Source organism: Simochromis diagramma, unplaced genomic scaffold, assembly GCF_900408965.1.
Source record: "Simochromis diagramma unplaced genomic scaffold, fSimDia1.1 OVJJ01000131.1, whole genome shotgun sequence".
In the NCBI taxonomy this organism is placed as follows: Eukaryota; Metazoa; Chordata; class Actinopteri; order Cichliformes; family Cichlidae; genus Simochromis; species Simochromis diagramma.
Genome location: NW_024387200.1, coordinates 4,061,607 through 4,133,023, shown reverse-complemented (window position 1 = coordinate 4,133,023; position 71,417 = coordinate 4,061,607). Strand labels below are relative to the sequence as shown.

Below are 71,417 nucleotides of genomic sequence, written 5' to 3'. Positions count from 1 at the left end.
TTCTAATCGTTTGTTGACAGTAGAAGCATGAGGATAATTCTGCTTTGGCCAAGACATTGTGTTCCTTAATTTTTTTACTAATTTTCAGTAATTGTTGGCCGACAGTGAACAAAAAACACACAAGACTGGCAAATTTTCGTTTTCTTCGCTTACATTTTTTGTATTGATCACAGGATTAATGTGATTATGGATTAATAAAGTTTTTGGCAGTTTGGGGGGGATTTTTTTTTAGCTGCATCTCAAACTTGTTTCTGGCAATATGGAGATTTTCTCAGCACTCCCGACCAGTCTTTGGCATTGCTGTGGCTGTGCTCCATGCTAATAGGAAGTGGCTTCATGCCCGTTTTGGCACCATGTCGCATATAGACAGAGCAGTGGACACTTTCTCAACTCCAAATTCTTGCTGCAGGACATTTTCTGGCAGAGAGAATTAACCGTCCAAGCCAGACATACACACGCATGGGCACACAGACCGACAACCACATACGCACAGAGTTACATGGGTACATAAAATGTGTGAGCAGAAAGGACAAATGAGACACAGACTTAGTGGTGGGTGGGTGGTTTAGGTGTGAACATGGAAATGACTGGCGTATGGGCAAGAATAACCAGCCAGCATGTCCCTCTGTTTTCTTTCTCTCATCTCTATGAATAAAAGATGGACAAGACGACTTTATGCCCATGCAGATTGATTCAGTGAAATTACATATGAGAGATGATGTTCCTAATTTAGACCTTTTAGTTCCTTCAGTGAGTCTGAGTCATATAGTGATAAACTTTAACCATCCCCTTCCATCACAGCCTCTCGTCCATTTTCTGCATACGCTCTCAGTCTCACTGATGCCTTCATTTTATTCTTCTTCTTGCTAAGGCTGTTAATTCATTTTGTTACTGTATAGATGTGACCCTTTCACTGTTACACTTACAGTAATATATTTGCTGTGTTTCAGTTCACCATTGATCTGTATTTTCTGCTCTAAATGTCAAAGCTATTTTTAGCTCAAACACTCTCTCGTGGCCAGTGGTTCAAATAAAGGGATATTTTAACTAAACCAAGTGTGAGGAAAAGGCACTCCAGGCTGGAGCTCACCTTTTAAAGTTTACGTAAGCTCCCATCATTATCGTAACAGATAAATGGACATGTTGTAGCAGGTTAAATCTAAATAACAGGAGAATTATACTGTAGGGAAGCTTCTATAGTTTCCTGTCTTTATACATTAAAGTGAGCCAGAATCTGTAAGACTTGCTCATGTCATTTTGAACACTGTGCCAAGGCAATTTATTACAGGGGCAACAATCAGTCACTGGGTTTACAACACTTTCATTTGGGCTTTGTTGATGTTCATCAACTCAAATCAAAATGACATAGCCTTTTAATTGAAACATCCCTTATCTTCAGCAGTTTACCACTTTGTGACTCAGACTGCAACTTGACATTATTTCTGGTTGTTCATTAATGTTCATTTTAATTAAGTGCAGAGAGCCATACAAGCCTCATTCACATGTTGTTTTAGTTGGCCAGTCAAGTACTGGCATAACACTTTACCCCAGACATACCCACAGAGATACATCGAAGCTTGTTCTTTTTCACTAATGTGGCAAATGTATACAATTAAGTACATTGTTTTTTGTTTTTAACTCCCTCTGATAGCGTGTGTACTGCATTGGTTCCTGCAGAATTGATGTTCTTTACATACAACTACAATACACAAGACAATAAATATAAAATGAAAGTAGTATCCGGATATATATTGCAGTCATGCACTGGCAAATTTCTAATTATTTGTTCATCCTGAGTAGTGAAACAAACCCCAGCAAAAGTTTACCCTAAAATTAATAATGGTTTAAGTTGCAGAGGTGTAACTTTGTTGCCCAAATGGGATGTGAATGCACATCAAGTGAGCGTGGTGTGTTTGTTCTACGAGTAGTAACCCTTAAACCAGCCATGAGATTTGTGTCCCAAAATGGAAGTATAAGTTCATAAAATGTGACTGGAAACAGAGTTTTGTCCCAACACACAAGCAAACACACACACACACACACACAAAAGTCCTCCTCCTGCCAGAAATCACATCTTTTGTACAGACTAGTCCGTTGTGTGCTGGCTCTTCCAAACCATTTTTGCATTTTTGCTTCATTGAAAGCTAATGAAGTGGTTTAAACATGATCTTTCACGCTTAGATGCCTCCTCTTAGATGCACAGGCCAGACAAAATATGAAGCTCATTACGCACGACAAATACCTTTTACCATATTCATATGTCGTCAAAGGATGCACTATTTTTGTGTGGGAGACTTCAGTCAGTTCTGTTGTGAGAAAATTATGCACGTGAGGAGTTTCTGCATGCAGTGAACACAACATGCTTTTTACATAGATTACACTCAGTGACTGCACTTTGATCTATATTTCATTTGGCAAGTGAATGTTAAAAATTTCATGTTAGTCTCAGTTACACTGAGCTCACAGAACAGTGTGAAATTGAAAGATTCTGCTCAACAGATATCAACCAAAGAGCCTCTGTGTGTAACACAAAGGCTCGCTTTAATCACAATCTGTGTATGTTCTTGTGTATGATGCTTGACCAAACAGTTAGCTCAACAGATGGTAGAAGCTACCGCTTGAACACTTTTGGACAGATCGTCATCATTTTCAGAATTTTATGGGATTTCATCTGAAATTAAGCATCTGGTCTAACTGGATTTCTGAGTTCAGGGCTATAGTATGAGCTGTTAAAAAATAAGGCCTCTGCACTTATAAACGATCCTGACCAGCTGTGGAAAAACAACATAAATAAAACCATGTTTTAATCACAGGTTGTTTATAGTGTTAAAAAAAAAAACTGTTTTTACTCTTCTAATAATTAAGGAGATACTGTAGAATTTTAAGGTGTGATCAAATTTAAAAGATACTTTAACTTAAACAAAAAATGCTGGGGATAAACACAGACAGCTTTAAAATACTTATTGCCATCTCCCAAAACAATGCACAAAAAATGCACCCTTTAAAACTTTACATTTTTTACATGTTCACCTTGTTACTTATATTTTTTCTGTGAAGAAATTTACTGTCACAACAACTGAAACACTTGTTTTTATCCCTCTCTAAACTATTCAGCTTTTATATTTGTTCTATATAAAGTTAATAATAATTTGTTACAGTTAATTGTTTCTGGTCTCTTCTTCACAATAAAATTCAAACCAGTTCAGCCATTTTATTAAGCACGATCTGATATCGTCGTGTTGGTGTTGTTCCCAGATCATCATACTAAATATTGTTCCAGGATCAACATTGCAAGTGACCAATCAGAATGTTGTGATGTCATACTTTTGTGACTTCGGGAAAAACCGCCGTAACACCAAAAACTGTACTTAAGCTGCGAGAAACCGCCTCTGTCCGCCGATCAACGGACCCTGACCCTAAACCTAACCCTAACCGTAACCCTTTAATAAACGGTAAGCAGAATTGATATTGTCCTTGCAACATTGGAATTTCATAAATGCACGAATGGCTTGGCACGCAAAAGAATAACGTCACAACAATGTGATTGGTCACTTGCGATGTTGAACGTGGAACAACATTTTCATGATGATCTGGGAACAACACAACGATATCAGATCATTCTTTTATTAAACAGATATTAAAGCAGGAACTATTCAATTTTCATTAGCAGTGACTTAATAGAGCTCTCACATAGAAGGAGATTGATAGACATTATTAGGCTAATGAGGCTAGATTGCACTGAACTACATTAATACACAAATCCCTGCTTGGGCAGACAATATGCACTCCAATCAGCATTGGAGTCATGGACTCTACCACTACGAATCTACTAATATATAATGACTGAATGTAATTATATTTAATGGCAATCCATTTATCCATCCATTGGATGGAGCCAATGCCACGTGTCACGGAGCAAAAGGCAGGGTACAGGGAAAAGGCAAGGCACTCGGACAGGTCGCCATTCTAGCACAGGCCCAACACAGAGAGACAACCATTCCTGCCTTTAATGCATTCAAACCCAAGACCCTCTGCAGCTCCAGCCTCCCCGCAACCCTTAAGTAGAACAAGATGGATGGATGGATGGACATTAAATATAATTACATTCAGTCATAATATATAGAACTGTGAGGCAACAGTGCAAACCTCGGCTACCATGCTGCCTATTCATTTAATTGCAGTTTTAGGAAAAAAATGTATTTGAGTTCAAGAAAAAAATCTAGAGGGTTTAAACTTTAAACATATTTTGTGCATAAAATGTAAATGAATTCAAAGTTGAGAGCACACCTGAAGGCTAAGGCTCCTATGTTCTCAATTTGTTACTACAACAGTGAAACACTGAAGGTATACATAATACATATTTCAGCATTACTCAGTTATGTATCACATAACTTTTCTGCACACCATTAAAAAATGCGCCTCTTGCAGTGCAGGACTGTGATGGATAAGATCAGTTATGATATGACATTTTTAACGCAGACGTTTGGGAGCCCTTTTCCAAAGTGGAAGGAAAGAGCAAGTGAGAAGGTAGAAGAGATATAACAGGAGATGAGGGAATATTTGTGTGTGTGTGTGTGTGTGTGTGTGTGTGTGTGTGTGTGTGTGTGTGTGTGTGTGTGTGTGTGTGTGTGTGTGTGTGTGTGTGTGTGTGTGTGTGAGAGAGAGATTCAGGTAAAGCGCTGAAAGAAAGATACTGGAGAAGGGAAATGAAAAAGACAAACAGTCAGAGGGAAAAAGAAAAAGTTATATAAAAGTGCTTTAAAGAGCTTATCGCTCATATGATAATCATCATTCAATTTGATTGGTTGGCAGATAGAAGGTCAAGAAGGCAGCTCCTCATAATTGTGCCTCCCAGCTCGGCTTGGCTGAGTCGTTTCAGGTAGTGGGTATCGTGCGCATCTATGTGTGTTTGTGTCGTCCCATACTTCTGTCTTTGTGAGGACTGATTTAAATTTTAGACCTTGAGAATAAGAACGTTGTTAGAAACTAAGAACATTTGGGCTTTCTTCAAATTTCAGCATTACGCTTTAATTTTGAGGTTAAGGTAAGAATTCGGTTGAGGCTAAGGTAAGGTCAACGTTAGACAAAGGCTTCATGGAGAAAGAGACGGTTCTGTGTGTACGGTAGACAGAAAGATGGACATTGCAAGGCAATTAGAGAGATCAGATTATGGCCAGGTCCATATTAAGTTGTAGTTGACCTTACCCTGGATCAAATAAACTGTGTTTGTATATAAGGGAAAATACATTCTCTTATTGTTTAAACATGTACAGAACAAAATGATATTTTGTATATGATTGTTGAGATTATGAAGAAAACATTGAGGGATACCCTGCCCGGGATAGGGTTACCGGTTACCTGGGCCCCGCCCCGGAGCCAGGCCCCTAGGCGCAGCCAAGTGGCGGAGGGCTTTCACTTCGGTGGCCTCAGAATCTCATCTCTGCTTTTCGCGGATGATGTGGTTCTGTTGGCTTCATCGGGTGAAGGCCTCCAGCTCGCACTGGAACAGTTCGCAGCTGAGTGTGAAGCAGCGGGAATGAGGATCAGCACCTCCAAATCTGGGGCCATGGTTCTCAGCCTGCCCCAAGTGGAGGACTTCAAGTATCTCGGGGTCTTGTTCGCGAGTGATGGGAGAAGGGATCCAGAGATCGACAGACGGATTGGTGCGGCGGCCGCAGTGATGCAGACGCTGCAGCGATGCGGACGCTGCACCGGTCCGTTGTGGTGAAGAGGGAGCTGAGAGTAAAAGCGAAGCTCTCAATTTACCGGTCGATCTACGTCCCTACCCTCACCTATGGCCACGAGCTGTGGGTAGTGACCGAAAGAACGAGATCGCGGATACAAGCGGCGGAAATGAGCTTCCTCCAAAGGGTGGCTGGCCTCACCCTAGAGATAGGGTGAGGAGTTCAGCCATCCGGGAGGGGCTCAGAGTAGAGCCGCTGCTCCTCCACATCGAAAGGAGCCAGCTGAGGTGGTTCGGGCATCTGACAAGGATGCCTCCTGGGCGCCTCCTGGGGTTGGTGTTCCAGGCATGTCCCACCGGGAGGAGGCCCCGGGGTAGATTATATCTCTCGGCTGGCCTGGGAACGCCTTGGTGTTCCCCCGGATAAGCTGGAGGAGGTGGCTGGGGAGAGGGAGGTCTGGGCTTCTCTGCTTAGGCTGCTGCCCCCGCGACCCGGCCCCGGATAAAGCGGATGAAGATTGATGGATGGATGGATGGTTGAGATCTATTTTTAGGTAAATCTCTTCATCAGTTTGGACTAAAAAGGTAAAAGTGCATGTTTCTTTTTTGGAAAAAAGACAGAAAAGGTAGAAGAAAGACGAGCAGAAAATGACCGCAGGCCTCTGCATTACCCTTATGCAGAGGCTCACTCAACCCAGTGAGTTAAACCAGCACCCTAAGTACATGTATTTTAAGCTCCTCGCTATTAATAAAGTACAATAATTGAATGACATAGGCAAGGCACAGTTACTATAAGAAAACAAGTTAACTGCAAACGTTGTCCAGAAATACAGGGAGTGCAGAATTATTAGGCAAGTTGTATTTTTGAGGAATAATTTTATTATTGAACAACAACCATGTTCTCAATGAACCCAAAAAACTCATTAATATCAAAGCTGAATGTTTTTGGAAGTAGTTTTTAGTTTGTTTTTAGTTTTGGCTATTTTAGGGGGATATCTGTGTGTGCAGGTGACTATTACTGTGCATAATTATTAGGCAACTTAACAAAAAACAAATATATACCCATTTCAATTATTTATTTTTACCAGTGAAACCAATATAACATCTCCACATTCACAAATATACATTTCTGACATTCAAAAACAAAACAAAAACAAATCAGCGACCAATATAGCCACCTTTCTTTGCAAGGACACTCAAAAGCCTGCCATCCATGATTCTGTCAGTGTTTTGATCTGTTCACCATCAACATTGCGTGCAGCAGCAACCACAGCCTCCCAGACACTGTTCAGAGAGGTGTACTGTTTTCCCTCCTTGTAAATCTCACATTTGATGATGGACCACAGTTTCTCAACGGGGTTCAGATCAGGTGAACAAGGTGGCCATGTCATTAGTTTTTCTTCTTTTATACCCTTTCTTGCCAGCCACGCTGTGGAGTACTTGGACGCGTGTGATGGAGCATTGTCCTGCATGGAAATCATGTTTTTCTTGAAGGATGCAGACTTCTTCCTGTACCACTGCTTGAAGAAGGTGTCTTCCAGAAACTGGCAGTAGGACTGGGAGTTGAGCTTGACTCCATCCTCAACCCGAAAAGGCCCCACAAGCTCATCTTTGATGATACCAGCCCAAACCAGTACTCCACCTCCACCTTGCTGGCGTCTGAGTCGGACTGGAGCTCTCTGCCCTTTACCAATCCAGCCACGGGCCCATCCATCTGGCCCATCAAGACTCACTCTCATTTCATCAGTCCATAAAACCTTAGAAAAACCAGTCTTGAGAATATTTCTTGGCCCAGTCTTGACGTTTCAGCTTGTGTGTCTTGTTCAGTGGTGGTCGTCTTTCAGCCTTTCTTACCTTGGCCATGTCTCTGAGTATTGCACACCTTGTGCTTTTGGGCACTCCAGTGATGTTGCAGCTCTGAAATATGGCCAAACTGGTGGCAAGTGGCATCTTGGCAGCTGCACGCTTGACTTTTCTCAGTTCATGGGCAGTTATTTTGCGCCTTGGTTTTTCCACACGCTTCTTGCGACCCTGTTGACTATTTTGAATGAAACGCTTGATTGTTCGATGATCACGCTTCAGAAGCGTTGCAATTTTGAGACTGCTGCATCCCTCTGCAAGATATCTCACTATTTTTGACTTTTCTGAGCCTGTCAAGTCCTTCTTTTGACCCATTTTGCCAAAGGAAAGGAAGTTGCCTAATAATTATGCACACCTGATATAGGGTGTTGATGTCATTAGACCACACCCCTTCTCATTACAGAGATGCACATCACCTAATATGGCTAATTGGTAGTAGGCTTTCGAGCCTATACAGCTTGGAGTAAGACAACATGCATGAAGAGGATGATGTGGACAAAATACTCATTTGCCTAATAATTCTGCACTCCCTGTACATGGAGCTTTATGTCTGTACTGAATTGTCCTTCTGTGGGTCAGTTTCCTGAATAAGATGTCTGTTTTTTCATTCTTTAAAGGTCAAATTAGTATGCAGAGAAAAGGTACCATGTGTTACTGAGAACATTAAGGTCAGTTTCTCCAACTTTTTGTCGTCTGTGAAGTCCAGCTCCCTTTCTCTTACAGTGATTTCTAATTTTTCTCAAAAAAGCTGAAAAGATATTAGTTGGTACTGAAGGAACATGTAGTTCCCTTACCTTATTTGCTAAATTGAGTGATGAATTGCAGTTAATAAGCTTTCCAATTGTAGCTGTGACTGTATGACAGGACAGATTTCTAGCAAAAACAACTGTTGCTTATCTCTTGGCAGAATTAGACTTCTCAAAGTGTCAGTTTTCATCTTTAGTTTACCAGATGTTTGGGGGGAGCTTTTGCTCACTAGAGCTGAAAATGTTTGAAACTGCAAAGTTCAATCTGTTCAATAAAGCATCAACGTTAGTGAAAAATAAACAACAGACAAAATGGAAATGTAAGTACTACTTTGAGTAATTAGAAACTAAGAAGCTGACAGAATGTAGGAACAGGACCAGTTTATTTTTATGTGGGAAAGCGTCTGACTGTCTGGCTTGATGCTGTTCTCAAGTCTCCAACAACTCAATTTATTTTAGAGGACTTGGAAAAGAAAATGGCAGTGTGTGTGTGTGTGTGTGTGTGTGTGTGTGTGTGTGTGTGTGTGTGTGTGTGTGTGTGTGTGTGTGTGTGTGTTTGGCTGAGGGAAAAAGAGACGCAGGTGGTGGGTTACAGGCATGGGAGGCCTTTGGAGGCTCTGTGAAAACCACCGGGGACTGAGAGAAGAACATTTTTACCTCTGTTCTTTCAATTTTTCTATCTTGTCATTGGGCTTCTCTGCTTTTTTTTTCAGTTTCATATTCACTCTTTTGTATGTGCGTGTGAGTGTGTGTGTGTGTGTGTGTGTGTGTGTAGGTGTGTGCATTCCTCAGTCTCCCACTCCATACAAGTTGTGTGTATTTATCCCCATCTGGTGGTAAGGCCTATGAAAAGCACCTTTCAATCATCTTGATGTCTGCAAAACAAATGTCCTAAAATCATTTAATTAATGTGACACATAGTCAGTTTTGACCTTATGTGAAAAAAAACTGCAAGATGTTTTTTTAAACTGAAACAATCAAGAAGTACACATCTAAGCTACTTGATACACCATCCAATAACACAGGGGTGTCCAACTCCAGTCCTCTAGAGCAGCGGTCCCCAACCTTTTTTGCGCCACGGACCGGTTTATGCCCGACAATATTTTCACGGACCGGCCTTTAAGGTGTCGCGGATAAATACAACAAAATAAAACTAGTACCGGTACCGAAAAAAAGAAGATTTATTCATAACACACGTGAAAAGACTCAGGAAAACCGAGTTAACGATAAAAACGATAACATAATAACGCTGAAAACCGATAAAAACCCTGAAAACCATACATTTCACACCTGGGCCTCAACTCTCGCGGCCCGGAACCAAACGACTCACGGACCGGTACCGGTCTGAGGCCCGGGGGTTGGGGACCGCTGCTCTAGAGCTACTGTCCTGCAGCTTTTAGATGCATCCCTACTCCAACACAGCTGAATCGAATGATTAAATTACCTCTTCAGCATGCCATCAAGTTTGGCAAAGGCCTGGTAACAAGCCATTCATTTAATTAAGGTGTGTCTGAACAAGGGTGCATCTAAATGCTGTAGGACAGTAGCGCTCGAGGGCTGGAGTTGAACACCCCTGCATTAACAGATGTTGAGCAACCTGACAGTGAAGAAATGCTATTGTATCATGGCTCTGCTGTCATTGCAGACTGGCACACTACTGACATGTCAGAGAAATGCGTCAACACATACCACACCCTGTCAGTATAACATGGAAAACATTGGGTAATATCTTTGACATTAAGAAAGCTGTAAATCTGATGATTCAGATCTCTGGCTTGAATGAAATGAAAAGGTCAGAGATCCACTTCCAGCAAATTGCTAGTGAAACACGAAGGAAACGGTGCAAAAGTTGTCCTGTAGGTATATTTAGTACCTGAAGCTAACTTCGCATGTGATAATCATTACAATAACATTACAATGTGTGTTTTTACACTTAACACATAGTATAATAATATAGTGCTTATGTTATTAGGATGATAGGACATAACTGTGTCTCTAAACAACTTTATTCCACGTGTTTATTTCAGAGGAACACCAAAATTATGATATTTCCAACATGGTCAAGTAGTTATCTTTGGATCATGATTGCCCATTCATCATTCAACACAGCTACTGTGTTATATATTACGTTTTTAAGCAGAAATTGTGTTATAATCTATTGTAAGAACTAAAAATGTATGATTGAGAATAAATATCAGAATTTCTATGAAGAAATTTTATTATTGGAGTGTAAATTAAATTGGAAGTATTTTTTTTTACACTTGGCTGAGAATAGTGACTCTATAGTGTATTGGTTTACACAAGCAAAAAATCACTGGCTTATTTCTGGGAGGAGACACACTTCCCTCAGGTGTTGCGTCAGGAATGGCATGTGGTGTAAAACCTGCCAAACATGAGGAGCTACCAACATTGTGTAGATGTATCTATCAGGTGTGCTGTGCTGTTGTCCTGTATCATTTTACCTTTTATATCCCAACTCTTTTTCTGTGCATTAAGCTTTAACTAAAAACCAGGACTACAAAGCCGAAAGAGTAAAACTACAATGGGTAAAACTGTTTGGTATTTTGACCCCGCTTTCAGTATCTATTTCACTATTGCTTGCATGGTCACCTTCCCCCTGTCTCCCTGTCTCCCATTCACACATATGTATTCTGTCTTCCTTCTATTAACTTTAATTCCTCTTCTCTCCAGAGTATATCTCCACCTCTCCAGGCTCTCTTCCACCTGCTCCCCAATCTCACTACACATGACAATATAGTTACGATCGATCGGCTTTGGATGGTTGACCTCAGTATTGATGGTATAAGCGGGGCTGTTTAGTGACAGTAAGCTGATGATTTATCAGTCTTGTTATTGGAAAAATAATTTAATAGGTTATCTGGATATAATATAGACAGCTAATTAAAAAAAAAAAAAGATCCAATGCACTGCAAAAAAAAAAGAACAATGATACTGAAGCCTTTGCTGCTTTCATTAAATCTTCCTCCCTTTCCTCTCTTCCAAACTTCCCTTTCTTCCACTACTCCACCCTTGTTTTCTCTTGTCTTTCTCTCAGTTCCTCCACTTTGTCCTCCTTCCTCTTTATGCCTCTGGTGTTCTCATTTCCACATGTCTCCTGCTCTCCCATTCTCTCATTTGTTTCCTCCCTCCACCTCGTCTCTCTGCCGAGGGCAAACCGGCTGTGATGCTGTTTTAGATCCACTGGTGTGTTGGAGCAAAACACACTCCTTTGTTCCGTGTGTGTGTGTGTGTGTGTGTGTGTGTGTGTACGTGCGTGAATATGTGTTTACCCAAACACCTGATATTTTTTCTGTGTGTGTATGTGTGTCAACTGATTGCCCCGGGACTGTCTTAATGCTTTCAATTCATTCAAGTGTGTATGGGTGTGTGTGTGTCAGGTGCAAGCCTATGGGTTTTTATTAAGGGACATAAATGTCTGTCTCCCATAGATGTACGTATGTATATATGTCTGTCTGTCTCTCTGTCCTTATTTTAATTGTAAAACTACAAACCTCTTTCCGTACCTCTTTATCTATCTGTCCCATAGAATCACACAATAGGCCTATCCACTTTTTTACAAGCCTTCTCAACTCCATTAGTTTCACCATTCTAGCTGCATGGACAGCAATGCTGTTTGTCAGGAAGTCCAGACTGAAATATCTGCTTGCCCGTAATTTTGTGCAGACCTTTGTGGTGCCCAGAGGACAAAGGTTAGTGCCATGACTTGATAAAGTGAGATGTTATTTTTGTACAGACATTTTGCAGATGGTATGTTCTAATAAAGTTTATGATTCACTGGCATGTCTTCCATAAAAAATCTTAAATAGAATGTTGTCATGCCATTTTAAGATTAAGATTTGTCACTGTAGAAAGACACAACGAACTTTTGTGTGGTGACTCAAACAAACATCAGTCAACGGCAAGGGATACAATCAATGATAATGATTTCTGTAAACCTTTAGACCTTTAGTTTACAGTGAAATAGTTTGAAAGTTAATTACATTTTTCAGCCTCGATACTATGCTTGGTTCTCATTAGCACATGTTTGCACATTAATTATTACAGCATAGTAAATTTGTCAACAATTCTTAAGAAAAAAGCCTTTCTGCAGATTGCTTCTGCAACCCCCTTTTATGGTCTTGAACAGTAGATCGTTAACCACACTTTTAGACAATGGTCTGTTTACAACTTTGTGCCAGCAGTTTTTGGGAAGGGCCATTTTCCTGTCCCAGCAAAACAATGCACTTGTGCTGTAAATACGGAGTTTCCCTGCTGGGTGTGGATAATGTGGCTGGCTTGCAAGGAGCTCTGAGTTTAACTCCCTGCAACACCTTTGAGATCCAGTGAACTCACCAACCTTGCTAAAGTGACTGAACTACCAAGTGAGTACAGGTCCCATTTACATGTGGAACGTATCTTTTATGATTCTGCTTTTTCACTACACAGTAATAGCACTACTGCTATCATCATTATTAGTAGTAGTAGTAGTATCTTAACTAAGTTACAAAGTGTTTGACAGAAAGAAATGTATAATAAGGCTTGATACAAAACTTGTTACAGGTTAGTCTGCTACATTGTTGTTAATCACACATGTGTACATGGAACGGCACATCCTATAGGTAGCCTAGATATGCTTATTTCAGTTAATTGGCATTTAATAATAATAATGGATTGGATTTATATAGCGCTTTTCAAGGCACCCAAAGCGCTTTACAATGCCACTATTCATTTACACAGTGGTGGAGGCTATGGTTGTAGCCACAGCTGCCCTGGGGCAGACTGACAGAAGTGAGGCTGCCATATTGCACCATCGGCCCCTCTGGCCAACACCAGTAGGCGGTAGGGTAAAGTGTCTTGCCCAAGGACACAACAACCAGGACAGAGAGCCCGGGGATCGAACCGGCGACCTTCTGGTTACAGATACGCTTCCCAACCCCCTGAGCCTGGGTTATATAGTTTTTCACCATGAGGGCTCATTCAGTTTGAAGATGCTGCCTTTCTGGGCTTCTGGAAATCTTGATGTTCACATTTCATCCAATAGAAACTGTCGAAACTGTGTGATACCAATTAAATCAATCATAGATGTATATAAATACCTTTAGAACATCAACAATTAGGGCTTCATTTTTCTTTAAAAAATAATTTCACTGATATTCACTTCATGAAAGATTTTAAGCCCTATTTTTCTTACTGGTCTCAACTAAACAATATTACATGTGCATGAAATCTTTTTTTTCTTATTCCAATGAGTATTACAACCTGAAAAACAATAGTACATTCGTAATAACATTCAAGATGCAACTTCTTTCGGTGCTTTGCTACTGGAAACTGAATTTCCCGGAGGAACCCACCCGAGGGATGAATAAAGTTTCATCTAATCTAATAAAACAATGGTATTAATGATTGTATCAACATTCAGCATTTCAGAATAAACATAGTCAGTTAGCAATATGATTACTGGATTAACTCCAGCAATCTCTCCCAGATCAGTATACTGGGCAATTAGCAAAAGCGGATTTGGTTTTGTGGTTTATATTCAGCCTTAAATGGCATCAGCAATTTGTATGACACTCATGTGAGCAGCTTCTTCCGCAGATAGAAAGAACTAGGTCTAGACAGTTTCCCCCTGCTGTCTTAAAGGGTGTGCTGACCAGCTGGCTCCTATCTTCACTTAGATCTTCAATACATCCCTCGAGCTGTGCCAGCTACCATCCTACTTTAAATATTTCACCATCATTCCAGTCCCCTTAATAAGTCCCCATCACAGGACTGAATGGCTACAGGCGTGTTGCTCTAATGTATGTGGTCATGAAGACCTTTGAACATCTGATGTTGAGATTATTGAAGACCATTACAGGATAACTGCTGGTTACCCTGTTATTTACTTACTGGGCAAATAGGTCTGTGTTGGTGTGATGATGCAATCATTATGGGAAGATAATACATCCTAGAACAGCGGTCTCCAACCTTTTTTGCGCCACGGACCGGTTTATGCCCGACAATATTTTCATGGACTGGCCTTTAAGGTGTTGCAGATAAATACAACAAAATGTACCGGTACCGAAAAAAAGAAAATTTATTCATAACACACGTGAAAAGACCCAGGAAAACCGAGTTAACGATAAAAACGATAACATAATAATGCTGAAAACCGATAAAAACCCTGAAAACTATACATTTCACACCTGAGCCTCTACTCTCGCGGCCCGGTACCAAACGACTCACGGACCGGTATCGGTCCGAGGCCCGGGGGTTGGGGACCGCTGTCCTAGAACACCTTTAAGGACTTGTGCAAGGATCCTGTTTATAGATTTCAGCTTGGCATTCAAAATGATGATGAAAATCATCCACCAAATGATCCAAACTCTCCCAGTTCAGTGCATCCCCTCTCATCTGCCAGTGAGGCAACAGCTTCCTGTCCAACAGGAAAGAGCAGGTGAAGATGAAGAAAGTCACCTTTGCAGTTTGGACAGTTAGAGCACATGCTCTTTTTCCTCTACACTAATGACTGCCCTTTCAAGAACCAGCCACTAAGGTCCCAAATTCCAGTCACTGAACTCATCAAAGATGTTGACTAGTCTACCTCATCTACTTCGTCTGTGTCTCACTGTTCTCAGGACATCGAGAATGTTCTTCACCACCCTAACATACTTTTCTGGAACTCCTGACTTTCTCGTGCAGTACCACAATTCTTCTCTTGACACTCTATTATTTAGAGATATCTAAATCTACAAAGACAAAGTCAAACTCTTTCTGATCTTTTCTATATTACTCCAGCATCAACACTTTCTAAGCAGAGATTGCATCTGTAGTGCTCTTACTCAGAATAATCCTGCTGCTTGCTGATTGTCATCTGTCTTCTCAGTCTACCTTCAAATACTCTGTCCTATAGTTTCATAGTGTGGCTCATCAAATTCATTCCTTTGTAGTCACTGCAGTGCTGGAGATCACCCTTGTTCTTAAAAATCAATACCATACTCAGAATTCCTCTCACTCTTCAAGATTCTGTTATACAATATGGTTAAAAAGTCTGCTGCCCTCTCATAGAGGTCTGGATACTTCCACAGGTATGTCATCATCAGCATCAGCTGTCTTTCTACTCTTTTCTACTGAATTGTCGACCGCCCGTCCTGTTCATAGATGCCGTTACTTTCTCATTCCTAATCCTCTGCATTCCCGGATTAACAATCATTTCTCCATTCATCCTCCTCTCTTTTACATTTTCTTTATTCATTAGCTCCTCTAATTACTCCTTCCATCTTCCCAGCACACTCTCATCACTTGTGAGTATATTTCCATCTCTTTCCTTCAATCATCTTGAACTACTGAAAATCCTTTCCAGCTTGATCTTGATACAAGTCATTGTCTCATTCCTTAGTCTCCAGCCTCATATACAATTTACTACCAGCCTTTTCTTTGGCCACCTCTCTCTTTGCTGTACACCAATCCTCCCATTACTCCTGTCTACATTCCTCATCTTCTCCTTTCCTGTTGTGCACATTTGGGTGAGTGTTGAATATGCCACACTAGTAGCGTTCAGAAATTGCTGCAGTATTATGTAATACTTATGAAAATCTGGGGAATTTGGGAGTCTCGAGGAAACAATTACCCCAGAGCTGCACATCCTTTCCAACTCGATCTTTACCTAACATATAAATACAAGTCCTTTTCTACTTCCTTAAGTGTCCAGCCTCAGTTACAACTGACAACAAGCCTTTTCCATTGCCACCTCTCTCTCTTTGCTGTACACCAATCTTCCCAGTACTCCTGTTACATTACTCATCTCCTGTTTTCTTGTCGTGCAGATGTTTAGTAAGTATGGTAAATAAGTTAATGTTAAGCATAGCAAAGAGTTGTACATTTTAATTTTCAAGCCACTGCTTAATGAGTTTCGAATGTTACGCTGATGGTTCTCGTGTATGTTGTTACGTGTGACATTTTGAATTATGAATAACCACATACAAGTGGTAATTCGTTTCCGACAGTCCCTAAATGCAGCATTGGTATGATGGGAAAGGCTGGCTTGTTGACTCGCCTGAGCTTTGGTTTCGCTGTAGCTACGGCTGGGAAAGTGGCTAGCAACCTTGTAAGTCGTTCACTAGTTAATGTCAATAATGTAGCCCTCGTCAAATGTTCTCGTACAAAGAGATGACGGTCTTTAAATGAATTTCGTGCTGTCGGGCAAGTCGTACGCACGCGCGACGTTGTTTGAGTTAACACTGGCTGAAGTTAGAAGATTGTGAAGATAACAACTGAAGTTCCTCCGGAGTGATATGAGTAGCGCTGGGCTGACCAGAGGTAGCCTAGCTTGTGTGGCGAGTTAGCCAGCCGAGTGCGACATGGAAAAAACAATATTTCCAAGTGGCTTTAGGCCATAAATGAATTATTATTTATTTGGACAGCTATCAAGAACCGGTCTTACAAAAACCGAAGCAGAAGTGTCTGGCAGTAGCTTTCCCATCCTGGCTGCACTGCTGGCCTAGGTAACTAGGAGAAAGCTACCTAGCTCCACGTCTGGCCCCTCAGCCAAAGTAAGTGTTTACACTCGTAAATTGTTCATTGACATGGTTGTACGGTTCACTTTTAAATACTGGAGTTGCTAAATGCATTTATATACTTTATTTGCATGATATCTAAGCTAATATGGGTGCGTGTCTTGGCTGTTAGCGCCAGCTTAATTAAACTAATGAAGCTATAGCTAACGGTAGCACGCAAGATCATGGCCTTGGTGACTTTGTTCTGAAGCCAAGTTTATAAAATATCACTGGATATGCCCAGTCGCACTATCGATTTGTGACTTTGCTACCTGTCACATTTGGGTTAATGTACTACGCGTCCAGAAATTCTGTAGTATCGTGTAATCCTAATAAAAGTTAGAGAAATTTAGGAGTCTTGAGGAAACAATTATTGCAGAACCTTGTCTTAAATTATAGGAGATGGTATATGTAGCCAAACCCCCTTTTGCTCAGTGTATTTGCACATCAGAATTTATCAAAGCTAATGTCATGGGTTTCCTCTTTCTCTCTGGGAAGTATCAAACTGCATTCAAAGTATTTTTCTTTTGCTTACAAACCAGTGTAGTTTTAAATTAAACACGTAAGTGGGGAAAAAAAATAATTTATCCAGAAAAATGCTGCGCTTTCACTTTTTCTAGTTCCTTTTAATTTGAGCTTTTGTTTTCGGTTAGCTGTTGCAGTTTCTGTAAATGAAACTTTAACAAGCATGTATTGCTTTTTTTTTTTTTTTTTTTGATGTTTTCTGAAATAAATCGTTAGGAGGTAGGTCTAACTGTAGTCAGCCTTGTTTTCCAGTTGCTCTTAAGCAAATTTTTTTAGTGTCAACAATAATGAAAATTACAGAATCAATGTCAAAACAAATAAGAATCTATAAATTCTTCCACAAGAAAAAGTTAAACAGAATTTGTGTATAAAGTAGTGTCCACAATTTCAGCAATATGAACCTGAACTTAAAAGTTACTCCTGCTGTTTTTTTTCCCCTGTTGTTCAGTTTAATTGCATCCGCTTTGATTCAGTGATGTCAAAAAGTGACGACAAAGGAAAGGGAGTTATTTATACTCCAGCATAGTTCCACTTATTTTGTTATAGCACTAGTCACTTGAGCAGAGCTAATTTCTGTCATTTCTTTGCTGTTAGACGTTTAGTAACAAATTTTATTTTAAATTGAAGATGTTTAGTGTTTTCGTTGTCCAATAAAATAAGCACAGGACTGTGATAATGGCCTATTTATATATCCTATTTAACCCACAATCATAAGCTATTTATAGTAGGTTTTAATTTTGTAAGAAGTACCATAACACTCATAATTCAGCTCTCAATTTGATTAGGGCAAGAGCAGTAGGGGTTTGCGGATTAGCAGCTGTTTGAAAGACTATTTCCTTATGCTGCTTTGTTGTGGCAAAGTGCAAATTGTACTCATTTTAGAGCTTTAATATCTACAGTCTTTACTATTTAAGTGTAAGTAATTGACAAAAAAATGACTTCTACGTGTAAAGGCAGCCATTTGTTGAATTAGATATACAGCTTTTATAATCTTTCTGCCCTGACAATGGTTCCTCTGTACTTCAGCTTTATGCAACACGTTTGATAACAGTTTATGTAAAAGTTCATTCCATGTACCCTAATCAGAATATTGAATTTATCACAGAGTGCTTTAAAAAAAAAGGAGACGAAAAAGAAAAACTGTATCATTCTGTATGCTGACATGTCGCATTAAACTTATTCTGATTCTGTCTGATATCTTTTTTCCAAGCGAAGAGCCAAAAGAGGTCGTGTCAGTATGCTTATGCTCATTTAATGAGAAAACAGGACAAAAATTTTCATCAGTGCTTCCAGCCACCATTGGTATTCCTCCCGATTCCTGACTTTGACCTCCTTTGTGTGACTGTCTTTTTAAGCCTTTAAGTTTTAGTAAGATTACCATGTTTAGTGAAAAACGTTGTTTAGTGATAAAATTAATGACGTAAAATCCAAAAATAGTATCTCCTGATTCTTATAATGATGTCCCCTACATCAGCCATAACATTTTATCATAGTTTATGCCAGTCACCGTGAAACATTATTTCAGAATATCTTTGAAAATTTTCAGGTTTTAGTCAGCGTCACAGATGTCGCATTACTGTCTTTATTAGATTATCAAGTAATATTTTAATAACTGCTGATACTGGTCAGTGTTCTCCATTTGTGCTACTTGTGTTCATCATTTGTTACAGTAGACTATAAAATTTTCCTGTGCCACTGGGTTGGTATGTCTGGGAAAGCTCAGTTGTTGGTTTACGTCATATCTGACCAATTTAAAAACAACAACAACATTGGTTTCACTGGTAGTTCTCCTTTCTTAAATATGAAGTCCCTCAGAGGTCTGTACTGGGTTCGTTTTTTTGTTGTGCTACCTGTAGGTCACATTAGTCAAATAGCATTTAGTTTTGCTACCATGCTGATGACAGACAGCTCTTTCTCCCAGTAAAATCCACTGATCCAACTATCCTCTCTAACCTTATTTTCTGTCAAATGTTAACAGACTTTTTTTTTTTTCATTTTATTCTTTTAATGTCTAGATTTTTATGTCAATTTTAAGTTATTTATTACAATGGAATCACACTATCCTAGTCATTCTTTTACGTACACTTTTGTTTGCTTTGTCAGTTTTAATTTATGGTTAAATGGTTTTTATATGCATCTTTTATATATATCTTTTTTTATGTTTCTGGGAAACATTTTGTAATGCTGGTTTTGATGGGTTCTATACTAATCAACTTTACTACTATTATTATTTTTATTATTACTGAAGGTTGTATGCTGTTGATGGCCTCCCTGCCAGCCATGGACACTGTGACAGACACATGTCCAGTGGTGCACCAAAATGGGACTGCCCATCGGGAATCTGCAGACACAAGACCAGCTGCTGTTGTTCTAAGGCTTCATTTATATCACACCAACCAGGGAGTGGCCGACGGCAACTTTCTAAGCTACCCACCTGGGGACTATGTAGCTGAAGAGCTGTGCATAGATGCGGCAAAGGCATGCAGTGAGTACTCACGCTGTGCAAGTCTCCATAAAGAACCCCCATTCATGTTTTTTTTTCTGTAACTTGGAGCATAGATCCCAAGATAAGGTTATCAAGAGGCCACAGTAAAACCTAATAACAGAAAAATTGGTAGTTTGTTCGCTCATCTCCATGTTGTGTTTAAACTTTGCCTTTACTGTCTTTAATGATAAGAAAAAATAAAGTTGCTTAGCTTTGTACTGTGTTCTTTTTCTTTTTAAGAGGTAAAATTCATCAACAGTATGGCTTTGCAGAGTGGGACTACACTCACCTGCGCATTGTGCATCTGATGATAAAACAAACACAAATGACATTTTAGACAATCTTATTGACCTTTTTCACTTTCTACTCTATGTATCCTGAGGCATAGTCCTCAGAGCTCCCTCTAAATAAAGCATTCATTTGTTGTTAGTTACCTAATTGAATATAATCCAAGTTTACAGAACATAATGTGCCCTCTCATTCTTTCGTCACTGTAGGTATATCACCACTTTATTGCAGCCTTTTTGGTCTTTTTCGAGAGCAGGATCACTTGTGGTTTTCACCCAACCACATCTTCCAGCTTGATGAGACTGCATCTGAAGATGTGTTTTTCAGAATACGGTAGCACACCTTATTTTGCCTCTGCAATTTCTCTTGTGTCTTTTTGAGATTTAAAATGAAAACGTCTTAATGACTCTCTGCATTTTCTTTCTAACCTGTTTTCACAGGTACTACTTCCCTGGTTGGTATAGTGGTGGGGCATCCAGGGCTTATCGATACGGAGTCACAAAAGGGTCAGAAAGCCCCGTCATTGATGACTTTGTAATGTCGTACCTCTTCTTTCAGGTAAATGCTCTCACCTAAACCCCAAATAGGTTAGAAGTTGATTGTTTATATGTAGGTTAATTTAACAAAAATATTCAAGAGCAGCATTTATTACCAGTAATGTAGACAACGTGTTAAAAAAATAGCAGCTTTTATCCTTGAAGTGCAGAACTATGACTTTGGTAGATTATGAGTTAGGTCACATGTTTAAATGATTTTTTTTTTCCTCATTACTAAGGGATACATATAAAGATATGAATAAGAAACTAAGATACTGGTATATTTTATTCTATGCTCTCTGATCTGGCAACTTCAGTGTATCTCATTATCTCCCTCACACGAAAGAGAGACATGTGACTGTAGTGTTAGCATTTGTATACAGCAATTTACCCCTCTGCATCTATGAAACCTAATGTGAAAGCAAGTTCCTTACTTGCATTTCACAGATATTTCTCTTCTGTCACTGTCCAGAAATGTAACTGGCATTTAAGGCCTATTAATTAAGTCAGTAATACAAAGAAAAATCCTGTTATTGAAAGGTACAGTTAGGGTACCAGTAAGGATCAATAACAAAACCAGTACCTGCTACTGTATGTTTTTGCTGGAAATTCACAGGTTTATTTAAATATTTAAATATTACTCTGCATTGGATACTTGCATTTGTTTTGCTTTGTTTAGAATGAAATTGTGTTATATACAGTTCATTTTTTTTAACATTACACAAATGAAAAATATCTATTTAGGAAAGAAAGTGACAAGTGCAGTAAATTTTATCAGAAGAGTCCTCGAAACTGTACAGCCAGTTAAAACAATAAAAAAAAAAAAAAAATTAATGTATAGTGACCACGATGTAATAGAAATATTTCCAGGGTAGGTGAATGGTTATAGTTTAAGCCTACAATGTGGCTGAAGTTGAACTCTGCATGAATTTAGGATTATGTGGAATTATGGCGATGGAAGTCTGTCGTGGTGGCCCGGCAAAACCCTAAGAGGGAGAGATGAAGTACCACCCAAGAGGTCATTTAAATATGTTAGTGTGTTTGCAGCCATTAAAGCTATTCTATATGCTTGCGTTCATTTATAGCAGGGGTGTCAAACTCAAATACACAGTGGGCCAAAATTCAAAACTGGAACAAAGTCGCGGGCTAACATTAATATTTATTGAAACATATTTATTCCTCCAGATATAAGAATGAATCTTTTCTTATGGACTCAAACACGTTTTGCTGAAAAACTGAATATCGAACAAGCAAAGCTTAATACTAAACAATATATATATTAGAATTAGAATTCAACTTTATTGTCATTGCACATGCACAGGTACAGGGCAACGAAATGCAGTTTGCATCCATCCAGAAGTGCTTTAGTGATATAGATATATTACAATATATATTAGCAATAATATAGATATGTGAGTATATGTGAGTTAGCTGTGTAATACCAGTAGGCCAGCTCTAATAGTAATTTGGTATGGCTTCGCGGGCCAAATGTAATTAGGCTGCGGGCCAAATTTGGCCTGCGGGCCAGAGTTTGACACCTATGATTTATAGGATATGTTAAACTCTTTGTGGTCTAGTCAGCTTACAGTCTGTGCTTCTGACAAGAAAGTTGATAATTTGTAAAAGGGCCAGACCAAAATGAGGGGGCATTGTTGAATTTTAGAATTTGCTGTCATTTTAATAAACCCTTTTTTCAGTGTTGGGTGTAATAACAAAAAACATTTTTCCAGTTTTATTGAAGACACAATAACAATAGCTTGTAATTGGTGCCCAATGCCATATGTTTAAAAGAAGGGTTGAACGTTATCTTGAAGTTTTGCTCTTGTTTAGTGTTCACACTGGCTTCTTATTACAGTCAAAACAAGAGCTGCAAATATGACGCCAGAGGGCCTCACGGGAAGCTCATTCATTGGTCAGTTGTGGTAAAGAGCCACCCTGCATAATCAGTGTTTGATCCAGTCACTGCAAGCAACCTATGTTGTACCTAACTTTTCTCTAAACTGTTAGGGTCAGAAGGTGACAGAGAAATATTTGTACATAGAGGGGAAAAAAAAAAAACAAGGCAGAGAGAATGGGAGGAAGAACCTTGACATGAGGCTGTGATCAATAAAAATATAAATTTGAATTAATTTTAAATTTATTTTTGCACATTACTGAACACGGATAGCATTGCCTGCTTTGGATTAACACCATAACTGAGCTTACAAAAAATGAGGCAATTGTTTGTAAGCCTGGTTGTGATTGTATGGTCCATACCCATTTTAAATATCAGTCTTTTGTGTTCTTTAATAGGAGCATATCCTGAGATTGTTGGTTTAATTAAAAACTGTCACACTTGCTTAGAGCTGTGCGATATGACCAAAATCTCATATCCCGATATAAGACATCTAGCGTCCGATAACGATATAAATCACAAAAATGTAACATTTTCTGTAAATTCTGTGAATCTCGGGCAGCTCGACTTGCATGAATTGTTTCCAGCTGGGCGTCGTGTACCTGGAGTCGAGTGTTTTTAACATGCATGAAACGATACATTTTTAGACATAAGTTGTAACAGCCGCTGTTTTCTTTGTGAGTATTTATTACACGTGTGCTGCGGGGAAAAGCCTGTTCTAACATTTGAGTCTAAGCTTTATTTTTTTTAGCACCTGACGGCTCTTTTTTTGCTTTTCATCTGTAAATAATCTGCATACTCTTTCACGTGATTCAGTTTATTTTGAAAAGTTTCAGCAGGATCTTGAGCTTTATTGTGAAAGGTTTATGTAGAAAATAAACAAGCAGACACGTGATGGTTTTACCGTCGTTAAGAAAACAGGCGCTTGTCTGTCCATAGTGTGGTTATATTAAATGAGAGAGAGAGAGAGACCATCAAAACAATGAAACAAATATTGCTGTAAGCAGTTTATTTTGCGACACCACGAAACAAACGATAGCGTAAAATGAAACGATAGACGTTTTTATATTGTTCTATCGAACAGCCCTACACTTGGTATACAGAAATTACTTAAGTTGAGTTACGGTAGACTTGAAAATATGGACAGACAGCAGTACACTCACCTGAACGTTAGCAGATACAACTAACAATGATTGGTATTTTTCTCTCATTGCAGTGGAGGAATGACTATCTGAATGGCTTGGTGAAGTTTTCCAACTCCCATGAGACACAAGAAGAGTGCCTTGGTTTGGCTGTACTTGACATGACAAGATCAGCCAAAGAAAAGCAGCTGTCGCCTCTTGATATATATCACTCTATAAGGTACTTAGAGTTGCTTTTATGGGTTTTATCTGTTTCACTGCTACTAATTGATTTCACTCATGTTGTGCATCAATAATGCTGACTTGCCTTAACAAAAACAGCTGTGAAAGGAATTTGGCAAATTTGCACCAGGTGAACATAATTACTGAGGCACCTATAGACTTAACCTCCTAGGACCTGGTGTTCACATATGTGGACCACACATTTTGGGTTATTTAGACCAAAATACTCAATTTTGCTCTACAAGGGCCTGATATCCACTTACGAGGACATTATACTGCTACTGTTCTATCGAAATTTTAAACGAATATCCTCATATGTGGCTCTTATTTTTCTTAAAAACAAAAATAAGGTAAAAAAAAAAAAAAACAACAACAACTGGTAATTCTTTGTTTTTACATTCATCGGGCCCCAATATGCCCAAATATCAAAGAGAAATTAAAAATGCATGTCATGGAAGACTTCGGGTCTTAGGAGGTTAAACATACAGGAGCTACTCAGCTATGAAAGTCCATACCATGAAGCTCCTGGCGCAGAGTTTTTGCTGAGGTTTGGAACTCTGCATTTATGGAGTCAGCAGAGCATCTGTGACTTTTACAGCACCTCAGCACTCACTGACCTCACTCTATAGCTTTATGCTGTCTGCCACATTGTGACTGAGTTGTCATGATTTCTGAATGCTTCCACTTTGCAATAATTTTACATAAGGTTGATTATGGAATGTTTAAGAACTAACTTATTGCGATGGTGACATCCTAGTAAAGTACCAAATGGGAAATCAGCGAACTCTTTAGAACCATCTATTTGATTACAAATGTTTGTAAAGGCAGACTGAATGGCTAGATGCTTGAGTGAACATGTGAACAAGTGAACATTTTGTGGTCATAATATTATGTGGTGTTGGCCAAAACCTTTGTCCTTTTAGTGTATTTGAACTTGAAACCTCAAAGAACAACTCTTTAAATTTGTGTTGCTATCTTTTATTTTAGAATTTTGTACAAAATATGTGGAAGTGCAGAGCTTTTTTTTTTTTTTTTTTTTTGTGAGACATTTAAAGGAATCATGATACTTGGCATATCACGCTGACATGAGAATTTACTGAATCTCTTTTAGCTACAAGTCCTTCTTGCCAAAGGACATGCGAGCTCAGATCCAGGACTGCAACTTCTTGACACGTAAACGCATCCGCTTCCGCTTCAAGCGCTTCATCCAGCAGTTTAGCCAGTGTCGGACTACAGTTCGTGACCTTAAGCTTAAGTACCTCATCAGCATGGAGTCTCTGGAGAAGTCCTTCTATACAGAGACCTTCCAGGTCAAGGAGCCATCAGGCGTCCAGCGCATCATCCTGGTGGCAGCAGATACTGGCATACAGTGGTGTCGGGAGTTGAGTAAGGACTCGGAACAGGTTGGTACAATGAGTACTACTGTGTTAGTGTATATTTTGGAAGATAAAGAAACTGACGTTTCACTGGAACATCTTTTGATAGTCCTTGAGGTAACAAACAAGTGTTTAGATTCTGAGAAAACAGATTTAAACTATCAACCCCCCCCCACACACACACCCACACCCCACACACACACACACACACACACACACACACACCTTTTGCGCGACTGATAGATACGAATCCTACAGCTGTGCTAATTTTCACCACACAAACTAAAACTTGAGTTCAACAAGCTTTATGACACAACTACGTGCACAAGGACCTCGGGAGGGGAGCAGTATTTTGGTAGGTATAGTGCGAAAGCTTTCTTTTGGATAAGAAAGGCATGTTTTGAAATCACAGGAACCATGTGCATCTATTCCGCGTAGAGTGGGCATACATTCAGACTGCAGCAATTTTTGGACCTTTCATTCCACCTAGGTATCAGTCAGTGCAGCACATGCTGCTTTCTTTGTAAAAGGGCCTTAATGCAGCATTGAATTGTTATCGTAGTAATTGTTTCTTTTAAGTTCCTATGTTACACTGTTTTGCCAGGAACTACAGACCTTGTGTGATTTCCCTGATGTCACCAACATCAGCATCAAACAGGCCAACAAAGACGGCACTGCAGAGAGTCGGGTGGTTACCATTAACAAGCAAGATGGCAAGAATCTGGTAATTTCATCTTATAAATCTATTTCTTTGTAGACTCTCACCACAGCCATCACCTAAGTGTCTACTCATGCCTTTTAATATACCGATAAATACAGATAAATTCACATTTCTTTGTTGGTTTGTGTGACACAAATCGACGATGTGGTCTGTTACATTTTTCTTGATATTTTAGGAACTGGAATTCCCCAGCCTGCTTGAAGCCCTCTCTTTTGTGTCCCTCGTTGATGGCTACTATCGACTGACCACAGATGCACATCATTACCTTTGTAAAGAAGTAGCTCCCCCTAGGCTGGTTGAGGCCATATCTTCTCATTGCCACGGTCCAATCACGTATGTAAAATATTATATTGTAACATCAACATGTGTAAGAACTTCCCACTTAAAAAAAATCCAGATTGAATGATGTAAAACATGATGTATTTGATGTTTTATTCATTTATATAGGTGAATAAAATTTCCCACTCGCCTTGTGGGCAGTCTTTATCCTTCAAGCTTGGGTCCTCTACTAGAGGCCTTGGAGCTTGAAGGTTCTGTGCAGTGTCTTTGTTGTTCCTAGGATCGCGCTCTTCTGGACAGAGATCTCTGAAGTTTTCCTGGGATCTAGATGTAGGGATATAGCTACATCTATCACTATGGCCTTGTTCCTCTGCTTGTCCAGTTGGTTAGTCATCACCAGTTTGTCTGTCGGTTATTCTCAACCACCCTATTTTGACGTTGGGACTTCCAGGCCATACTCTGCTCAGATTTTCCTGTATACTATGCCAGCCACTTGGTTATGGCATTCCATGTATGCCCTTCCTGCTAGCATCTTGGAACTTGGTGCAGCAGACTATGGATCTTGTGATCAGGTCTAATTCCTGTGCTGCCACGATTAGTGCCTTTATGTAGTCTTTCAGTCAGCTTTGTCCATCCATTAGTAGATATCAGCTTCCACTTCCATCCGGCGGTGATACATTCTGTGTAGGGTTCTCTCTTTCCATGATGTTTTCTGTTCTTGCTTGGGTTTCTGCTGCCTGAGGTATTCACTAAGCATGTGAGCAGTTGTAGCCATCTTCCAGATGAACTCATGGATGTTTGCTATTTCATGCCTGATCGTGGTTCTGACACTCACTGGTCCTCGGCCACCTTCCCTCCATGCATGAAACCTTCCATGAATAGTAACAAGCTTTCTTGTCTTGATGTCTCCTACTTTGCCCAGCTTATTATCCAAGCAGGGTATCTGATCACCAGCTGGGCGTAGGTATTGATTGCCTAGATCTTGTTCTTCCCGTTCATCCTCAAGACTTGCTTTAAACATTTGCACATATTTGGCGATGGATGCGACTACACTTCTTCAGCCTGAATGGCATTCAAATGTTGCTGTAGATCCTAGTGGTGTTGATCAGTGAATTGATGTCTTGTTTGTTCTTGGCATACAGCTTGATGTCATCCATGCAGAGGAGGTGGCTGACATTTAAACCATTTCGTAGACTATAGCCTGAGTGAGTTAATGTTAATGATCTCACTGAGGACTTTTAGGCCTATGCAGCAATGGGGACTGTGTGTGTGTGTGTGTGTGTGTGTGTGTGTGTGTGTGTGTGTGTGTGTGTGTGTGTGATAAGATTATTTCTTTATGTTTAAGTCAAGGCTGTAAGACCTCAAAATTCTTGAAAGCAAAGTTTTGAAGTTCTTCAAAAGTTTTAATGATACACTGCACACCACAGGCTGCTCGAAAGAAAGTGCCTAATGATTCAATTAAAAAGTGGTTATTTTCTGAGTTGTCCTCTATGTGTGAGCAGAATAGTGGTTGTCACTGACCCTTGTGTTACTGGCCTTTATGTTTGAGTGATTCATAGGTCAGTGTTAAGTGGCCTAACAAACAAAAAAAACATTCCTCTGAAATTGTTAGATACAAAGACAACACTGTCAATGAGTGAAAAAGCAGCCAATGTTCAAAGAAATCTTTGAAACACTTTCAGAATCTTGGAGACCATTTTCAAAATCAACAAGAAAGTCTGGCTCCTTAGAAACACAATATTCAGAAATAAGGGGTGGCTGCAAGATTTTTGCACAGTACTGTATTTTGTAGATATGGGTGATCAAAGAAGTAAAACCACTTAATATCATCTTATGGGGAACTGTCCTTGTCAGTTTATTTTTTTTAAATCAGACTGACAGAACAGCCAGTCTCTAAAACAAAAAGGCAAACCTATATATTATTCTTTGTTTCTACAAAAACCGCTCCTCTCCTTTCAGCTCAACAAGTGTTTTCTCAGTTAATTCTTTACATGTATAATCTTTAAACATTACCACTTTCACCAGTCTGCAATGTTTCAGAGTCGGTCATTAAACTCAGAGCATATGCAACACTGAGCATGTGTAAGTTTAACACTTGCACATTAGCAAAGCTGTTTCCCAGTCTAGATTTACATTATGCTGTTAGTGAGAAAGACAGAGACAAACACGTGTGTGTGTGTGTGTGTGACTGTGACTATAACAGATGGATGGATAATTTCATGAATATTGATATTTTTGTCATCTTTTTTTAAATATTCTGACATCGCAGGTTTTTGGCTGATACTAAATTGTCAGTTTAACAGCAAATGGTAATAGCTGTATATTTGCGTGTGTGTGAAAGAGAGTGTGAGATAATTCCTAGATGTTTAAATATGATTATTTCTGCAATTTGAGCCTGCATTATGCTTTTATTGGAAGTGTGTTTTAGGTTAGACTAAACTAAAACAAACACTTAGGTGTTTTAGACTCATAAATAAATATGGGTATTTAAAATGTTTATACTATTGTGTTCCTATTTAATGTTTAGTAATGTGGCCAAAATGTAGACAGATTACTTTGGCAGTTGGTGTTTATATATCCCACTTGTATTGTATCCCAAATATGAGGTCAATAAAGGCTTTCTAACTGGTAATACTGCATTTTCCTCCATCAATTTTATTTTGTTGTTTTTCTTGTAGAATGGAGTTTGCAGTTAACTGGCTTCAGAAGTCTGGAAACAAACGGGGACTGTACATTTTGAGATGTAGCCCGAAAGATTTCAACAAATACTTTTTGACTTTCCCCGTTGAGGTAGGTGACACTCAGTTGTGGTCTTTCATTTCATTTTTTTGTTTGTTTGTTTGTGTGTATTGCCCAAATGTGACCTAAGAGTCCATGAGTGGGTTTGGTCTGGCAAGTTGGCTGGCTAGATTTTTAGTTTCTAGGTAAGTAACTTTCATACATTCTATATTTATCTTTTAGATTAACTTTTGTCATGTTATCACATTTGTTGTTGAAATGCACCAGTATGTGTTTATTAATACCTACTAATTCTTTCTGGTATTGTATTGTATTATTGTGATGTCTTTCATGATTAAAGGATTCTCAGTTTACATTAAATTCATCATTAAAATAGTTAATTTGGTGTCCTCTTTGCGTTTGCCAGGTGTATGATGCTATAGAACACAAGCACTGCCAGATCACCAGGTCTGCAAGTGGAGAGTTCAACCTCAGTGGAACCAAAAGAAACTTCAGCAGTCTGCAAGAACTGCTCAGCTGCTACCAGAAGGAAACAGTGCGCTCAGACAGCATCATTTTCCAATTCAGCAAGTGCTGCCCTCCTAAATCCAAAGGTAAAACTAACAGAATCTGGATTTGTCTAATTTAGGTGCATGTTAGCAGAGCACAGATGGTAGATATTGCATCAGAAGGATTTTGTGGAGTCTGTAAACTCCACAAATTGTGATGAATGGAAAATGTACTGTATCCTGAAAGGATAATGACTCTATCTCTTCGCATTCGTTTATAAGTTAACACACTAGTTCTTTCTAACCAATGGAAATTTAAATAAATTTAACAAATGTATTGGGCAGGAATGGTCAGGCTGGTGCCTGTGATCATTGATGACATTTGTTTTGTTTTGTTTTTTTCAATTCAGTACACAACTAGCCTTGGTAGTGTGTGTGAAACTGTATAGTTTGTCATTAGTAGATTCTATTTTGTGACTTGGTGGAGTGTTTCTCCCACTTAAAATGCAACTTTCAGATGAACAGAATCAACGTTCTGGGATTTATTTAGCTGGCCGGTTGAGCATGAATCAAGACATTATATTGGCTTGTTACAAGTTAAGACAAAGGATTCAAAAGAAACATTCAAGTGTTATACTCATTTTAAGTATATACTTAAAATGTATACATAAAAAAAGTATGTAAAGAAAAAGAAAACAATCTTTGGCTCGTCTGTGTTACACGTCAGTAGCGTACACTATATTGTGTATTCAGTAAAAAGTAAAAGTTGCACTGTTTGAGGTGTGCTCGTTGCAGCACAGGTACAACATTAACTATCAAAGCTGACTGTTTTTCATTTCCAGTTTATGTTGCACTGCTTGTGTTTTTAGTACTGTTTGGAGTTTAAATGGCAAGTGTTTGCAGAGATATCACAGTCCACACAAACTAGAGGTGATCATGGGAATCTGCTTGCAACCAAAGCAAGCACAATGAGGTTTTTGATGCAGCACCCACTTTCTGACTGACTTCACCGCCACTTGTAAACTGGTTGGGGAGGACACTTTTTTTTTTTTTTTTTCCTAGTGACTACGAGGTTGCTGGTGTCTAGGCCGTAAATCTTGATTTCATAGTCTTAGCTTTTGCTTCTGTATTTGTCATTAGTTGTGTGCGAAAACCCAAAACTTTATATTTAATGTAGAACAGTTGAAAACAACTGCCCCATGTAAACTATTCTGTTGTATGTTTTTGTGGAGTACCAAATGAAATGTCCATGTCACATTTGCCATGCATTTTGAAAAGCTGTAAATGAGGTTTTGTGTGTTCTTTATTCTGTAAAGGTCACAAAAGTACTAAATTTGATTTTCTAGCAATCTTATGATCACTAACACTACAGAAGAAAAATGCACGAAACACAAACTACCAGGCAGGATGACTCAAAGGTGCCTCGGTCTTTGTCTGCTTTCATAATTCTACCACAAGTCTTTTTCCCAGAAACTGATGAAGAAACACATAGCATGGAACTTCTCGAGTCTTTGTCATCAGTTCCCGTGCTTCTCTCTCAGTTGGATTGTTACATTTTATTGCAGGATACTTAGTAAATAGTTTCTTAATAATAATACATTTTATTTGAGGGTGCCTTTCTAAAACCCAAGGTCACCTTACAAAGAGAAAAAGACGTCAATAAAACAGTAGATTAAAATAGATTCTAATGAATTAAAATACAAAAAAAAGCAAAATACAACCACAAACAAAATTAAAAAAAACAACAACAAAAAAACCAAACACGATTTGACAGCAAGTAAAATCTGTATTAAAGCGAGTAAACCAGTTTAAACAAGTAGGTTTTGAGTTGTGACTTGAATAAGGGAAGGGAATCTATATTTCTTAAGGCTGAAGGAGGTGAGTTCCACAGCCGAGGAGCAGAGCGACTGAAAGCTCTGTGCCCCATAGTGATAAGGCAAGCAGAAGGAACAACAAGTTGAGTGGTAGATGAAGATCTGAGAGAGTGGGAAACAGTGGTAATATGAAGCAGATCATAGAGATAAGGAGGGGCAAGGTTATGAATACACCTAAAACGTAAGTGAAAGTATGCAGACCGGGTTATGTAATTAATGTGAGACTGAAATGAGAGAGTACTGTCAAGTATAACACCCAAACTCTTTACCTGCGTGGAAGGAAGAATGGGGGAATTTTCAATATTAATGGAGAAACTGTGAGATCTGGTTAAGGTAGAGGCTGTGCCAACAAGTAAAACTTGAAAGTAAGATTGTTTTCTTTTCTTTCCAATAACAGAAAAGTCGTGCCTCCTCGTGTGCAGGAGCAACAAAGGTTCAGAAGTGCCACTGTCCCCATCACTACATCGACACAACATCAGTCAAATGGTGTTTCACAAGATCAGGAAAGAAGACCTGGAATTTGTAAGCTTAGTTTACATGTTCAGAGCGTTTAATATGTCTGTATGCCCTCATTTATCCAGTCATTCTTTACATGAATGTTTCTAATGTTCAGCATTATTATGTTATAGTATTGAATTGCTATACCTTTATAGGATACCCTCCATATTTTCACCGATAAGTTAAATGTGCTGGTGTTATGAGTTTTTATACAATGATGATCTTTCTCTTAGATGGAGAGTCTCGGTCAAGGGACTTTTACGAAGATCTTTAAAGGGGTTCGAAAGGAGCTGAGAGACTATGGAGAGCACCAAACGGAAGTAGTCATGAAAGTGCTGGACCAGGCCCACAGGAACTTCTCTGAGGTCTGTGGCTTTTGTGCATGTTTTGCTTACAGAGGCGTTGATTTTTGTAAATTTGTGCGATTGCCCAGATTTTCTATTATATTTACGTCGGGAGGCATAACAAAGGCTTTGACTAGTACTGGTAGTTAGTTGAATTCATTTTGTGGTGTGCTTTAGATCATCAGCCTAAACACTGGAACTTTACACCACCGCTCTTGAGTCCCTTTACTGGCATATTTTAATGAATTCTTTAACAGTGGAAATTTCAAGCAGGAGCCATGTGACTTCTTTTCATAAGCTTTTCCTGCCTTATAAAAGTGACTGTTTGCTGGAGAGGGTATCTATTTTTAATTTTTTTATTTTGTTGCCTTGAGTCACTTGTTTTTGTTTTTTTGTTTTTTCTGGTTTTGGGGTTGTTGTTTTTTTTTTTAGAAAGGGGCAGAAGTGCATCATTGTAAAGGAAAGACAAAAAAACAAGATAAAACAAGATCACCATTGCATAACAGGATCCGCAAAAATGAATTTTATCTCAATCATCCTGGTTTCATAATCATTGGAAGCCCTAAATTTAATTTGATTATTCATTGCACAGCCTTAGAGTAGGAGGTATTCTTGGAGTAATATTGGAGCTGATCTTAGGTTTTGTCAGACAAATATAGCTAAAACACTGACGTAATATAGTTTTGTTTGGGGGTATTTTTTCCGTCAGCAAACAAATATATATTTTCTTTTTTTTTTTTCTTGTCCTGCAGTCGTTCTTTGAAGCCGCCAGCATGATGAGCCAGTTGTCTCACGTACACCTTATTCTAAACTACGGCGTTTGTGTCTGTGGAGAAGAGAGTAAGTTGTCTCAGTACCTATTTATTTGGCAAACAATTTGAGCCATGTCATTAAGCCTAATGTGCCAACTATGCACCATGCTTTACCACAATCTTGACCGGCTGAACTTGGCTGTTCATACATCCTTGAGAAAGGTAGTCCCAGAAATCCATATGCAACGGGGTCAGTCGCCAAAATTCCCACATCTTACACATGATCTTGTCGCTCGACTTTAACGTTAATACTAATTAGTACTTACAACCAAGTACTGATTAGTAGTACTAGTAATACTAATACAGAACTTTTTAATGCCAAAACCCAGTTTTTGCTGAGCTAAGAAATCAGTAAATATTTCAATGTAAACTAAGGTTTTGTTGGTTGTGTAAATCTTCAAGAGTCAACATGTTTATTTAACAGCCAGAAGTCCACTGTGAAGGTTTTAAGTGAAAGTGTTTGTGGGGAGTACATTTGGACCTGGTTGGACTTTGGCCTAAAGGAAAGCTACCCTCATAGCTTTCATAAGCTATGACGTCAATAAACACTTGACCAGTGGCTTTATGGTGTCAATCGCCAGCTGTTTCTGAGTACAGCATGATGGTCATTTTCTAAATGATGGTCGTTTAGAAAATGTTAATAAGCCGCTGCCGTATGACTGCAATGTCGCTGAGTTTTTAAACCAGATCTGTTTACTTGTTATGTTAAGATGACGACTGGAAAAAAAGATTGAGGCTTTAAGACGAGGACACACTGACTGATAAGTGACAGCCACTCTTTATATATACTCAGTGGGTATATATTAAAAATATGTATCTAAACTGATTGTAATGTAAAACCGAGCTGTAGCCCATCTGAGATTCTGTTAGAAACATTCAGTTCCTGAATTTGGTTTTTGTAATAAATCTATAAATCGCTGTACTGTACAAACCATAATTTCCACATCTTTAAGTCATTGTATTTTTTTTTTTTAAAAACTTCTTTCCAGACATCATGGTTCAGGAGTATGTGAAATTCGGCTCACTCGACACCTACTTGAAGAAAAACAAGAACTCTATTAACCTTCTGTGGAAGCTTGAAGTGGCGAAGCAGCTGGCCTGGGCCATGAACTTCCTGGTATGAAAATATGTGCCGCTTCATTTTAGGTCATGTCATTGCTAAAATATTGATAAATATAGATTTCTTTGTTGCTTACAGCTGTTTAGTACTGAAAACATTTTTTTTTAAAAGAAGTGAAACTTTAAAACGAAAGTACATTATAAAAATAAATGTAAGAACATAGGAAGTGTTTTGTTAATAAGAAAGTGTGATAGCTTCTCTTTTCTGTTCCTGTAGGAAGAAAAACATCTTGTTCATGGGAATGTGTGTGCAAAAAATGTTCTCCTGATCAGAGAAGAGGATCGGAGGGCTGGGAACCCACCTTTCATCAAACTAAGTGATCCTGGTATCAGCATCACTGTCCTGCCCAAAGAAAGTGAGTTTGTCCGTTGTGCCGAAGATCAGCAGGGGGCAGTAGATAGCTAGTTAATATATTAATGTAACTGCAGTGAGCTTTATTACTTTTTTGTTACAAAAACAGAGCTAAAATGAGTTATTTGCTGTCTTGTTCTGCAAGCATTTGGTAAGTGAAGAGCTAAAAGTGGAAGGTCAAATGTTTTTGTCTGTAATCAGTTCTCATTGAGAGGATCCCTTGGGTGCCCCCTGAATGTATTGAGGACCCTGCCAAACTGAGTCTGGCTGCTGACAAGTGGAGTTTTGGCACTACACTGTGGGAAATCTGCAGTGGTGGTGATAAACCTTTAGCAACACTAGACAACTCCAAGGTAAAGCTGAGTGGCAACATGTAAAACATATTCATATATATATATTGTTTCCATATAAATGCATGCTAATTGAAGAGTTGCTTTAAGTCACTCCATCTGCATCTGCACACCGGCATTAATCCCCAATTTTCTGTCCCAGAAAACCCTGTTTTACATGGATCACCACCAGCTTCCTGCACCAAAGTGGACTGAACTGGCTAATCTGATTTCTAGCTGCATGGACTATGAGCCCACATTCAGGCCTACGTTTCGTGCCGTTATCCGTGACCTCCACAGCCTCTTCACACCAGGTTGGTAGACGCCTCAAAAACTAAACTGAAGTTGTAAAAACATAACCAGAAACATGAATGTAGTATCTTCTGGGTCACAACATTAAAAAAAAAAATAATGTGGAAGTGCCTTAAATCTGGATTCTAGCTGAAGGCCACCAGATGGATATAGCTGTGGATGCAAAAAATAAAACAAACTTCCGGTTTCATAGAAGTGGGTCATATTGAATGAAAAATTAAGTCTCTTTTTAAATCTTGGTCATCCGTAGTATTTACCCTGGGGTCGGTCTGCCTGCAGTTTCACTGTCAGACTCACCCCTCCACTTCACAGCTGGTTTTTACATGATCCTGATGACAAAAAAAGAGATTTCACAAACCGAAGGTGACGTCACAGTAGGTTAGATATGTGGGTAGATAAGTATTTTCGCAAACAGCTTAAATCAATTCGTGTAAGCAACCAAGTGTCCGTTTTCCCTCAACTATGATTCATGCCTGGGGAGGCCAGACAAGTCCAATGTCTTTTCCATCCAGACACAAGAGTTTTCTCCTTTCTTTCTTCCCAGACTATGAGTTGATCGTGGACAGTGACATCCTGCCAAATAGGACAGTGGGCTCTGCGTGGGCATCTGGTGGGTTTGACAATCAGGATCCAGCTCAGTTTGAAGAGAGACACCTCATATTCTTACAGCAGCTGGGCAAGGTATGATAAATGTGGAGGTTGAGGTATTTTTGAACAAAATGTGCATTCAAAAAGGATACAGTACAATTAAAAATCAAACTATGAATAAACAACGACTGCTCAATTATTTGTTCTTCTGTTCAAGGGAAACTTTGGCAGTGTGGAGATGTGTCGATATGACCCACTGCAGGACAACACCGGAGAGGTCGTGGCCGTGAAGAAACTTCAGCACAGCACCGCAGAGCACATGCGAGACTTTGAGCGGGAGATCGAGATCCTAAAATCTCTTCAGCATGAGAACATCGTCAAGTACAAGGGTGTTTGCTACAGTGCAGGTACTTTTGATCAACGTCTCTGTAGCTTTGTTTTTCTCTTACAGAAACAAAGTAAGCAGGCTGTTTTACGTTTTCATTAACTAAATGCATGGTACAAACATTTTCTACTTTTTTATCTTATGTGGGAATGGAAAAAATAATTCTACATACATATTTCTTAGTATCCTCCCGCCAGTGTGGCTTCATTATGTCCTCCTACAATTCGGTTACAGATGAGCATTTTGTATTTTGGAAATTTTCCTTCCTTCAGGTCGACGAAACCTCCGTCTCATCATGGAATATCTTCCCTTTGGAAGTCTGCGAGATTACCTCATAAAAAACCGAGAGCGAATCGAGCATCAGAAGCTTGTCCATTACACTTCTCAGATCTGCAAGGTACTGCAGACATGGCCAGTTTGTCCCTTGTTTGTTCGTTTTTCTGACCACTTAAACTAGTGATAAAATATAATTGTTTGTTTTTGTTACATCTTTACATAGGGTATGGAGTACCTATCAAGTAAGCGGTATATCCATAGAGACTTGGCAACACGAAATATCCTAGTGGAGAGCGAACTCAGAGTAAAAATCGGGGATTTCGGCCTCACCAAAGTCCTGCCTCAGGACAAAGACTACTACATGGTGAAGGATCCTGGAGAGAGCCCCATATTCTGGTCAGAATATGTTTGTTTTTTAGAATTTAACTGTGATCCTCTTCTCTATTTTTAGTTTAGTGTGGCCTTATAAGTTAACTTCAGAGAAATCGAGTGACCTGGTGTGCTGCTTCACAGGTATGCCCCCGAGTCTTTGACTGAAAGCAAGTTCTCTGTGGCGTCGGATGTCTGGAGCTTTGGAGTTGTACTTTATGAGCTCTTCACCCACAGTGACAAGAACTGCAGTCCTCCTGCAGTAAGTAATACATCATACATACAGTGCATTTCAAGTTTTTATGTGTGTATAGAAAGAAAAAAGAAAGTAACTTTAGAGTTTTAAGAGCACATCTCTGTGTGCATTACCAAAATCCACTCATTGCACCCTGACATCTAACAAACAGATCAACATTCCATTTTTAGCAGGCAGTATTGCCTTTTGTCTTTTGGGCATTGCACCATAGTGGTTTTTGTATTCTAGTTAATAGTGGAGTAGTGTTGTGACCTGACTCACACCTGGCCAATCCTTGAGTCACACCCTTCAGGTTAACTTCATAGCTTGTAGGAACATCGGTTAAAAAAGGTTCTCATGTTGAAAAAGGAGTGTGTGGAAATCGCCTCAAAATCTTTGTGAATTCAGATTTTCTTTCAGACCTAACAGAAATGAGCTAGTCTGCTGTTTTGAAGTAACAGGTACAACACAATACATAAGATGGTGTTCAGAACGCACACATATCAGATATGTATTTTGTTTTTTTAATTTTACACCTGACCAAACTAAACATTAGTTTTCAAGGAGTTTTCATATGCCTGGAAAAATAGAGCAATCATATTTAATCCCCTTCATAAATGCATAGGGCAGTTTCAGGTTTATATCTGTGTTTAAATAAAGTTTTAGTTTAAAAGTCATTTATAATCATTCATGGAGGTTTGTTTTCTTTTATGCCAATATATATTCCAAGTGAAGCCCTAGTAAGCTATATAAGAGTTACTACTAGTAGGTGTCCAAGGGGGAAAGAGTATGCTGATAGTGGCCCCGTCAACAATCTGAAACAGATTGGAAGACATTTTGTTTAAAAAATGCAAAAATTAACCCCATCAAGAGGTCTTTTTCTCTCCACCTATACAGCAAAAAAACCCAAACAAAATAAAACAAACTGGAACACATGCTGTTAGTTTTAATCCATCAGTTATTGAGTTAACTAGTTAGCTTGTTTATGATAGTGACTAGTGAGTGAGTATATTACTGTCTAAACTTGGTTATTTTGATATCCAGCTTGAGTGAAATAAAGTGAACTCAGTTAATTCCTTTAATCTATTAAGACAGAGCATGTTTACAATAGCATTTAGTCATCGCCAAAGGCTCATTGTGAGCCAGGAAATCCCTTCAAACACAGAAAATGCTAAATAAATTTGAAGGAACCCCTCCAACTGAACAAATACGTCTTCACAGACCTGTCAGCATGTGTCTTTTGGAGAATGCATGCCTTTAACATCATGCAGTGATTCATACTCTGTAAAAAAAACAAATGAATCATAACATTTGAACCCTGACAACAACTGAAAGGTTATCTGACTGCTCCAGGAAAAAAAGAGACTCTTTTTCAAATCAAATCAATTTATTTATATAGCACCTTTCACAGGATAAAAACCACAAAGTGCTTCACAGTAATATAAAAACAGAAATGCATAAAATACATCAATAATCAAACATACAGCACAAATCTAATTAAAAGCCAATCTAAATAAATGAGTCTTAAGCTGCTTTTTAAAAGAATAAATGCAATCAAGGCAACGTAATAATGGAGGGAGAGCATTCCACAACCTGGAGGCCACTGCTCTAAAAGATCTATCACCTCTGGTCTTAAAACGAGTTCGTGGGACTACCAACAGCCTTTGATTAGATGATCTCAGGCTGCGAGAGGGAGCGTGGGGTTCTAAAAGATCAGAAATGTAGGCAGGGGCATCACAATTCAAAGCTTTAAAAGTCAGCGCCAAGATTTTAAAATGAATTCTAAAATGTACTGGGAGCCAGTGTAATGAACTGGCTCCCAGTTTTTCGTGTCTTAGTTAAAAGCTTTGCAGCAGCATTCTTTTTTGTTTCTCCCTCCCTCACCTGAAGCATCGCTGAGTCGAGGTGTGCACATAAATGCACTTTCTAGGTAGAGCGTCTGTTTCCAGAGAGCCCGAGATAGGATTCGTTTTTTTTTTTTTTTTTTTTTGGGGGGGGGGGGACATTATTTTATTAAAATTAATCATTAAAATTATTAGACGTTTAAGTGTATTTTTTATATTTTAGTTATACTTTGTTGATTCACTAAGTGACTTTATATTTTGTAAAGGAGAAGCTGGTTCCAGTCATGCCTAGTCTTAGATTAGATTTCAGTTTGCTTTATCTGTAAGGATATTCTTGCGCTTTCTCAAGAGCTTAAGTTTTATTTAGCTTAAGTCATATGGTGAAAGCCAAGCTATTTGAAACGTTTTTTCCTCTCCTCCTGCTCAGGTTTTCATGGCCATGATGGGGAATGACAAGCAAGGACAGCTGATTGTCTATCACCTCATTGAGCTCCTCAAATCAGGCAGCAGGCTGCCTCAACCCCTGGGATGTCCTACAGAGGTATCATCGTGCTCTGCTGTTTGTTCTTTTGTTTTGGGGTTGTTTGTTTTTCTTGTCAAGTTATCAGCCCTAACAAATTTCGACCAGAACATAGACAAACTGATTGGACGGCTTTATTCCCAAGTAGTTGCTTAGTTACACATCAAGCAATTGTATCTTTAAATTGAAGTCATGCTTTTCTCTGCCACTCTATTAGGTACTCCCTGCCTAGTACTGGGTTGTATGCCCTTTTGCCTTCATGATTGGCCTAATTCTTCCTAATTCTTACAGTAAACTCACAGTCATGTTAGGGAAATGAGTTTGACATCATTAGAACTCTGTAACGTGGTCTTATCATGCTCTGAGCTACTATTACAAAATGGGTACTAGAGCAGGGCGATATGACCAAAAATATTTATCACGATATACATTTGAAAATTTGTGATAACGATATAACTGACGATATAATTGACTATAGACAAAATACTTTACAACTCCACAACTTTATTAGTGCAAAAAACCCCATCAATGTATTTTCACTTAAACAAGCAGCTGTTTTTTTATGTGCATTAAAGTTATATAAAAATGTAACAGTCTAACCAAAAGGCATTTCCAGTGGAAACTGGCCGACATATCCTCAGCATAACCATGTATAATATCCACAAAACTTAAAAAGAGGTTATACACACACAATACGGTAATATTATGTTGAAGCACAGTACGTATCACTCCGCGAGGCTCCTGCCTACGATAGCCGTAATGCTCCGACAATCCATCAAGCGGTGCGGCTTCATAGCTTAGCAAAGTCGTACTAAATCATTTGACAGATTTTCGAGCGCCGTCTACCACATAAAATCGTTTCGAGGTCAGTAAACACAACCAGAATTCATACATAAGGCACACGGGATTATAAGGGGCACTGTCGATTTTCAGAAAAATCAAAGGATTGATTTTAAGTGTGCCGTATTTTCCAAACAACACGGTAATAACGACGGCCCGCTAACATGCGCTAGCAAAAATAGTGCTTTGTTGTGTATCTGACGGACGAAAGCTAAACCAGTTCCACACCACTGAAGTTGCAGCACTTTTACAAACCACTTCTGGTTCATCCGTTTCATTCAACAATCCACTTTCGCTCTTCTCATTCTGCGTCACCGCCATGTGCGTATGTAAACAAAGGCACTGCGCAAGCGCGTTTTACCTATATTCTATCACGATATGTCATTTTCCTATCGTTGCCCAAAATTACACCGGTATTACCGTGAACAGTATGATATAGCCCAGCCCTAATGGGTACACTGTGGTTGTGGCTGTGAATGTTATAACTTGAGTACAAAGCAGCATAGGAGTTTGAAATTGATCCCATAGATGTGCCTACTAGGAGGCTGAGGGAAGCACTGATGACTACCAGTGATTTCTGCAGGTGTGTGACAATCCCAACCTGTCTGGCATCAACAGCTGTGCCACATTCACAGTCACTTAAATCATCTTTTTCCCCATTCTAAGTTCAGTTTGAGCTTCAACAAGTTGCCCATTGAGAATAGTTTAGACATTCAAGAGTTTTGTTGTTAGTCATCAGGAAAATCAACAGAAATCCTTCTGAGGATTGTTATGACTCCGTTTCCATATCAGGAATCAAATCACTACCAGTAGTTTTTTTGTTTGTTTATTTGTTAATTGTTCGTGTCCTACTCTTTTTCAGATACATGAAATCATGGAGGAGTGCTGGGACAAAGACCCTGGTTTGCGCCCTTCTTTCAAGGAGCTGGCCCTGCGCATCGACCTGTTCAGGGACAGTAAAGCGTTTTAAATTCACCCAAAGTGCCCTGCTCCTCTTCACCCGAGATGCTCTTAATGTTATTGCCCTACTTGTGGCAAAGGGACAAAGCCCAAAGTGAGGTCCTTCCCCTGATGGATCCCTGCATGTGGCAGAGCAGCTTGCAAATGGAAGAGTTGAGGTTTGGAACGAGAGCCTGCTTATAAACTAGTGCCTTTTAAGCAAGGTGCCCCATGTTGGCCCACAGCACAGTGGAAATGGAGGAGGAGCTTGGACGGTTTGAAAGTGGAAGGTGATGTTCCTGAATTCTGAATCTGTTTGGTCAAATTTGTAACAGAAAAGTTCTGAGGTGTTAGACTGTGAGTAGACTGTTGCCAGGCCTAAAGCTACAGATGCTTGTGGCGAACAAGTTCTTTGTGTGCAAGCGTGTGTTTGTGTGAGAGTGAGTGCCTGTTGTGTCTATACAAACAGCTAGCAGGGCTAGCTCTTGCCATTTCTTGTCCTTGTCCAACCAGAGAAATAGACAAAAGCTGTTTTTCTATCTATGTTTGTATATACCTACAGTATATTTGTGTATATATGTCCAGTAAAATTTTATAATTTTGTAAAATTAAACTAAATATTATATTTGAACTGCCATGTTATTGTAAATGAAGTATGTGCAAAAATTATTTTAAGAATTGTTTTGTTTGCAATGTAAGAGGTTGTGTGAAAATTAAACGGTATAATTCAACTGTGTATATGTTACGCAGATTTTTTTTGTTTTGTTTTGTTATTTTTGTGTTCAGTTCCTTTTAACGCCATTTTTCAGCATAAAGTATCGTGCTGTTAATAGGGCCAGTTATTAGATGGTGACAAATGAGAACCTTCCAAGCAACAGCAAAAAATAAATGACTGAAGATTCACAAACATTTACACCAGTGTCTTTGTCTTGATGCACACTCAATAGCCCAGGTAAGAAAGTCACATAAAGCTGATTCTGGGAAGAAGTCGCTTGGAAATGTTGCTCTCACTGAAAATGCTGCCTTGAGATGAAGGGATCATCTGGGATTGGTGTCAAGGTGATTAGTGGATGTGTTCCCCAAAGTCTTTGATTCCCTCTGTGCTGTTACAGATTTTTCTCTTAAGATGTGCTTCACATGGCTCTCTAGATTAGACTCTGCTGCTACTCATACAGTACTTTGTTCTGATTTTGTGACACCAGCAAAAAGAGAGAATAGGTCAAAAATCCAGAAATATCAACTTCTTTGGAGTCAAATAGTGATTGTTTTTGTTTTGTTTTTTTAATAAAAAGATCACATTCTTTATTTTACTGCTGTTTTCGTTTTTTCCTCGTCCTGGTGTAAGTTGACGTCCATTGGCTGCTGATTCAAACTGCTAAAAGCTATAAATAGACTTTGTGGAAAAGGTCACACCGATCTCTTTACAAAGGAACCTTGCATGTAACTTTCCACGGTAAATATGAATCGCTCTTTACATGTCTAATTGCTTTTTACTTGCTAATTCAAAAGCAACAGATAATACAACATATATGGAAATTGATATTTTATTTTGAAATCCGGATGACGACGTTTGAGCTGTGACTTGTACTCGCTAATGATGGTAGGCGCCGGACTTACGTGTTTAAAGCGGACGTTAAAGGTTGTGAGCTGTCGAGGTTTTGATAACTGCGAAGAAATCTTTAAAGTTGAATGGCACACATCCCAACTGTAACCTCTTTCTGTCCTCTCAGTCACCACAAACGTCCAAATGAGAGTGCACTTTAATTCCGAGGAGAGCTGGATTTCACAGCGCAGATGCGACTTCACCACAGTACATAAGCCGGTATGTTAGCAGCAGATATTCCGAGAAGACCCGGGGAAGGACGTTAGCTTGGCAGGTGATTTTCCACTTTTTTCTGTTTATGTCAATACCTTTAACGTGAAGGAGACGCAGTGAGTGTACCAGCCTTGTAGACAATAAGACAAATGATGCTGATCGAACATTATTTTAAATGTTTAGTCCGCTCATTGGGAGCTAAGCTTGTGAAACCGGGCTGCAAATGTTAGAAATGTTAATGTTAGAAATAAATATTTAAAAAAAACCAACAACAACAATAGGGATGATACAATTTTAACATTTAAATACCTCTAAAAAGACTCTTTAACAAGCGTGAGGCATATAAACTTATAATTTGAAATGTAAGATAAGCATATTCCCAAAACAAAAACATGAGCATGTTCCTGTCTGTGTACGTTTTATAGAATAATTATTAGCAGTTATTGCAGTTATTATAGCCACAGCTTTTACAAGAACACTGTAATGTATATTTAATAAAATTAATATGAACAATATTCTCACTCTCGGATTTTCCTCCTCAGATAAAGATGATGCAATTAAATGTAACAAAAGTTTTAATATGCAAGACTTAAATACCCTCCTCCACATACCATTAATATTTAATATAAAATGAGCTCAAATTTCAACAGCACAAAGTGCTATCAGTTTGAAAAATATCAGTTTAAATAAATAACATATCAAACTCAGAAAAACCTCTGCTTTGAAGATGGACTTTTTTTGTTTTCTGTGAAGCATAATCGGCATCGAGTCACCCTTTTTTACCCACATCTCCGCATCAGCATACAGGGAAGGAGGTTCATTTATGTCAGCAGCAGACTCTCCAGTTTGAAGGTTGTCCTGTTTGTTTGCTTTAACAAGCAGATTCCTCATCTGAATACGCCACTGTGCCAAAAACATTTGATTTGCCAATATTATCGTCATAATCCAACTTAATACATAGTAGCCTACAGCGAGAAGAGACAAGAGCTTTCAGAGAGGGTTGCGCCACCCCATACACTCCCTTTAGACACGCCCCTGTGTAGTCACTCATACAGTTGTATAGTTGTTTTTCACTTCTGAGAAGTTTCTGATCACCGCCGTAACTGGAGATTTTTTCATCCGCAGGACAAAAGCCTGCAGAAAATTTTTAAAAGATGAAGTCCAGAAAAGTTGAACCCCCTGACGGCGGGTATGGCTGGGTGGTGGTCATGTCAGCCTTCTTCACCATGGGCCTTACTGCTGCTGTTCTCAAAAACTTTGGACACTTCTTCATTGAAATCCAGAATCACTTCGGAGTACAGGCCAGCACCACCTCTTGGGTGACCTCCACAACAATTGCTATGCTTCATCTAGGAGGTAAATAAGTGGTTTTCAATCTGTTGTTTTTAAACCAAAGGCGTTTTCGTAGAGCCATTGTTATTCTCTCTGCAGCTCCAGCAGCCAGTGCGATGACCTTACAGTTTTCTCAGAGAGTAGTCATCATGCTTGGAGGCTTGCTGGCTACCTTAGGAATGGTGCTGGCTTCACTGGACCTCAGTTTGCCCTGGCTCTACCTCACCATGGGCATCCTGCAAGGTAGCACACCCGGGACATACTCTAAATCCTACAAAGCAAATTGAGCCATTTTGAGGGTTTGAATGAAAAAACTAACCTTGTAAACTGATTTTTAGGGCAGAAAAGAAAAGTATCACTGCTACTAAAAGTTCAGTATTTTGTGATTTTTGAGGATAATCGTCACGTTCCATTTCATGTTAAGAAACATGTTTTTCCACCAGCAGCACTACTACCACAATTGCAATGGACTCTTTTAATGTTTGCATTTTGAAACAGACAAAACAGCATGAAATGGTATGCAAAGACTTACAGTGACACACACATGTCCTTAGAAGTGACGCGCTACAATTAAAACGAATCTGGGACATGTAAGTAATGCTAATACTGGCAGACCTGAGTCTTATAAAAAAAAATAGTGGGTGGTTAATAATTTTCATCATCTCTATTTCCAGGAACAGGTCTTTCCTTCTCCTGGATCTCTGCCAACAGCATGGTGAGCCACTACTTTGTACGATGGCGTCCCATTGCCTTTGCCATCGCCAGTTCAGGTGAATGCGTCTTTGCTGTTATGTTCAGTCCGTTCTTCAAGTGGCTCATTGACACCTACAGCTGGCGGGGTGCTTTGCTCATCATTGGAGGCCTTCAGCTGAACCTGTGTGTGTGTGGTGCACTCATGAGACCCCTGAAGAAGACCACGGGACCTGCACAGGACACCAAAGACAGTCTAGAGGGAGATGCAACCACACTCCTAGCAAAGAGAAGGACCTTCTTCCAGTGCTTCCTCATGAGAAAACCTGAATTTTTTCTGTACATCCTGTTTGCAATATTTTCAGCTGCAGGGTTTTTCATCCCACCTCTTTTTCTGGTCCCCTTTGCTAGCAGCCTGGGTATGGATAAGTACTGGCCTGCTATGATTCTTTCTGTTCTGGCTTCAGCTGACCTGGCAGGGAGGCTGATTTGTGGGTGGATCGCCAACATGAGGCTGGTAAGAAACCTGCAACTGCTCACCATGGTGGCCACTCTCCTTGGCGTGGTGCTCCTGCTGCTGCCCATCAGCCAAAACTACTGGGCCATTCTGGTGTTCACCTCGCTCTACGGCTTCCTGTTTGGCTGTGTGGTGGCCATTCACGTCACAGCTATTGTGGACATTGTAACCCTGGAGTGTTTCGACAGTGGACTCGGACTCTTTATGCTTTTAAGGAGCATTGGAGGCTTCACTGGTCCACCTGCTGCAGGTAATGCGGATTATCAATTATGTTTTTTGTTATTTGTTATGGAACTACAAATGTCGCAAAACAATTTTCTGAATGAGGATCATTTAGTGCTTTTTTATTTCACGTTTTGACTTTGATGAATTTTACTGCAGTTTATTAAAACCATCTTTGAGATCATGTGCACCAGGCCAGTGAAACTGCCCTTTCCATCAGGGTACAGACATTTAACTCATTTAATCCCTGAGATAGCTTAATATAAAAAAAGAAATGCAATCTCAACAGTATCTCTTAGTTTCTCTTATCAATAAAGACATGCTGCTGTGGTAAATAAATGAAAAATGGCTCTTTGGGCTTAAATTCTGAGACGTATATGTGTAAATAAAAAACTTAGTTACTTTGGTCAAGTATAACTGCCATAAAGGGGAGGTCTTTATCTATTGGAAAGATGTAAACTGAATGAAAATAGAGTTAAAAGTCCAAAATTTATGTCTTAATTCTCATTTTACAAAGCCATCCAGTGGATCAGATTGGAGTCTTCACCAGTCTGATTCAGATTCTGGAAAAGACTGACTTTGATGTTAATACTTTTTGCTAAAGATAGAAATGCGCTCAAGTTTAAATATAGTAGAAAAGTGCTATATAAGAACTAGTTCATATGAAGATAAAGCCTGACACACAATTTTATTTCAGCTTAGTTCAATGAAATTAAATTTTATTTGTATAGTTATTAAGATAAGATAAGATAAGATGACCTTTATTAATCCCACAGGTGGGAAATTTGTTTCGTTACAGCAAAAGTGCAAAGTTATGTAGCAGAAATGATATAAATTCAGGGTGCAGGTTTTGCTGACATAAAAGCGGCACTAGCTCCTTTACTTTTGAAGTAAACCTAAACATTTTGACAATTATGATGTGTGTCGGAGCTGCTGCTGTGCATAGCTGTGATCTCATGGCTCCAGGTGCACTCAGCAGTTTGTTAGCCACATCTAGCAGATGTGAACTGTTCAGTTAAACATTACAGAGCAGATACAAAAAAATTTACATTTTTTATGGTCATTAAATATTTAAATCTGACGTGACATGATCTTGTTGGCTTTTATGTCAAATAATAAGACTGCTTGTTAGAAGTCATCAAAGAACAAAACCTCTTTTACAGTAAATGTCTCAAACATTTCTCTGCATGAACGCATACCCGTGTTCATTTATTCATCAGCACTGGTGGTGTGATGTTTCTTCTTGTCCTGGATTACTTGTGCAGGCTGGCTGGTGGATTACACAAACAACTACAGCGTCGCCTTCTACCTGTCGGGCGTCTGCCTGATTGTGTCCGCAGCGTTTGTCGTCCTGGTCGACCGCCTGGTTCATAAGAGGAGAGAAGCAGCAGAGCCTCAAGTTTATTGTGCCATCGACCAGCAGGAGGATTGGGAAACGGCAAAAGCCGAGTCAGACACTGTTACATAAAGGGAGAACCCAGCAGAGTTGTGGGGTGCATGCTGTTTTTTAGGGGCACATACTGATATCAGCGGATATTTTTTCATGTATTTTTATAAATAATCTATATTCACAGATAGTGATGTAGGAAGGCAAGTGCATCACCTGGAAATTTCATTTCACTGGAATAACCAAGCATGGAATCCTCTATTATAGGATCCTAACAGATAAGTGTGGCATACTTGAACACAAACACAAAGAAACTTAGCTTTTTTTAATTATTTATTCAAAATAGAAAATTAGTACTTATGTGTAGAGAAAGCACCATCAGAAGCAGCACTCTTCTTCTTCCCGTCTGTTGTATCAGCTTTTCTTCTGTGCAGAATAGTTTCAGTTTCAGGATGTTTTAGTGTTGGGGTTTTGTGTGTTCTGCCTGTTTTGGGATATTCGTTGGTGTTCATGTTCAGAAATCTGCTTGCAGTTAAACTGATGGCCTTGCGTCAGACTACTTGATATGATGGGGTTTTCAGCTCAGTCAGCAGAGTCAGTGTGACAACAAAGGATCCGCCAAAAACAACACTTTCACTTAATTTTCACTTGTTTGCTTCTCAGTGAGTCGAAGCTCGTTTCCACCACTGACATAAAGCATTTATTGACAGGTAGATTTCACGTTAGATATCGCAAAATTCTGACAGACTAACTCAAACTTCTGTGTAAGGCAAACTTTTGAGATAATAATCCCAAACTTTGGGGTGATTTTTCAGTGTTGCTTCTCCTGAGAAGCAGTCTTACAATCCTGCTGTCCACAGCTAAACATGTGTTGCATGTTCACTGGCAGACTAGTTTAACTCTATTTTACTAACACACCTTTTTTGCAGTCTAACAGTTGAAAGAGTTAACTGCAGATACTGTGATCGATTGCAGATAATTTGGCTTACAGTGGAATGACTTCTTAATGTACTTCATTCTTTGACCTGAAAGCCTTTGTCAGTTATTTAGATGTCACACCCCAAACAGCTTCTGGTTGTTGGCACCTCATCTGAAGCTGCTTATTTAAATTTTATGCACTTGAAGAAGTGAGATAAATGTAGAGAAGTCTCTGCATTTTCCATATGATTGATCTGCTATTATAAAAATGAGTACAAAATAACTGCTTTGCCATTTGTAGAGCAAATGAGTGGTTACTCTACAGGCAAAAAAATCCAGCTATTTCCAGGGTAAAGTGCCTATGTCTGAACACTTCATGCAGGGTAGTCTTTGTGGGCTTGAATGCCAGGAAAGCAGTTTGATTTGTTAAATGTTTCGTTTTCTGCCAGCAGATAGGTGATTTGACCTAGTTAAACAGGTTTTGTATGCCCTGTGTGAGATGACCTGGTGAATTTATTCCCGTGCTTTTCAGGTCTCATTAGGCTTTATTCTTCTATGTTCAATCAGAGAAATGAACCAGCTTATTACTCGAATCTCTTAACAGATTTTAAGACACACCAGGGAACAGATATCACAAAAAGGAGCTGTATTGTTTCAGCTTGAACTTTTGTGCAGTCACACATTCTGTAATCAGAATTGTATAACCCATCGGTAATGGGCTGCAAACTTGTGACACTATAATTATCCAAAGTTAGCCCGGAGGACCACGTCATCTGAGTAAAAATAAATACTTTGGTCTTTAAAAATAAAACAAGTGGAATTACCAAACTGAAACACTGCAGCTGTACGTCTGTAGCAGATGTGAGGCAGGTCTTCATCCGCAGAAGTGACTGAAAGTAGTTCCAGCAGAGTTTAAATAACAAGGCTGATGATGTCCTGGGGAACTCATTCCCAAAATTCATCTGTTTCTTGGAGGGGGGGTGGCTGCTGAAGCAAATCTCATATGGTACCAAATTAGCCTTTATAATTCCAATAACTACCTCAAGCAGTATATTATTTAGTTAACATTACACAAGCAGGAGTAAACTGTATATATGCTGGATGGGTTAATACCGTAGACTTTAGATTCTTACTTATAGCGATAAGAATGAATAGTTTTTATGGGGGGAGTGCTACACTAGAGTCCCCATCTTTATCAGGTGACCCAGGAAAGCGGTGTGGCTCAGTGAAATGCTTTTAAGAGGAAAAATAATTACATCAGAGTCATAATTGTTGGTTTTTGGACCTTTAATGCAGTTGAAAATGTTATAATCGTGGTGATCGTGGCTCAAGAGTTGGGAGTTCGCCTTGTAATCGGAAGGTTGCCGGTTCCAGCCCCGACTTGGACAGTCTCGGTCTTTGTGTCCTTGGGCAAGACACTTCACCCGTTGCCTACTGGTGGTGGTCAGAGGACCGGTGGCGCCAGTGTCCGGCAGCCTCGCCTCTGTCAGTGTAAACATGCATTGTGGTTTAAAATCAACAAGCCTCATTTCTGTCAAATCAGAAACATATTTTATGGTGCAGTTTTTATGGTATATGTAGTGAACTGTAAATGTTCAGACTTGAAAAGATGACACACAGCTACTGCAGCTAATTAGCCGTCACAGTTCAGGTTACTTTTTTTAAGCACACACCTTTATATATCTCGTGGGTACTTCTGGCTGCTCTTCTATTTTCCCAGAGGATTTGCCAAAGTAGATGATCCACATGTTTGATTTGGCACCGACTTTTATATCCGATGCCCTTTCCAACACAACCATCCCATTTATCCAGGCTTGAGATCGTCGCTAGAAGTACACAAGTTTGTGACACCCTGAGGCTGAGTTTGTGTTTCTTCTTGGTCTTAAACTGTTTATCTCATATGTGTGAGGTAAATGGGGCATTTATGGGACATTTTAAATTGCTACGGGAACTGTTAAGAAATAAATCTGTGTCCTCTTTTGTTATCTAGAGTCTTGGTCAGGCCGGCCTTTCTAAAGCTAAAGACTTATCATGGAGAACCACTGAAACACTCAGGGGGACATTTGCAGTGTGTGTGCGGGAATCTGTGGTATGTGCTGTGCGAATTACTCACATTATGTTATGTAATTAGCTTCTCAAACCAGTTTCAGCTGGTTTTCAGCTAGTTTTCAGTTTTCAGCTGGTTTCATATGGCAAAACATGTTCTGCTGAAACAGTCACTTCATAAAAGAAAATAAGTTTGAGGTTAGGCAGTTTAAACGTGTTTAAACGTGTCAGTATTTGCTAAGAAACTGATTTTTATCATTTCAGGGACCATTAAAAAAACATGTTACAGTCCAGTTTGGGGTCATTCATCTGTTTGATGGAGATTTTGTCACAATTGATATACTAAATAATTTACCGATGATCAAACTGGGGGGTTTTTTGTTTATATAATTTAAATGGTAAATAAGTCAAGGTTAAGTTAAGAATGTTTGTTTATCTGGTTATCATGAAAGCAAATGGAAAGTTGTAAAAGGAAATGAACAGTGACCGAGCGCAGAAATACTCCTGAAAGCCCTTTCATGAAGATGGCGGGGGGGTGTGGATCGAGGAAGTACAGCACAGTAGAGCACTTAAGGGTTCCACATTGTGATGGATTTTGCCGTAATCTGGGGAAGACAACAGGTGTCTATATTTACCTACTGGCCTGCACAAAGCCCCGGCTTGAATCCCTCTGAAAATCTGGGAAATTAAGTGAAATCTGGAGAGAGATTTGCCAGAGAAGGAACAGCTGGGATTGCTCAGAAGACGTGTGTGAAACATGTTGAGAACTGCAGGCGGTGTCTAGTAAAACTGACATGACTCATTGTTAGCATCAGGAGGCTAATAATTGCGACCGTGGTAGTTTTTGTGAAATTGCTTTTGTTTGTGTGTGGAAAGTAAAATAGAAACTAAGACTTTGATGTTTGGAAAAGCTCTAAAATTCATCTGTTTGACAGCACTTGTGAAATACTTTAAAACAATAAGTCTTTACTCTTTTGTCATGAATTGAATTTTAGCGGCGAGAAAAAATAAAAAATAAAAAAATAAAAATATTTTACACTATTAATAAGACCGTGTGCTCTTTCTGAAGATTTTTGGTGATCCAGGCTGATGGGTGGGTTAACGATGGGAAATATCAGCTTCTTTCGTTCGTGGAAACTAACATGTTGAGATTAAGTACACAAAAACCAATTATGCATAGTTTTTTGGCAAAATGTCTTATTGAGTAGTTTACTAAGCGTATCTTGTTAATCTTCATACAAAACATGTACACACTTTGGAGAGAATGCTTTTAATACATTCATTTTTCCTACAGACAAATACTTTAGATTAGAAAAACTGATTTTAAATGAGGACTACCTACTTGGTCACTACATTAAAAACATTTTCAAATAAAAGAGACATATTCACAAAAAAGTAACACCTTAAAATAACCATCACTTGTGACCTGATATTGTGTAATGTTTAATTAACTTACCATCAAACAACATAATGGCTGTTATTTACAAGATTCTTTTATTTATCACAAATTAATCATAAAATACTGCTGTTTAATCAAACCCGCTGGTGTGCGTTTGGTGCTTAAACTGAACCAAACTGCCAGCAAAGCAAAAACCGGGATGTTGGAGATGCTGAAAACAAAACCAAATTGCCAGTGAAGCAGGAAAATGTACGACCTCCATATTTACAGTCTACAGCGTTTACTCCATCGACATCTCACTTGCCTACTTACTCTGTAAAACAACTAGTATAAACATTTCAGACTTTACAATTGCCATCCAGATGACTGTTTACATACATGTAAAGTTCACAGCTTAACAGAATCAAATAAAGTTTAATTATCAATTAATCATTCAATTGATGGTTATTATAAAGTGTTACAAAAAAGGCTTAAGAATTACTCCTATACTGACAGTTTTAAAAAAAAAAAAGAAAAAAAGTTGAAATGAAAGCAGCTATTTTACACAGAACAGAGGCACCAAGAGCAATTACAGATGTCACATTATCTGCACTTGGCTTAAAGTACAGCATTTCAGAGGTGGGCTATGGAGCGGCCTCTGTGTTGAATGGTGCGCTTATTTTCGCAAGCTTGGAATAGCAATAAGTCACACCTTTGGTCAATTTGAGTAGTTCAAGTCAGGGCAAAAGCCTACAACCCCACAAAAAGGGTGCAGTCAGAGAGAGGCCAGTCCCATCATCCACCTCGCACTCTTTTCCACCCGTTACATCAGCGGCAGCTCAGATCTGCTTCACTGTTAAAAATCAGATACTCGAGGGTCTCCCTGGAGATTTCAGAGCCCTAGTGCAGGTTTTGAGGAAATTTACCACTATATAGAACTTCTATAAAAATCACAGATGTTTAAAATTGGAGGTTTTGTGCGCTGGCTGGACAATGGGACTGAGCCACAGAGAGTATCTAGGAGGAGGCTCTCTTCTCCTCATATGGAGACTCATACACCTCCATGGGTGGGCAGGTGCACATGAGGTTCTGGTCGCCATAGATGTCATCGATCCTGGAGATGCTCGGCCAGAATTTGGTCTCAGGTTTTATGAAGGGCTGTGAAGAAGGGAGAAAAGAGGGGTCAAAAAATTCAAACAATACATTTATACAAAGCTCATTTCAAGTAGCCAGCTTTGCATTAAATGTAAAATGTGAACAGTCAACAAACCCCATTACCAATGTTGACTAAATCAGGGCATCTATAACTTAATTAAAACCAAAACTCTATTGCCAAGTAATCTGAAAAAGTTGTTGGCTACAGGACATGAGACAAATTACACTTCTTATTTTTCACCACTAGAGGGCGATAAATACAAGTTCTTTAAACAGTACAGCTGCTTTCACCGAGTTTGACTTTCCCAAAAGTAACAGGGATTTCATATTATGCATTTTTTCCTGCAACAAAGGAAACATAATTGAAGGTTTGTTTTTTGTTTTTTTAAATTTAATAAAGGAGAAAAATTTACAATATGCATTGCATATTAAGTCAGTTGTAGTCATTTTGCTAATTTTAAGAATGCAGGAATCAAAATCAAAGACAAAGAATTAAAACTTGATCTTTGGCTCTGCAAAAACTAAAGTTGGAGTGTGGGGCATTGAATAAGTCTAATGGGATAAAGGTACTCACCAAGGGGAAGGCAGCACACTCCCTGGAGTAGGGTCTGTCCCAGCTGGATGTTGAGATGCACGCCAAAGAGTGAGGGGCCATCTGCGCGCAGGCACAAAGACATACACTTGCATGACGACTTCAGATATCACAGCTTTATATTAACCACTGTATGGTATGTTTTCAGCACAGAAACCTTAAGTGGGTTGATGCGCGAGTCCATCCTTCCCTCCTCGATTTCTGCGATCTCCTGTCTGATGGCTAGCAGGGCGTCGCAGAAACGGTCCATCTCAGCCTTGTCTTCCGATTCTGTAGGCTCAATCATAAGAGTACCTGCCACTGGCCAAGACATAGTGGGTGCATGGAAACCTAGACACAAATAGTAGAGAAGAAAATATATAATACTACTACAATAATAAACAATAGGTATCAATATGCATCAGATAAAAATTATGAAAGGGAAATTTATATATTGATCAGCCTACCATAATCCTGCAGCCTCTTGGCCACGTCAACAGCCTCAATATTAGCTGTCTTCTTGAATGGCCTCACGTCCAGAATGAACTCATGGGCTACAAAACCTGTGCACAAAAAGAAGGAGGGGAAAAAAAAAAAAAGATAAAGTTAGTTAATGCGGTTTTATTTATTTTAAAATGAGAGTACATCACTACACGTCCACAGAGACGGCACCATACCTTTCCTGCCTCTGTAAAGGATTTTATAGTGACCTTCCAGCCTCTTGGCCATGTAGTTGGCATTAAGGATGGCCACTTCTGTAGCGTGCCGCAGTCCCCTGGATCCCATCATCTAAACACCAAAACAGAATTAAAGCATCTGGGCTTCAAAAAGCCCAATGTTCAAAAGAACATTTTAATACAGCTTTAATATAACATTTTTCTTTATTAGCAGTATTAGCACTCTGTCCAACAACTGCCCCTCTTTTTGCTTTTCTTTTTATATAATGTGCATATTTCCTCCACCTGCTGGTAAACTGGGTGGGGTTTGGGTGGTGGGCTGCTGCCTCAAAATGTATCAGCTATGTAGAGTAGCTGTTAAAGTTAATGACTTTCTTTCCCTGGATGTTTATCACAAATTAACACTTTTGTTCATGTTGTCTTAAGTTGAAGTCAGAGCCAGGTGACCAACTACTCATGTGACAAAAACAGAGCCCAGAAAGTTTTCAATGACTTGTGACTGTACTTTTTAAAAAAAAAAAAAAAAAAAAAAAAAGGAAAGAAAAATCACACACTGTTAAGTAACAGTTTCAAACATGCCAACAGATTAGTGGAAACGAGCTTACCAATGTGTTTCAATGTGGTCTCAACTCAATATATCTGTGCTGACCTTAATGTAAGCCCAGGAGATTGGCAGGATGGCACTGGAGCCCCAGGGAGCTGCGCTGATGGTGCCCAGTGAGCTGCTGATGTTCACTGACTGCATGGAAACCACCGGGTGGCTCGGTAAGAAGGGGGCAAGGTGCGCCTTCCTGATAAGAAATGGATGAATATACTGTCGGGTCAGAGAATCATCACAAAATAAGAACACAAAAAAAACAAAAAAAAAAAAAAAAAAAAACACTTTTTATAACCAAATTCACATCAAACTAGTCATCATTTCTCCCTTTATATCCACTGACTTACACTCCAATTGGCCCCATGCCGGGCCCTCCTCCACCGTGAGGGATGCAGAAGGTTTTGTGCAGGTTTAGGTGAGAAACATCCGACCCGTAATCTCCAGGACGACACAAGCCCACCTTCAAGGCAGAGCAAGAACAAATTTTTTTATTTAAATTAAATATTCTACAGAAAAACTTGCAAAAACAAGAACAAAAAAAAAAAAAAAAAAAAAAAAAAAAAAAAAAACCTGATATAAGCTCAGTCTTTACCCTTTTACAAAAAAAAACAGATACAGTGGGATGCTAAAGTTTGGGCAACCTTGTTAATAGTCATTATTTTCCCGTATAAATCGTTGGTTGTTACAATATAAAAATAAAAAAATAAAAAAATAAAAAAAGTCAGTTAAATATATCATATAGGAGACACACAGTGATATTTGAGAAGTGAAATGAAGTTTATTGGATTTACAGAAAGTGTGCAATAATTGTTTAAACAAAATCAGGCAGGTGCATAAATTTGGGCACTGTTGTCATTTTATTGATTCCAAAACCTTTAGAACTAATTACTGGAACTCAAATTGGCTTGGTAAGCTCAGTGACCCCTGACCCACACACACACACACACACACACACACACACAGGTGAATCCAATAATGAGAAAGTATTTAAGGGGGTCAATTGTAAGTTTTCCTCCTCTTTTAATTTTCTCTGAAGAGTAGCAACATGGGGGTCTCAAAAACAACTCTCAAATGACCTGGAGACAAAGATTGTTCACCATCATGGTTTAGGGGAAGGATACAGAAAGCTGTCTCAGAGATTTAAGCTGTCTGTTTCCACAGTTAGGAACATATTGAGAAAATGGAAGACCACAGGCTCAGTTCAAGTTAAGGCTCGAAGTGGCAGACCAAGAAAAATCTCGGATACACAGAAGCGATGAATGGTGAGAACAGTTAGAGTCAACCCACAGACCAGCACCAAAGACCTACAACATCATCTTGCAGCAGATGGAGTCACTGTGCATCGTTCAACCATTCGGCGCACTTTACACAAAGAGATGCTGTATGCGAGAGTGATGCAGAGGAAGCCTTTTCTCCGCCCACAGCACAAACAGAGCCGCTTGAGGTTTGCTAAAGCACATTTGGACAAGCCAGCTTCATTGCGGAATAAGGTGCTGTGGACTGATGAAACTAAAATTGAGTTATTTGGGCATAACAAGGGGCGTTATGCATGGAGGGAAAAAAAAAAAAAAAAAAAAAAAAAAAAAAAAAAAAAAAAAAACACAGCATTCCAAGAAAAACACCTGCTACCTACAGTAAAATATGGTGGTGGTTCCATCATGCTGTGGGGCTGTGTGGCCAGTGCAGGGACTGGGAATCTTGTCAAAGTTGAGGGACACATGGATTCCACTCAGTATCAGCAGATTCTGGAGACCAATGTCCAGGAATCAGTGACAAAGCTGAAGCTGCGCCGGGGCTGGATCTTTCAACAAGACAACGACCCGAAAAGCTGCTCAAAATCCCCTAAGGCATTCATGCAGAGGAACAAGTACAGCGTTCTGGAACAGTCATCTCAGTCCCCAGACGTGAATATTATTGAAAATCTGTGGTGTGAGTTAAAGACAGCTGTCCATGCTCGGAAGCCATCAAATCTGAATGAACTAGAGATGTTTTGTAAAGAGGAGTGGTCCAAAATACCTTCAACCACAATCCAGACTCTCATTGGAACCTACAGGAAGCATTTAGAGGCTGTAATTTCTGCAAAAGGCGGATCTACTAAATATTTATTTCATTGTGCCCAAATTTATGCACCTGCATGATTTTGTTTAAACAATTATTGCACACTTTCTGTAAAACCAATAAACTTCAATTTACTTCTCAAATATCACTGTTTCTCCTATATGATATATTTAACTAACATTTTTTATCGTAACAACCAACGATTTATACAGGAAAATAAGGACTATTAACAAGGTTGCCCAAACTTTTGCATCCCACTGTACTTATTGCATTACCTGGGCATTCATGTTGGCGCCATCCAGGTACACTTGGCCACCGTTTTTGTGAATAAGGTCACAAACGTCTCCGACATGCTCTTCAAACACACCAAAGGTGGAGGGGTAGGTGATCATCATGGCTGCCAGGTTTGCCTTGTGTTTGTCCACCTGGAAAGATAAACATGTAAAAAAAAAAAATTATTTGAGATAGATATGATAGATCTAGATAGATATCATATCTATCTAGATCTATCTCTCTCTCTCTATCTATCTATATACAGGGTGCAAGATGCTAGCAGGCAAGGCATACATGGAACGCCACAACCAAGTGGCCGGCATAGTGTACAGGAACATCTGTGCTGAGTATAACCTGGAAGTCCCGAGGTCAAAATGGGAGATGCCCCCAAGGGTGGTGGAGAATGACAGAGCTAAGATCCTGTGGGACTTCCAGATACAGACGGACAAAATGGTGGTGGCTAACCAACCGGACATAGTGGTGGTAGACAAACAGAAGAAGACGGCCGTAGTGATCGATGTAGCGGTTCCGAATGACAGCAATATCAGGAAGAAGGAACACGAGAAGCTGGAGAAATACCAAGGGCTCAGAGAAGAGCTCGAGAGGATGTGGAGGGTGAAGGTAACGGTGGTCCCCATGGTAATCAGAGCACTAGGTGCGGTGACTCCCAAGCTAGGCGAGTGGCTCCAGCAGATCCCGGGAATAACATCGGAGATCTCTGTCCAGAAGAGCGCAGTCCTGGGAACAGCTAAGATACTGCGCAGGACCCTCAAGCTCCCAGGCCTCCCAGGCCTCTGGTAGAGGACCCGAGCTTGAAGGATAAACCGCCCGCAGGGGCGTGCTGGGTGTTTTTTTTTTTTTTTTTTATATCTATCTATCTATATATATATCTCATCATTTACATGAAGTCAAAGTTCCAGTCCTTCATGAACACATTTGGATTAAAGTGAGGATCGACTTAAGACGAGAGGCGCTAAAAGCACTTGTTACACAGAGCGAAGGATTGCATGAGTTTACAATAAATGAGGATTATTTTGAGCTGTGAGTCATGCAGAGCAAAAATACTCCAAAAAAAATAGATTCCCTTCAAATCCACCTATGAAACTGGACATGTCTGTCTTGGATAAACCTGTTAATATTTGCAGACAACACAAATCTTGTACAATAGCGTCCGTTTTCTCACCAGGGCCTTCAGGTGAGACAGATCGATGTTGCCATCCTTATCCACCTCCACCACTTGAACCTTCATTCCTGCCATCTGAGCGCTTGCTGGGTTGGTCCCGTGTGCAGACTTGGGGATTAGACAAACCTGAGGCAATGGGAAAAATAGTCAGCAAAGCAGAACAAGCAAAATGCAGCTTGAGTCATTGTCCTAACCATAATCCAAAGTCACACCAAAACTGCTGTGACTGCAGGTTATGCAACAAGAGAAACCGAGCCAATTAAAGCCATAGATATTTCAGATCCAAAGTGAAGCTCAATTAAATAAAAACAAAAATAGATATAATTAAATTAGTGAGACTGGTGGCTTAAGCTACTTTTACAATTTATACAAAAACTTAACTTTTAAGGTCTCAGTGGGAGGAAACTGCAGCTCTCTTTGATCTCTGGGACTAATGAGTAACCTGCCTGCAGGTCATTAACTGATTTTTATCCCTTATTAGGGTGACACGTCTGGCATTTTGCAACCCGGTTTCACAGGCAAACCAGGGCACATGGATCCATGTGTTAGCCAAAAAATAAAAAATAAAAAAAAAAAAGAGGACATGACTGACCTGAAAAACAGTGCTGTGACTCCAGGAACTCTCACTTGACAAAGTCTTAAAACCTCCAAATATGGAGTCTTAAAAAACAGCTAGCCTATGGGATCACAGCATTTTCAGCTCCTTGTTTGCACAAACAGATGCCAGTTTGGACCTTGACTAGTTCCAGGAATCAGGCTACTAAGATTTACTTATTAGGAAGCAATAAAATAAAATGACAGAAGAGAAAATACTTCAGTACGCTAGTCTTTAATTTTGGGTAGCATCTCATCATCCTTCAACAATCAATAAGAATGTCAGGATACTTTAGGAGCTACTGTTGAGAATGCTTTAACATCACAGATGTTTCAATTTACAACAATAACCCTGTCACTGATGGGGGGTTACCCTGTAGGGCATATGTGCTAATACTCTGTTAGCCTGTCAGTATCAGGAAGGATAATACTGATAGTAAATAGTCTTTACAAGTCAGCAAAGTCTTCTCAATGTCACCTGATTAGATACAACACCAACAGCTAAACATTGATAACTTAGTTGCCATATGAAGTTCTGCTCAGAAACCTTTGGCACTCCTGTTGCTTTGATGCATACCATCTGCTTATATATTGTTGCAGACCAAGCGCACCTCAAACGGCAATAGCTCTCCCAATGGCAGGAGCATAGTTACTAGGACACTGCAAAAACTGCTCAGGAAAAAGGAAAAACGTCAGAAGCAGCTGCTCTCAAAAATTCAAGCTCTGCATGCACAGACCAAGCCTGATCCATGGACATGTCACCCTGGACCCCACAGGACCCAAAGAATCTGCCATCCTAGTGCCAGTTGCAAAAGGATTCCTCTGAACTGATAGAAAAACACTTGCCAAGCATTGTGCACTCCGCCCGCCTTTACGTCACCCAAAAAAAGAAGAACTGCACAATGCCAGGGCAGCAACTTTAATGTTGTGGCTAAACAGTGTATATTTGTAAGCAGTTTAATTGAAAATGAAACTTAGAAACTCAAAGTTTGTGTACCTCCAGGTATTTTTTTTAAAGTTCAGTGGATCATCATTTTAACTCTAGAGAGTTTTCAGAAGATGAGGCTCTTCCTCAGAGTTACACAAGTTTAAATTAAAAAGGATTCCATTTTCTTGCAGAGACTAGAGACTCTAGCTTAAAATAATTTTGGGTTGGATAAAATAACATAATTAACCATGACTGCAATCCTGTTAGACTTTTGCTCTTTCCAGGACACTTACACTTCTTGAACTCTCCCCCTTTGAGTTCAGGTAGGCTTTTATGGCAGCCAGGCCTGCATATTCTCCCTGAGCACCACTGAAAAATAAGGCAGACACCATAGTCATGCATAGAACACACACAGCCTCATCAAAGTCCAAAGACCAGTCTGCAGACATTACCAAAAGAGGAGGGAAAGATGGGATGAAGCTAGGTGCATTCTTGGCCAATGTAGCATGCTCCACCATGAACACACTGATAAGCGGTGACAGAGAGCAGAGGTGGGTGTGTCGCTTATCAGCTGTAATATCCTGCAAGTTAACCCTGCAAGTGTGAAACCAGCTATGCACTGCTTTAATAATGTTGCTGTGGTTCCCCTTTAAAAGTTGACTGCGAAATTTCTTCCCTTTTAGATTTTCCACAAACTTTTGTGTTGCAAAGGCACCATCCCCATCCTACGTTCAGCACCACTCTCCAATTCAGTGAGCTCTCTGAAATAACGGTTCTTTCACAAATGTTTGTAAAGGAAAACTTTGCTTGCTTTGAGCATTTCCTTCCTTCTGCAGAGGTTCTTTGATCCAGAAGGAGGGTTCGGGATAATTTGATTGCACTGCACGGAACCATCAAAGTAATCATCCTAAAAAGGAACATGCTCCCGTCTTTACCAAATATCATGCCCACCCAACTGATACAGTCTGTGCACCAACAAGTACACAATTTTGTGCCCTCACCTGTTTGGCTGGAACGAGATCTTGTCATAGCCCGTCACCTCACAGAGGTCTTTCTCCAGCTGTCTGAAGAGTTTCTGGTAGCCCTCTGCCTGATCCAGGGGCACGAAAGGATGGATGTTGGCAAACTCCCTCCATGTGATGGGCTGTCAGAGGATACAGCAGTGAGACATAATTACTCAAAAGCATTTCATGTTACACCTGAAGAAAACTGAAAAACTAGTTCCTGTTTTTACTCACCATGAGCTCTGATGAGCTGTTTAGCTTCATGGTACAGGAGCCCTGAAAATAAAAACATTTTTTTCACTACTTTAATCACACTAGTATAGAGCATGCTATAAATTTCAACTATCTGTGAACCTGAACCTCTGCCTTGACTTATGGTAGCCTCACCAGGGGTATCATGCTGTGGACTAAGGAGAGGTCCTTATTCTCCAGACGCTTCATATATCTCACAATGTTGGTCTCAGAATGGTAACTGAAGGAAAAAACAAAAAGCAGAGACAAGAACACTTAACAGAGGGCTCGCATGGCAATAACACTATGTTTTGGATCTTGGACATGCAGCAGCCGACCAAGACTGCTCCAGAAACACCGCAAATACCCTAAAGCTCTCCAAATTTCCACATCCCAAACACATCAATCATACAAGCGGCACGTTGGGTTCAGTTCATACCACAACCCTCTTAAAAAAGGATAAATTACAAAAGTAAGGATCAAAATTCTCATGCATTACAGCTTTCATTGATGAGGCAGTAACAGTTCAACATGGGTATTGTCTTTGGAGTTGTTACACCCTTAGAATATGGTCAATCCAAAGTGGCCCCACCCCACTGCTAACAATAATCTAATAGCTCAATATTAGGGAGATGGTCCAAATGTTGTGGCTGATCTGTGCACACACTACCTAAGGTTAACTAAAAGTTTTACCCTCTTTATGTCAAGGATCATGTCAAAGAATAAACATAGGGCTCAGACACAGGAAGCCTGGATACAAGACTGCATTTATGGAACTACTGGTGTTGTAAGATATGACTGCAACACCATTAAAGTTCTTATTGTGCAGTTAATCAAAGGTTATTACAGCTAAAATGCTCCAAACACACAAATTTCTTCCTCTGTCTTGGGAACAATACAGTACAGTTCTTAAACTGGGAACAGACCTGTTGAAGACCTGGTGTGTAAGGTATTTGCTTGTCCTCTTGAAAGGACTTCCCATGATCCCCTTCACCCGCTCGCCCATCTTTTCAGCTATCAGCTCCTGAAAGGTTCAAATTAAAGCCAAGTCATTCTCTCACCAATCTCCATAACCATAAAACAATAACTGCTTAAATTAAAAACCAGTAACATATTAAGTAATGAATAACTTAGACAGCACAAACAAACAATGGAAGTAACCAACAACATACAGCAGAAGATTCACAGCCAAAGACCCAGAGCAAGTCATCCAAATCCCTCTCAGTCACCGTTTCATCGAGAGAGACGCCCAACTGTTCAAAGAGAAGACAAAAAGAGGATTTTTTTTTTTTTTTTTAAAGTGTTCCAGCGACTCAAGTCTTTCACCCTAAACAGTTAATAAAAAAAAAAATTTAAAAAAAAAAGTTTCTGCATATACATGAGGCAGCATTAATTTCCACTCCTTTTTTGCAGTGCACCAATGACAAAGCATTATCCAAAAACTGCAAGTCGCTCCACTTCTGCAGGCTTAGACCACCTTAATCAGTCCAGCGCTTTCCCCAAAACATTTTTTGATCCTCACCACTCCGTCGGCGTAGACTCGCAGGTTTATCTTCCTCTGCTCAGCTCTCTCCAGGATATCTTTGGCAGCCACGCTACAGCTGATCTTTAGTGTGTCAAAGAACATTTCGCTCTGCAGCCGGTGTCCCGCTCTCTTCAGACCTGAAAGAAAATGTACGAATTAACTGTGCACGGCATGTTTACGGGGAGAAGTTTGGATAAAGACAAAGAACAGAAATTTGGTGACATATTTGTCTCTATCCAGTCTTTAATCACTCATTACTGAGAATGTGCACAAAGTAAAATGAGAAATTCGCAGTTCACAAGGAGGAAGGCATTTTTTTTTTTTTAAATAAACAATTTCTCAATTTGAGTGAGGACTGAAGTTTTACTGCAATGTTGCATATATATTTATATACCTTCTGCAAGGATCAAAGCAGCACCATGTGTCCTCTTCGCAATGTGTTTTAGTCCCTGGGGGCCATGATACAGTGCATACATAGCAGCCATATTGGCCAGCAGAGCCTAGGAAAACAGTAATTTTTTGTAATTAATTTAGAGTAATGCATTTCACCAAAATGAAGGACGCATATAAACCTGGATCGTACCTGCGCAGTGCAAATGTTGCTGGTTGCCTTATCTCTGCGGATGTGCTGCTCTCTGGTCTGCAGTGCAAGACGATACACTTCTTTACCAGCTGCATCTCTGCAACAACAGCATAGCATTCAACCATCTTACTACTGTCATCAGTTTACTCAGAAATGAAGATTAGGAATCTTGAACCCTGAAGGTCGCTTCTCACTTGGTGACTCCAACCATTCTGCCAGGCATCATCCGGACCAGGTTTTCTCTAACCGCAAAAAAGGCAGCATGTGGACCGCCGTAGCAAAGAGGAACCCCAAACCGCTGGGAACTGCCCAGTGCGATATCAACACCAAATTCTCCAGGGGGACGTAGCACACACAGTGCCAATAGGTCTGTGGCACAGCAAGCCAGGGCCTGGACAGGAGATAAAAACCCAATCTCAGCAGTGGAAATGAACAAAGATGTTCCCATTTGTTATTAAGATCATTCTTAAGCCTAATTATATCCCCTGCTCCCACGGTTCTTTTGGGGAGCTTTTACATTTCTTTTTGTGGTTAAAGCTTTCTTACCCCGCCCTTGTGTGCTCGATCTACGAGCGCAGTGAAGTCTTCCACTCTGCCATCAGTGTCTGGATATTGAAACAGCACACCGCTCACATCTTGTCCACTGAAGTCCATCTCATGAGGCAGCTTTAGAATCGTTTTTACCCCAATATAGCTGCAACACAGCAGTCAAAACTTGAATGATCAAAATACAGACACAGGATGCAACCAAACTTGCGCCCAAATTTATAAAAAAAAAAAAAAAAAAAAAAAAAAAAAAAAAATTCAATACCCCCAATTTAAATTCCCCTTCAAGGTAGTATTTTTGTGCAGTTCTGGACCACTTCAAGTACCCCTGCAGCTACATTTCAATCTCCCCGTTCAGGTCTGAACACTTGGATGAGCAAACTTTGTCTTGTGTGTAAAAGTCACACAACATTGACGTAGACGATCATCGTTAGCGATGACGCAAGGCTCCATCAATTCAAAAACGGAACAGTGAAACAGCCAGTGTCTAAGACTAAATGCAATGCATCAGGTCAGGAAACACCACCAAGGCCACATCCTGACCTCAACTGGGATGTGTTCCAGGGTGCAACCGCTCACCGGCAGCATGAAATACCACTGTTGCACATCACCAAGCCTTCTTGCCAGGTTTGGCACCCTGCCACTTTGCCCTCTTCCCCAGAATAAAATTAACTTAACGGGCTGTCATTTTGTCAGCATGAAGACGATCCAGGACACACTGCAAAGGCAAGTAAATGTAGCAGGAGAGCTGACGTGGTCCAGGGTGCACAAAGACAGAACCCCGAGGAGGACATATGATGGCACAACAGAGAATACACCTCAGGGAATTTAAAAATAAATAAATAAAGTTGCCTAGGACAACACCTTTGCAATATTTTTTACTTTAATCTTGTAATTTTAATATTAAAGATATTTAGATTCTTTTTTATGATTTACTGTTACTGGAGACCTCATACATTGACTGTCTATGATGCATACTTAGCTCTGGTCTGCACTACAGCAATAGTCTGAGGATGGCAGCGTGGGTCAACGTAGAAGGTTCTTCTTTTGTTTTGTCTGTGAGAAGCAAATATCAATAACAGACCACTGTAAGGCAGGTTTAATACACACACTACATCTTGAATCTACAACAGGTGGCACAGACAACGATCCATTCTAGTGGCCAAAATATAATTTCACAAGACTACATTCAAGATCAACTGAGCACTTTTGTCTAAACAGGTCAGCATGTAAATACCTGTGACAGAGCTGCATGGCCTCAGCAGCAGCAGTTCCCTCATCAAGCAGAGAGGCGTTAGCCACAGGCATGCCTGTGATGTCACAGATCATGGTCTGGTAGTTGAGAAGAGACTCCAGGCGACCCTGAGCGACCTCAGGCTGGTAAGGGGTGTACTGAGTGACCCTGTGAACAAAACCCAAAACAATGATTCAACAGAGCGAGACTGGACAGAAGAACAATAGCACAAAGTCAATGGCATTTATGGACCCAAGACTGGTCAGGGGAGGCCATTGTATGTCTTCTCTGACCCTAAGAGTTTAGAGAAAATGTGGGTCAGAATAGCTGACTTGGAACTGTGTGAAAGAAAATTTTGTTCAGCAAAACATTGGAGCAATGCAGTTCTCACAAGACCCCAAGTGAAATCAAATCACAAGACTTCTTATTGAGGGCACGTTACTCTGCACCATGACAGTTAAGCTTCAAATTAGTATCCCAAATTTAGGAATAAATATCATTAATTGTCCACAGAAGAAACCAGCTCACACCACTTTTGTCACATTTCTTCCGATCCAAGGTAGCCTGACGGCACTCACCAGCCTGCATTCTCCAGGAGGTTGCGCTGGATGGGCGGCGGTACGGAGCAGTTGTAGTAACCCATGCCGATGTAGGACCTCCATACTTTGTTTTTTGATGCAATCTTTTGAAGGGACTCCAGAACTTCATTCTCACCTGCAAAATATTTAAAAGGCAGCCGTTTAAACTTATTCCAAACAACAGTCACTGAGTCATAAGTGAGAAATACAGGATGTTGGTAAGTGTTAAAACAGTTCTACTTAAATTACATCATGTGATACATCTGTCATGTCTGCTGCTAAACAACAACAACACCTGTCTGAAGGTCTGATGAACAGCATTGCAACCCTCACGTGAGCCACTGATTGTGTAACAAGATGAAGAAATCATTATAGTGATCAGTCAGGTGGTCTAAATAGTTAAAAAGAAATAGTGAAATCCAATGCTAATCTGTTTTCTACTGAGAGCCTCAACCATCTTTTTCATATCACTAATAACATAAAATTGTAATACTGAGAGAAATACATCTTATGTTCCCTAAAAATTGGCCCCAAAATCTAGTACATATTGTTACTTCCTCAATTTCATTAAGCTTCATTTCCCAGTCCTGTAAGGGAGCTCTGCCAGGACACAACCAGCCTCTGAGATTCCTCTGGCCTTTCTGGCTGCCTAGCAACTCCAAGGAATGGACAATACCACCCGTTTGAACCAAGAGTCCTGGCTACTCCCGTTTTGGTGAAAGGAGGACACCTCTAGTCGTGGTGGCGTGAGGGACCACAGCCAGTATACAAGTGAATATTTACAGCTTCTTTGAAAGATGGGGGGGGGAAAGGCAGAAGTATTTGGAAATTCAGGACAAACTATAAATAAAAGTACATTTGGAGATGACGCTCAGGGTGAGTTGATGAGACGTGCGAACCGGAGTTCGTTTCAGTTGGAGGACTGCTTTCCCATGGTCCCAGAGTTCTACAGGGCAGCAAAAAAAAAAAAAAAAGCTGATTCACAACCATCCAGGAGGTCTATTGTTGAAGAGAGAATCCTTTGCTGGCTTTGCAAACTGAAGCCCTTCAAAGCTGAACAAGCAGAAAACCAGCACGGCTTCCAGTTTGTTCCTTCAGCATGGCTTGTTGCATTATGAAAACTGACAGTGTCAGGAGGGGCTGACATACAGGCAGGTCAGAGTCACTCTGGCTAATAGACACAATAGAGTACCTGAGCATAAGAAACATCTTATAAAGATCCTTTTATTACTATAAATGTTAAATTTAGAAAAACTGTCATGACTTCATGACTTAGCTCTTTCGACTCTGCATAAAGAGCTCAGTCATCATTCATTGCAAGTGTAAAGGTTTTAGACATGCCTCATTTCAATAGCCTGGCATTAAGTTGGGTGCAATTCAATTTCACCATTTATTGACCCCAATTAAGACTTTGAGCCAATACACATTGGTCTGTTTTGATTGCCGGATTGCATGCCCCCCCCCATCAATAATCATTTTTATGCTTATCCAAGTTCATAAGCATACAGTCACAGTAAAAGCAAAGTACTCTCTTTCGGTTTTACATATCAGGACATTACAATGTCTTAAAGAAATTAGGACATGTTTTTGCAGCCACATGACCCGAGCACCTTGCAGTCAGATTCGACCTTCACTCCTCTGTATACCTAAGTATTCTGGAGTCAAATGTGAGGCCATCTGTCCAACAGCTAAAGCTTGACTGAAACTGGGTCATACAACAGGACAATGATCCCAAGCACAGCAGAAAATCTACAACAGAATCTCTACAGGAAAAAAGAAAGGGATAGGGGGGAATCAAGGTGTTGCAATGGCTTAGTCAAAGTCCAGACCTCAACCTGACTGATATGCTGAATGGAAGTACCTTCAGAGAGCTGTGCATAAATGAAACCTCAACAACCTGAAGCAATGCCGTAAAGAAGAGTGGGCCCAAATTCCTCCACAATGAGGTGAGAGATTGAAACGATTACTAAAAAGTTATCGCTGCTAAAGGTAGTTAAATTACACTTTGTCACTAACTGCTTCTGCATTTTAGTTTTTGCTAAACATCTAAAGACATTGTGTGACATGTCATGTTCATCAGGGGTTGTATCTGTCTAATTTGATGACCTGAGGTCTGTACTGTGAAGCAGGATTTCATGTCATCCAGGTAACTTCAGCATTGACTCTGGATTTTCTGTATTAAGAAGGTCATTCTTAGCAGGGTGAGCCATATCTGTGAAACCATGGTAACTTATGCTGCTTTTTTATATATGTAATGTTTTTAATCTCCTGTCTCTCCAGCCCTATTTTTGCACATTTGATAGTGACAGGCCCACTTCACAAAACAAACTGAGCAAAAATGCAGCTCCACATGAAAATACACGTTAATTCACACAGAAAGCCATCAGCTTAGAGCTGAAAAAGCCGCAGCTTAAAAAGCGTTAAAAAGATTGACTGCTGTATAGGATTAAACACAGCAGTCTGTGTCTGCTGCTGAAATGTAGGCTATCCGTGTTGTATAGGAGAAAGAAAAAAAACCCATCCATGCATCATCATGAAACCACCTTATTAGGATCCCCGGCTGTGATGTAACGTAACGTGAACGCTGTAACCAGATTGAACTGGACTTGGGACCGGAGCTCAAGGCTAAACTTTACACTCCAGTTGCCATCCTATGAGCATCGGCTTCCCAACAGGAGATTGGTGCCGCTCGCCGAGTTTCGCAAAAACAACTCCAAATATGTTCAAAGGAAGACTTAACAGGGGAGAGCGCTCCGCGCCACACAATAGAAGGGCAACCTACATTTCAGCCTCTCACTTGGCTTCATTGAGCGCCCGTTGGGTGTGGGAAAAGCTCGACATGTTTTTTAAAAAAAAAATAAATTAAAATTTTGAAATAAAGCGGCACAATATGAGGTTAACACTCATTCCCCCTCCACACACACACACACATTTATTTGAATTACATTTACAATTTGAAATTGAGATTGGTGGCGCATCGAGGGAGATTTAGGCAGCAGCTTGCAGCGCTATAATGACAGGAAGAGATTCAGCTACTGTTTCACTAACACATACGTGCACATCAGGCCAAACTTACAGACTGGATCATCCATCTTCAAGCTCCTCTGCAGACGGATAGAAGATGGTACTGTGTTTTCAATCAACTGGTCGACTGACTGTGGGAAAATGGGGAAGTTTAATGAACAAAGGCGCGTAAACCGCTACCCAGTGACATAAACACGCCACTCAGTGCAGGTGTTTTTGTGCTGAAACTTGTCTTAATGAAAATGAAAGGAGTGGTTTTTTTGCGCCCATTTCATAGAGGGAGGGAAACAGCGACGTAAATCTTACCTCGAGTCCCAGAACATCCAGCATGTCTCTCTTCTCCTTCTCACCTGGACCGATGTGGCGCTCAGCAAAATCATCATGTCTGGGTAAAATCCTTTCTATCTGCCTGGAGGAGACGGCTGCAGAGGTCCTCAGAGCCCGGGCTGATGTTGTTAGGGATGCGCAGCTGTTTCGGATCTTGCACTGAAGTTTCCAAACCACGCGGCTCTTATCGCTCAAATGCCTGCGCGGTGCGCCGGGATTCACCGACTTGGCCAAAAAGACCCCCCAGGACTTGGCGCAGCTCTGCATCTCTAAATCACACTGCGAGACAAGCGTGCAGAAACTGGTGAAGCCTTTCCCTCCCTTAACTCAGTAGACTTTCCACCCACTGAGACCGGCGCAGAAGATACAGCCAACTCCTTCAAACTGCTGAGTTTATACGGCTGCACAGTTGCACAAGAGCGGACCAATCAGAGCGGAGACGCTGCGTGACGCGGTGACGAGCCCCGGCTAACCAGCTGCTCAACTTTTCACGTGCCCATAATCTTCAATTGAGCAAGAATAATAAGGTTGGGTATGGATCTAGAATTATTTCATCAGTCGACCCGCCAAGAATACAGACAAACTAGGAACAGGACGTGCTGTGAGTGCAAGTGGTTACACCTGAATATTAAACACACGTTATTTGTGTTTTCCAGTTTCACAAACAAAGCCATAACCTGTGAGATGAAAACATACCAATAAATCGCTGTTTAAAGAAAGATAAAAATAATCTGTAATAAAACAACTTAATCCACAACAGCTCAATAAATAGAATAAACACACAAGTAACTAAAAGAAATTACACAGAATAAAGATATTTCAGGTAAAGAAACACTAAAGGAGCTCAATAAGCTAATTGAGTGAAAAATCTTTATAAAAGGAAATGAAAAGCTATGGGAAAAGTGAATACACTGTAATAAAGTGGGTCTATAAGATAGACAGTTTAAAAAATCAGTAAAGTCAAATAAAATTATTAGAAACTGGCTTATTAAATTGGTTAAAACACACTCACAGCAAATGTCAGATGATATTAAAGTGTCTCCGCAGCTGTTTCAGATCTTGAACTTAAGTTTCCAAACCACACAGGTCTTATCTCAGTGGTGAACGCTGTCGCTCTATTCTGTGTAGATGACTCTGGGAAATATAATCTGTACACCCTTTGGTGACTGTGCAGGGATGAAATAAACTACATAAGAGAGCAGATTATTCTCTGCTGTGCTGTAAAGATTTCTTGCATGTGGTTATTATAGATTGCTGCCTGTCCAGTCAGTGATGCAGAGAGTCGATAACTGTTCTTCTCACCACAGCTTCAGTTGAGCTCTGATCGGTTTACTTATTTCTCTCACACACACACTACTTCCTGGTGAGTCATTCAGACTTGTTTTACCTGTTACTGCCATCTCTGATTTGCAAATTTCATATTTTAAAATAGGGGTGGAAAATATGTTAATCGTTCAAAAATATAATTCACAAGTCAAAAGCATTGTGGTGCCTCACAGCAAGAAGGCCCAGGGTTCAAGTCCACTGGCCTTCTGGGGCCCTTCTTGCGCACTTGGGCATGTTTTCAACTGGTATTAGGGCTTCTTCCCACAGTCCAAATACATGCAATGGTGGACACCCCAGCAAATTAACCCCAACATCAGTCTATGCAGTGCTTTCTCAAGAGCTACATTTCAGACTCTATAGGCCTCAGTTAGCATGTTTAATGTTAATGGAAGAATGTCTGTTGGACACACAAGACCCAAAGTGCAGAGCATGCAAAGAAGAAAAGATATATTTAAGTTATTGTTGTTAACTGTGGTTCTACAAGCTACTGAATCATGGAGTTTACTTTCTCACAAAACTACACAGAGTTTGGGGAAAAGTTTATCACATGACTGTATGTGATTTAACTTGTACAATACTGCCTGCACTAAAACAAAGGTGTCATTGAAATGTGTTTTTCTAATAACAGGTTAAGGACAAATAAGGAGACCTTTGGTTTAATTCTGTTTGCATGTTACAGTTTTACAGCACAAGGAAATGGGTGTTGGAAAGAAGAAAACAAAAGTTAATAGTTATGACACACTTGGCAAGGTGAAACAATGCCTTCAAGGTTTCTAGTGTTATGCTAATGTGCTGCTAAGCTCCCACTGAATTGAGTTTCACTACAAGACTCAGTGAAGATCTAGTGAAAAAACATTTGGCAGAAACTCAGATTTACAAACATCTGATTAAAAATTGATCGAATAATAAAACGATAACAACAGTTGTGCAGTTGTGCATAATGTATTTTTGCTAAATAACTTTCTAGACCTCTAAAATTTCAAAAGAATTAAACACCACTGTTTCATAGTCACAGGATGTATTAGCTTTCATCAAGTAGCAACTTGATGGTGAATCATAGTTTATTAATGCTGAGCAGTTTATATGTGAGCTTGTGCCAGCCCTTTCTAAGAAAGATGCAGGTTCAGTCTACGCAGGTTGGCAGGATATCACAGGTATATCACACGCCATAAAAACTCCCACCAAATACCAGACAGGCACAAAGTCTCACACCCACAACTACAGCCAATTCTGAAAGGGAACTTGTTAAATTCAGTTTCAAGCCTTCTTGCCTCGAGGCAACAGTCCTGACAGCTGCACTGCTAAACTCCCCAACCCTAACCCTGAACTCTAAATTACTGTTTCTTTTTTGTACCTTAACTAGTAGTATGAATATCATCCCAGCTTAATATGAGTCATAGGCTGAATAAAAGCACCAACTCACAACAGCAGTTACTACCAAACACCAGAAATCTATTTTTTTTTTTTTTTTTTTTTTTTGCCTGTCCTGTTTGGTTCTTTTAGAATTATTGTCTAAAGGCGAAGAAAGATGCCCAACGGATT

General features: G+C 39.8%; 3 protein-coding genes across 10 annotated transcripts; 2 read left to right on the top strand and 1 right to left on the bottom strand.

Annotated features, from left to right (window-relative positions):
- Nucleotides 1-16,011: 16,011 nt before the first annotated feature.
- On the top strand, nt 16,012-42,061 carry jak2b (Janus kinase 2b). 4 transcript variants are annotated; one of them, XM_040050269.1, is made up of 25 exons: nt 16,312-16,587; nt 16,692-16,820; nt 19,597-19,833; nt 20,331-20,454; nt 20,562-20,679; nt 23,768-23,913; nt 25,027-25,318; nt 25,896-26,015; nt 26,188-26,345; nt 28,970-29,081; nt 29,437-29,623; nt 31,790-31,914; nt 32,124-32,255; nt 32,987-33,074; nt 34,036-34,163; nt 34,383-34,521; nt 34,719-34,870; nt 35,010-35,160; nt 35,703-35,839; nt 35,964-36,153; nt 36,404-36,528; nt 36,631-36,803; nt 36,921-37,038; nt 39,283-39,396; nt 41,078-41,192. In XM_040050269.1, exons 3-25 carry the CDS (start codon nt 19,602-19,604, stop codon nt 41,183-41,185), a joined length of 3,369 nt encoding a protein of 1,122 aa, XP_039906203.1. In that variant the 5' UTR covers nt 16,312-16,587; nt 16,692-16,820; nt 19,597-19,601; the 3' UTR covers nt 41,186-41,192. The 4 variants fall into 4 exon arrangements, with proteins under 4 accessions (XP_039906201.1, XP_039906203.1, XP_039906202.1 ...); XM_040050270.1 differs by having other exon boundaries at nt 16,358-16,375; XM_040050267.1 differs by lacking the exons at nt 16,312-16,587; nt 16,692-16,820 and adding an exon at nt 16,012-16,101 and having other exon boundaries at nt 41,078-42,061.
- A 129-nt stretch (nt 42,062-42,190) lies between these two features.
- Nucleotides 42,191-51,979, top strand: zgc:114041 (uncharacterized protein LOC574425 homolog). Of its 5 annotated transcripts, none has more exons than XM_040050274.1 (6): nt 42,191-42,607; nt 42,885-43,031; nt 44,096-44,326; nt 44,402-44,545; nt 44,977-45,759; nt 46,997-51,979. In XM_040050274.1, the coding sequence occupies exons 3-6, from the start codon at nt 44,125-44,127 to the stop codon at nt 47,197-47,199; spliced, it is 1,332 nt and encodes a 443-aa protein (XP_039906208.1). In that variant the 5' UTR covers nt 42,191-42,607; nt 42,885-43,031; nt 44,096-44,124; the 3' UTR covers nt 47,200-51,979. The 5 variants fall into 5 exon arrangements, with proteins under 5 accessions (XP_039906208.1, XP_039906212.1, XP_039906210.1 ...); XM_040050276.1 differs by lacking the exon at nt 42,191-42,607 and adding an exon at nt 42,618-42,754; XM_040050275.1 differs by lacking the exon at nt 42,191-42,607 and adding an exon at nt 42,618-42,793.
- On the bottom strand, nt 51,510-68,931 carry gldc (glycine dehydrogenase (decarboxylating)). The gene is made up of 25 exons (XM_040050272.1): nt 68,529-68,931; nt 68,275-68,353; nt 65,199-65,334; nt 64,624-64,788; nt 64,365-64,442; nt 63,387-63,534; nt 63,035-63,231; nt 62,841-62,937; nt 62,652-62,757; nt 62,255-62,394; nt 61,905-61,985; nt 61,659-61,756; nt 60,889-60,973; nt 60,736-60,777; nt 60,499-60,641; nt 59,791-59,866; nt 57,976-58,101; nt 56,795-56,944; nt 54,809-54,921; nt 54,513-54,654; nt 53,864-53,975; nt 53,654-53,749; nt 53,365-53,537; nt 53,190-53,270; nt 51,510-52,618 (listed from the first exon to the last, which is right to left on the bottom strand). Exons 1-25 carry the CDS (start codon nt 68,814-68,816, stop codon nt 52,478-52,480), a joined length of 3,093 nt encoding a protein of 1,030 aa, XP_039906206.1. The 5' UTR covers nt 68,817-68,931; the 3' UTR covers nt 51,510-52,477.
- Nucleotides 68,932-71,417: the final 2,486 nt, after the last annotated feature.

Coding starts and splice junctions, on each gene's coding strand:
- jak2b (XM_040050267.1), top strand. Junction 34,871..35,009: donor CAACACTAGACAACTCCAAG/GTAAAGCTGAGT, acceptor TTTCTGTCCCAG/AAAACCCTGTTTTACATGGA. Junction 39,397..41,077: donor CCCTGGGATGTCCTACAGAG/GTATCATCGTGC, acceptor ACTCTTTTTCAG/ATACATGAAATCATGGAGGA.
- zgc:114041 (XM_040050274.1), top strand. CDS start 44,125: ATGAAGTCCAGAAAAGTTGAACCCCCTGACGGCGGGTATGGCTGGGTG. Junction 44,327..44,401: donor TGCTATGCTTCATCTAGGAG/GTAAATAAGTGG, acceptor TTCTCTCTGCAG/CTCCAGCAGCCAGTGCGATG. Junction 44,546..44,976: donor CACCATGGGCATCCTGCAAG/GTAGCACACCCG, acceptor CTCTATTTCCAG/GAACAGGTCTTTCCTTCTCC.
- gldc (XM_040050272.1), bottom strand. CDS start 68,816: ATGCAGAGCTGCGCCAAGTCCTGGGGGGTCTTTTTGGCCAAGTCGGTG. Junction 61,757..61,904: donor TTGGCTGTGAATCTTCTGCT/GTATGTTGTTGG, acceptor TGAACCTTTCAG/GAGCTGATAGCTGAAAAGAT. Junction 53,538..53,653: donor CAAGAGGCTGCAGGATTATG/GTAGGCTGATCA, acceptor ATTTGTGTCTAG/GTTTCCATGCACCCACTATG.